The sequence below is a fragment of the Hyla sarda genome, chromosome 8 (genome assembly GCF_029499605.1).
Source record: "Hyla sarda isolate aHylSar1 chromosome 8, aHylSar1.hap1, whole genome shotgun sequence".
Taxonomy (NCBI): Eukaryota; Metazoa; Chordata; class Amphibia; order Anura; family Hylidae; genus Hyla; species Hyla sarda.
Window position 1 is genome coordinate 122771731 of NC_079196.1, and position 72089 is coordinate 122843819.

General features: G+C 44.6%; 1 protein-coding gene across 1 annotated transcript; it reads left to right on the forward strand.

Annotated features, from left to right (window-relative positions):
- The first annotated feature begins 23189 nt into the window (after positions 1-23189).
- LOC130285300 (olfactory receptor 2G3-like) lies at positions 23190-49460 on the forward strand. Its single transcript, XM_056536656.1, has 2 exons — positions 23190-23365; positions 48500-49460. Exons 1-2 carry the CDS (start codon positions 23190-23192, stop codon positions 49458-49460), a joined length of 1137 nt encoding a protein of 378 aa, XP_056392631.1.
- The last annotated feature ends 22629 nt before the right edge of the window (positions 49461-72089 follow it).

Consider the following 72089-nt stretch of genomic DNA (forward strand, 5'->3'; position numbering starts at 1 on the left):
GGACAATCTCACCGGCGATGCTACTCCAGGTGTCCCAGCGCAGTCTCCTGGAGGTGTATCCGGCCAGTCATCATCATCATCGGGCAGTGGGGGAAGATTGCAGGCCCCCTCTTCGTCCAATGACAACTGCAGCAGACGGTCGGCAATATCCTGGAATAGTTGGGCTGTGACAGCCACAACTTTCCATTGCTCCGGCACCATTTTGCTGTTCTCGCCAAGTGGAACGCTGCTCTCCTCCATGTCTGTACTCTCCGGCTCCTTGTGCAGACTGAAGAGGTTGCTGTGCAGGGTGTCCTTTATACCGGGCTTCCGCAAAATGGCGGCCGGCAGGAAGGACGTCATCGGTGCAGCCCCGACTTCCGGTCCTCCCAGAAGCAACCCCTCTGTTTCCAAGTTCCCTTTCGGCTGCGATACAGCAACTTGATAGCCACACCCAGGGGCGGGACATGGCGCAGCGTGGGACTTTTTCGCGCGCTTCTCCGGTAACAGGTTAACTCTTCCTGTGCTGACCGGACCAGAGGATCGTAGCATGTATTCATTTCGCAGTTTACACATTCTTACAGCAGCTAAATCTTCGTCTCCCCCTTACTTTTCACGTGGCCCCCTTGTACTGTGCACCACACGCACTGCTCTTGTACACAGAAATGCCGTTTGCAGCAAATGAATAAAGTCCGTTATATTGGGGGGGAGTACAATTTCACTAGTGGCAACAGCAGCAGGCACACACCCGAATCCTGTTCGTGAGACGCCAAAAAGGCTTTGTGGTGCCTTGGTGGGGTATGGGGTAGTTGGGGTGTTGCTGTCCTGAATTATAAAGGGGGCTGTTAACCCTTGTCACTCGTGACGCCAGGGAGAGGGTTAAATACTGTGATGGTGCTGGGCCTATCGCCACCCTTCCCAAGAGCGATAGGTGAATGCGTAATAAATGGATTGTCCACAACCACTGTCAACTGAAACTTGCAGGAACTTTTACTGAAGATTTTCTGAAGCAGGCAATAGCAATAACAGTCCAGATAGCAAAGTATATTTGTAGTTGAGCAGTGATTGACAGTTGGTTGAGATCAGATAAGCTCAATTTAGCTTTAGGAAGATTCCGTTGCATAGATCCGCCTGATTTAGGGGTGCGCTTAGGTCCAGTGATTTTGCGGAGAGTAGCGGGGAATTATATATATATAATCGCTGTGGTATAGGCCTAGGCCGCAAGGCTTTGGCCTAGTAAACCTACTTGAAAGTTGCGGAGGTCCTACCTCATTCAGAGTCAGCACCCCAAGAGAGCGATCAATGACCGCAGCTCCCTTATATTGGCAGGGGCGGGCCATTTTGGATTGGTCCAAAACAACTGTCACTCACCGTTACACGGCATTATGGGAGAACACGTGACCCAAGAACCACCGAAGGTCCTTCAACATACCATAGAGTTCTGAACCAAGTTACATGACCCGCAGGTCCTGCGACGCTAAACAAGTGATTATCACAATATACATATTTACAATGATAATATTCATAAATATCAAGTTACTAAGGGGTGACTTGGGTCTAATTAGGGAAGCAAAGCCCAATAATCCTAGGGACTCTGACTTTGGGGACTAATAACCAAGGCACAGTATGAAATACAGTGCCGGGACACCACAATTGTCTTTAGCTATAATCAGAAACCTGTTTCCTTTATGAGATTCACAGGTCTCAGTCTCCCAGTTTATATCAGCATAGTTAAAGTCCCCCATTAATACATCCTCATTTTGATTTGCTGCCTTTTTTGCCTCAGTACTTGATCTTCTGCCTCTTCCACTCTATATGGTGGTTTATAGCCAATGCCCTATCAGAATTTTTTTTTATTTTTATCTCCATATAACTCTACCCATAATGACTCCCCATGATTTTGTTCCTGTTAAAGTTATAAGGGCCTAGTTACTCTCAAAGGCCAGCCAAACCTACATACATGGTTTTGTAGCCTAATACAGTTGTAAGCGTAATGGAGCATATTGTACTCTCATAAGTGCAACATATATGCACTCAGCTGTTGTATAAGTATGTCAGGCAGAGAAGTGCCACGACATGCACAGAGGAGTGGCAGAGGCCTAAATTCATCAGGCGCAGGCAGAGGTTGCAGCAGACTAGGGGTGCGTGGCAGCAGGAGTCACAGCGAGAGGCCTGAGCTCCTGATATCAGCTAGTGCTTGTGTCTTGAAAACCAACCCATCTGCCATCATTGATTGGTTAACTCGGTCATCCACTTCATCCCAAGTGACGTCTGGCACCCCAAGTCAACAGTCGGTGGGTTCCTCAGACACAACCATCAGTTGGCATTGCCCGGGAGCAATCCCTCTCCTCCAATTGTCTCTGTACTGATCTATTTCCTCCCCCACAGAAGTATTGTATTCTATCGGTTCAGCTCCACTATTTAGTGAGGATGATCTACTAGAGGAAAGTCAGCAGCTAGACCCCAGCCAAGAATTGGAGGAGACATCTGCCGCTTCCTCCACTAGGCGGGCAATTAGTGATGAGGAGAGTGGCTTGGGAGGTGGTGTTGCGAGCGTTCAGGCTCTTGAAACAGACAGTTGAGGACATCAGTGACGTGCAGACACAACTCAATGATGATGAAGCTGATCGCACTTGGGAGCCGGGTGCAGAAAGAGATTCATCATCATCAGGAGAAGAGGGTTGTAGGTGACCCCTGCGGCAGCAACTGAGCCAGCAAGGTGGTGTAGTAGATGGGGGTCTTGTGATATGAAATATACCTTAAAACATTAATCATATATGTCTATAATAATTTAATGTCTATGTCTCTTTAATTCACACTACTATATTCAATCTTGCATCTCTGCTTCTAGAGAATATCAGCTTAAAAGTAACAGATGGCAAAAACCTTCCTTCCAACGTGGCAGTATCAGGATATTAAGATTGAACTTTGTTCGATTACTAATATTTCTGTTGAAAAGAGATAATGATGGCCATATCAGGATGTGTGTCCTGGACACACACTGATATGGTGATATTGCCTGCTTGTTAATACCCGATCGATAGAATGTCAGGGTGACCACCTGGAAGAAAAGTCAAACTCAGCGCTTAGGCAGCATAAAATATGGCTATAAACTTATCGCCTGACAGATTGCCCACACATACACACACGTCATGGAAAATATGATCAGTAATATGGGTGTTGATTTTATGATGATCTTGAATCCTTATAAACCCATGTAAGACGTTTGAATAAACAGAAGAGATCTGGTTATCTGAACCGTGTGTCAGTTGTCTCATTTCTCTCCTCCGATGCATGCATCTTCCCATACCTTCCAGTCTGACCGACAATAGATAAACCAGCAGCCTGAGAAAAGGCTTTCTATTACAAGTGGCGCCCAAACAGGGACTCGAGTTTGGCCTGTTGCCAATTGCGACCAGAATCCATTGGGTTAACCAATCGTTGGATGGAAACAGACGAGAGTTGATCGCCTCCTGTACGGTAGGACAGAATTTTTCTTGTAACCTAACCAGTACACTGTCTCCCCCGCTTGGTTGCCTTATGGTTTAGTCAATTGTCTCACAGGCCACAAAAAGACAGGTATAGTTTTTGCTCGAGTTCTATTTACTGGACCTGTCAAACAGTGTGTTTATCTATTGCTCGGATCTATGTGTTGATACGAGTGTGTGTGCTTGCTCATTACTTGTTCCCGGGAATGTATGGTGTATAGGTCTCTGGGGAATTGAATAGACCGAGGGCACTAATAACTGTTGCTGCAGAGACTTTGGTTCTGTCAGTTATCAGGGTATTGGTGGATTGAATTGGGTGTTGGACACCTGGAAGTTCAAGGAGTCTCTTGGGAGGCGGAATCTTGAACATACGTGTTGTGCTGCAAAGTATAATACGTGAGTCCCTCGGGTTATAAGATATTCCTGTGAGCCTCCTTTTACACAGTGTGTGTGTGTGGACAGATTCACAGTTTCACCGAGGAGTTGTATTACAGGGAATGCTAATAACCCTTCTTCCAGGGAATCTGTGAGAGAAGGTATTGGTGATTATTGACGTCTGGCCAACAGCCAGGAGATAAGTGCGTGAGCACAGGAGGAAATTCCCTGGTAATAAGACACCTCTGATCTGTCCAGAGCAGTGTGTTAATGTATTGTACTTTGTCTGTATATGTCATGTCATGTCCTAATTGTGTTTGTGGGTTAATGCTAGGAGTTTCAGCGGGAGGGTGGAGGTTGATTCAAGTTACCGTCCCAGGTTATCCTATTGAGTTGTTGGGACGTCACCCTGTTTGGCCAGAGTTGGAACCTTTTTTAGTTTTCAGATTGAATGTCCATTTTCCAATAGGAAACTGGAGAGTGGGATTGCTTTGGAGGGAAATAGAAAGTACAGCAAGAGCTAGAGGAATTGAACCAGTTAGGTGCCCCTGCCACCAGGAACAGCCAGAGGACTGTGAGGAAGACGAGCAGGAAAGAGCAACGAGGGTTTTTGAACTCCCACTGGGAGGGCCAAAGTAAAGATGGGACAGAAACCGGTGAAGCCGAAGAAGGGGGTTTTAGCATGTGATTTGGTGGCAGAGAGAGAAGGTGAAGGGAATGTCAAAAAGATGAGGAAGTTGATGAAAATATGTAATATGCAACCTGTGATTGGTGGAAGGTTGCAACCAGAAGAGTGGCGGAAAGTGCTTAGAGAGAAAAAGGGATTGTTAGTTGATAATGATCTGTTGAAAATAGCAGAAGCATGGTACAATACAGCCAGATTTGTGCAGCAGGAGAATTGGCTAGAGCAGGAGATGGAACAAGGGAAGAAGAAAATGTATGTGTATCATAACTGTTCTGATAAAAAGTCCCCATACCCCATTAATGTGTTTGGACACCCACCGCCATATGAGGGAGAGCCAGGATGGGTGTGTTTTAATTGTGGTGCCCAGAATGCCCCCTGGCGAGATACATGTTATGCTTGTGGTGCCCATAGGCCCCGCCCACTTTCCTCCCCTGGTAAGGACTCAAAACTGCCTGCCCCCTTGTGTCCTATAATATCCAATCCAGCACCACCCAGGGTGACACCAACTTCCGGTTGCGGCCATGCTGCTAGTCCCAGACCCAGAGAAACAGCCCATGCCTTTTTACCGTAGGATCAGAGAAATCCAGCAGGCTTACTCTGCTTCATTTAAAGACGTACAGAGCTTATGTCAGATAAAAGCTGGTGACACCTACTGGCCAATAATGGAACCGCATCTCCAGAAGCGGTATTATCCTGAACACACCAGTTACCAGTCAGGTACCTTTTTCTGTGAGCGCCTCCTAAAGTGGGCTCAAGATAGACTGGCAGACCAAGCTACAAGTGTTCATAATGTTAGCCAGGATAAAACTGAGTCTGTTGAAAAATATTATGCCAGGCTCAAATAGCTTTTTCATGATTTGGGGTTTGATTCAACCAACAAATCCCATACCCAAATGTTATCCTCTGCTTTTGTAAATGGTTTTAAGGACCCAGTGAAAAAAGGCCTTGTCCTCTCACGCCCAGAGTATAGAGTACTGCCACTTGACACCCTGCTACTTGTAGCAAAAGGCCTAGAATCCAGTCAAGCCATGACCAGAAAACCTGCCCCTCTAATGGTTACTAGGGACCAGCCCACCAACCATTCCCCACCTGAACGCAGGCAACTCCTTTGTTTTAACTGTAAAAAGCCTGGTCATTTTAAACGTGACTGTAGATCACTAAAAAGATCTGGATCCCCACAAGACCCACACAGACAATCCAATGGCCCATCTGACAATCAGGGGCAAAGATCCAATCAGGATCATGTTGATCGGCTACCATAGGTCCTGGGCAAGCCTGTGTCTCACTCCCATTCTATGGCAGTTACCTCAATTAATAATGATGGCCCTCTGGCTAAAGTGACACTACCCATTGAAGGGCACCCTACAACCTTTTTAATAGACACAGGTGCAGCCAGAAGTATAATAAGCGCCCAAGATCTGACAACTAAAACCTTTCTATCTAAAATAGATGTATCATGTGTGGGAGTTGATGAAGTTCCCCGTACTAGCCCCCTCACCAAGCCCTCCGTATAGCCAACATACCCCACTTGTTTGCAAGATTTGTGGTCTCAGACACCTGTCCTCTTAATCTACTAGGTGCAGATGTCCTTTCTAGACTCCAGGCCTCAATCAAATTCAGTAAGGATGGTACTGTATCCATCTCATCCCCTCTGGAGGCTGATGATGTATCTGCTCTGTGTTCTCTCCCGATTATGTTGGCTCTTCAACAAACTCCCACCCACACAATCCCACCAGAGGTGCTTGCCCGTATCCCAGAAAGTCTTTGGTCCACGGGTCCAGAAGACATTGGTAAACTTAGAATTCCTCCTGTTATGGTTACTCCTAAGCCAGGAGCTCCACTGCCTAGGAAACCCCAGTATCCACTCAAGAAGCCATCTCCAAACAGGTTCAGACACTGGTTAATAAAGGGGCTCTTATCCCATGCACCTCCCCCTGTAACACGCCCCTATTTCCAATCAAAAAGAAGACTGCAAAGGGGGAACCTGAAAAGTACCGGATGGTCCAGGACCTCAGAGCTGTGAATGAAGCCACAGTGCTGGAAACTCCTATTGTACCTAATCCTCACACTTTGCTGTCAAAAGTACCTCCTACTGCTAAATACTTCACTGTTGTTGATTTAAGCAATGCATTCTTCAGTATTCCTCTAGATCCCAGCTGCTGGTATCTGTTTGCTTTCACCCATGAAGGACAGCAATACACTTGGACTGTCATGCCCCAAGGGGCCCAGAACTCACCTAGCCAATTTGCTAAAGCCATGACTCTAATCCTATCCACCTGGCAAGAACAGAACCCATCCGTGGTGCTTATCAGCTATGTGGATGATCTTCTGTTATGTGCTGATGACCTCACATCTGCAGGAAAGCACTCTGAGAGTCTCCTCTGCTATCTAGCAGATCAAGGCTGCAAGGCCTCAAGGCAAAAGCTACAGTGGTGTGCCACTTCAGTTGTCTTTCTTGGTCACTGTATTTCACAAGGCACAAGACACCTTACGCAGGACAGGATCAAAGCCATACAGGCTATACCTGTGTCAACAAAGCCTAAGGATTTACATGCTTTTCTTGGACTAATTTCTTATTGCAGGTCCTGGATCCCAGAAGCCTCTCTATTGATGCAACCTCTCTACGATGCTTTGAAAACGGATCCCTTTGACCTCTTACAGGAGGCTATCTCAAGCTTCCAGAATCTCAAGGCGGCCATCTCTACAGCACCTGCACTTGGCCTGCCAGACTATGACAAACCTTTCAAACTCTTTGTCTCTGAGAGACAAGGACATGCCACTGGTGTCCTGGCCCAGTCTCAGGGCAATAAGACACGACATATCGGATACTACTCTTGTAGACTTGATGCTGTAGCCAGAGGAGGTCCCTCATGCCTCAGAGCTGTCTTTGCTGCACAAGCATTGCTGGACAAAACATCTGACCTTATCCTTCTGGCTCCTCATGACATCTCTGCAATCCTTAATCAGACTCAACCAAAGCACCTCTCTACAGCAAGACACCTCAGACTGCAGTGCTCACTCTTGATCCCTGATAATGTCACCCTATTGAGATGTAATGTTCTCAATCCTTCCACCCTGCTTCCACTTCCTGAGGGGGGAGATGAGGGGGGAGATGAGGGTGATGGGGAGAATCAAGGTGAAGAGGTTATGGGTGATCACACCCATGACTGCTTTGAGCTGATGAAAATGGAAACAACTCACTTACCATCTGTAAGTGAAAACCCACTGCCAAATCCAGATCTTATCCTCTTTGTGGATGGCTCAAGGTTTGCAGATGAACATGGAAAGTACCACACAGGATATGCTGTCACTACAGAGGACACAGTTCTAAAAGCGTAGGCTCTCCCTCCAACAGTGTCAGCACAGGAAGCTGAACTGCAAGCCCTTATCATGGCATGCAAATTGGCCGAAGGCCAGACAGCGAACGTATACACGGACTCCTCCTACTCTTTTGGAGCCGCCCACAATTTTGGCCTCCTGTGGAAAAATAGGGGCTTCCTGACAGCAGCAGGGACCCCAGTAAAACATGGCAAGGCCCTTAAAGACCTGATGGATGCCTTGCTCCTCCCAACTGAAGTAGCGGTTCTGAAAGTGAAGGCCCATGGAAAATTGAACTCTAAAGAAGCAAAAGGCAACAACCTGGCAGACTCTGCAGCCAAACAAGCGGCTAGGAATTCACAGGAAGTGGAGAACAGAGTGGAGGATACACCTACATTGGCCTTACAGACCCAACCAGTGGAAAGATCCCAATTGAAGGTATTGCAGGAGGCAGCAAGTCCTGAAGAAAAGAACATATGGAAGCAAAAAGGAGCTGTGCTGAACAGGAATGGCCTATTTGAAAATGACAGGAAACCATGCCTACCAAAGAGTATGTACCCAGCAGTGGTACAATGGGCGCATGGAGCAGCCCACTTATCAAAGACTCTTATGAATGCTCTAATTCAAAAGTACTACACAGCACCAGGAATTACACCACTAACAGACAACTACTGCAGATCCTGTGCCATTTGTGCTAAGTGCAATCCAGGACGCATGGAGAAGACACCCCAGAAGCATTTGGCAAGAGCCCAATACCCATTTCAAAGGATACAAATTGACCACATGCAGATACCAAAGAGTGGAAGATTTGAATATGCCCTTGTGGTAGTGGACATGTTCTCACGATGGCCAGAAGCCTACCCAACTGCCAACATGACAGCCAAGACAACAGCTAAAAAGCTTCTGAATGAAGTAGTGTGCCGATATGGAGTATCAGAAGTCATAGAAAGTGACCAAGGACCTGCCTTCACAGCTACAGTCACCAAGGAAATCTGGTCTGCCCTAGGAGTCACTTTATCCTTTCACACTCCCTACCATCCCCAGAGTAGTGGCAAAGTGGAGAAAATGAATGGTACTCTTAAGACCCGAATGCTGAAAATGTCTCAAGAGACTGGTTTACCCTGGCCTGATAGTCTACCCATTGCCCTCTATAGCGTCAGGTACACCCCTAGGGGGGAACACTCTCTATCTCCCTATGAAATTTTGTTTGGCACTGCCCCCAGACTAGGGTGTTATCATCCTCAGCAGCTACAAGTACAATCTGATGCACTTACTAATTATGTGACCGCATTGTCTAAGGAGTTGACTAAAATACATGCCCGAGTGTTTTCTTCTCTTCCAGATCCTGAAGCAGTTACTGGGACTCACAGGCTATTACCTGGAGATTGGGTATTAGTGAAAAGATTCGTGAGAAAGAATTCTCTTGAGCCCAGATTTGATGGTCCGTTTCAGGTTCTGCTGATCACATCCACCTCAGTCAAGGTGGGAGGCAAAAATACTTGGATCCACGCCTCCCACTGCAAGAAAGTGCCGCCACCAGACGAAGAAACCAGTCCGACTCAATCATGAGTATCATACACCGCATCATACATATCCTTTGTATAATATTAACAGCAGTAGGCAAGCGCCGCCCAGACATTGCCATAACTAACAAAAATGGGATAGTACAATTTTGGTTTAACTCTGAAAACACTACTACAGCATCATATGTCTTTGATGCTTGTACAATACTACCATGCCCAAAGGGTGCCACTAGAATATATAAATGGTATCATGAGGCATATGGGGAGGGATATATATGTGTCACTGGAGGAAAATGGGGAGAAGATTGTAACTCCTGGGTAGCAGCCGCATGGAATTCCGGTCCCTCATGGGGTTACAAACCAAAAAATTCAGTGGCCACAAACAGTAAAGACAAAGAAGGTAGACCGTTATCAGAACGTATGAAATTGGTTAAAATAGGCCCTAGTATGCGGCTTTCATTAACCATTCAGAACCCAGTCCCTAGTGATTCAGGAACTTATATTCTTGGTTGGTGGTTTGGTGGAACTACTCAAGGACACCAGACAAAGTTTGAAATCAAGGATATAAGTACCTCGGGAGATTGGAAAGAACCCAGTAAAGAACCCTTAGTCCGTGCTTTAGAACATCATATTCAGGCTTATAATAAATTTATAGCAATTGCAAACCCCACCTTTGTAGATACCATGGCCATAGAAACAGGTTATTCGGATATTAATCTCTGGCTCGAGTGGATGAGGTGTACCGCAGGAAAAGGTAATAAAACAAATTGTTATGTTTGTGGTAGTGCTAGACCTCATCTAGGTACAGTCCCGTTAAATATTCCAGAGCAGGTAGAGGACTGCTTCCTCAGCCTATATACCAATAGCTCCTCCGATCACACAGATTGTGAGCGGTGGAAGAAAGAATATCCTATAACCACTAAAACCCCTAGACCAGGAGAAGGTATCACCATTTACCCTGGAAATTACACTTGTTATGTCATTGCAGGTGACCAAGGCAGATTCCTGGGAAATTTCTCGGATGATTATTGTCCCATCTACCGAGTTATAAATAAAGCCAAACTGCAAGGCCAAGTTCAGTCTCTAGGTGATATCTACTGGTTGTGTGGAGACATGAAACTAAGAATCCGATTGGAAGGAAATTGGACTGGAGAATGCACCCTAACCAAAGTCATCATGCCTGTGCATATCTTCAACCATGAGCCTACAGAGGAACCAGAGGTCCACCACAGGAGCAAAAGAGAAGCTCCCAAGGGAAGTCTAGACCCGCATGTATACATAGATGTCATTGGGGTCCCAAGGGGGGTCCCAAATGAGTTTAAGGCTAGAGATCAAGTAAAGGCAGGATTTGAATCTTTCCTGATGCCCCTAGTTACAATTAATAAAAATGTAGATTGGATTAATTACATTTATTATAATCAACAAAGGTTTATTAATTTCTCAATAGAGGCTCTTAAAGGACAAGCTGAACAACTCAGTGCTACATCTACTATGACATTCCAGAATAGAATGGCCTTAGATATGATTCTAGCAGAGAAAGGGGGGGGGGTATGTAAAATGTTCGGGGATACCTGTTGTACATACATTCCAGATAATACAGGCCCCAATGGTAAAGTAACCCTAGCCATAAAGAAACTAGAAAGCCTATCATCCGAACTCAAAAGAAATTCAGGAATAGCAGACCCTTGGGACCAATATTTTACTGGGATGGGAGGATTGCAAAAAATGTTGATGCAAATAGGAATATCAATACTAACAATTCTCATCCTCCTAGCCTTAATCGTCTGTTGTGTGCTACCATGTCTGAAAAAACTGTGTGAAAAGGCCGTGGACAGTACAACTCCCTTGATGGCAAACATCGACTATGAAGAATATCTAGATGAACCCCATGAACCCCTGAAAAGATATTCTACTACTCTAGTATTAAATATGTAAGGGACAGCATCTGAAAACCTATGTACAAAGTCTGTGGCAAGGGGGGTCATGGAATAGCCATGACTCGTCTAACGTGCAGCAAGAAGAAAGTCGGAGATGTACATAGGACAGATGAGATAGGAATCTAATTTTTAGGGAAAGAATCTTGAAAATGTTTTAATTTATATTATCAAAGGGGGAAAATGTAGTAGATGGGGGTCTTGTGATATGAAATATACCTTAAAACATTAATCATATATGTCTATAATTATGTAATGTCTATGTCTCTTTAATTCACACTACTATATTCAATCTTGCATCTCTGCTTCAAGAGAATATCAGCTTAAAAGTAACAGATGGCAAAAACCTTCCTTCCAACGTGGCAGTATCAGGATATTAAGATTGAACTTTGTTCGATTACTAATATTTCTGTTGAAAGGAGATAATGATGGCCATATCAGGATGTGTGTCCTGGACACACACTGATATGGTGATATTGCCTGCTTGTTAATACCCGATCGATAGATTGTCAGGGTGACCACCTGGAAGAAAAGTCAAACTCAGCGCTTAGGCAGCATAAAATAGGGCTATAAACTTATCGCATGACAGATTGCACACACATACACACACGTCATGGAAAATATGATCAGTAATATGGGTGTTGATTTTATGATGATCTTGAATCCTTATAAACCCATGTAAGACGTTTGAATAAACAGAAGAGATTTGGTTATCTGAACCGTGTGTCAGTTGTCTCATTTCTCTCCTCCGATGCATGCATCTTCCCATACCTTCCAGTCTGACCGACAATAGATAAACCAGCAGCCTGAGAAAAGGCTTTCTATTACAGTGGTAGCATGGTTGGCAGTCAGCATGGTAGCAGCAGTGGGAAGTGTGGAGCAAAACGTGCCTGGGGCAGACCACCTGCTTTGCGGTAGCCTACCTGCCCGGGAGGTAGTGGAACAGGGGTTCCTTGAGACAGCTACAATAGCAGTCAGTCAGTGCTGACTGTTGGGGGGAAAATCAGCTACTCGGCGGTGTTGCAGTTTTTCATTAAGCATCCGGAGAATGTCAACATGGCCACACGCAAGATGTGTCGGCAGAAGGTGAAGCATGGCCAGGGTCCCAACGTTGGCACCACAGCCCTGCGTCAACATATGCAGTGTCACCATAAATCGGCCTGGGAGAATCGTGGCTCCGATGCGGTGGTCCAGCCTGCTGCATAACCCCGTTATACACCACTCACTGTTTCAACCAGCCAAGGCTCCACCACTTCAGCCAAAGGGAGCTGTCTGTCATACACATCTTCTGTCGGTCCAGATGGTCCTGCTCCTCCTATTTCTCCTCAGTCATTCCGGCAGCAAACTAGCAGCGAAGCAATGTCAAAGAGACAGCAGTATGCGTCCATTCATCCTACGGCGCAGAACCTGAATGTGCTCCTGTCCAAGTTGCTGGTGCTGCAGTCTCTCCCTTTTCAAGTGGAGGACTCTGCACCTTTCAGAAAACTGATGGCTTGTGCCGAGCCAAGGTGGAGAGTCCCAAGCCATCATTTCTGTGTGAAAAAGGCAGTACCAGACCTGCACAAATATGTGGAACAGAAGGTGGGCAAGTCCTTGAGTGTGTACCAAAGTGCACGGCAGCGCCGACATGTTGAGCTGTAACTACGGTCAGGGAAAATACATGTCCTGTACGGTCCACTGGGTAAATGTGGTTCCTGCACAGCCACACCTACAACTTGGGCAGGTCATGCCACTTCCTCGACGCTTTCAGGCCATTGATCCTGCGACAGTGTCCGACTCCGCCTCTTCATCCTCCTCCATGTCCTCAGTCTCCACTGCACAGACAAGTCTCAGTACCCCTACAGAATACCATGTGGAGGGCACAGCAGTGTTACGCTGCTCTTCACATGGTTTGCCTTGGTGAATGGAGTCACACAGTGGAGGAACTGGTAAAAGTGATTTGTCAAGAAATTGAATCATGGCTTTCTCCACGAAAACTGGAAATGGGAACCATGATGACCAACAACGGGAAAAACATCTTATCTGCGCTGCATCAAGGAAGCCTGTGCCATGCGCCCTGCATGGCACACATGTTCAATCTGGTTGTCAAATGGTTACTGAAGTGTTCCCCCCATCTGCAAGACATCCTAACAATGGGAATTAAACTTTGCATGCACTTCAGCCACCGCAAAGCCTCCTTGAGCTGCAGTGGCATCCCCCAACATAGTCTGATATGCTACGTTTCCACCCGTTGGAATTAAACCCTCCATGTGTTGCATCGACTATATGAACAGAGAAAGACAGCATAGCACAGTATAGAGAGTGGAGCTACAGGGTGGTGAGGAAGATGAGACAGAGGACCAAGTCACACCGTGGCAGTATGCAGTTGAGATGGAGTCAGGGAATCCCTCCAAGTCACTTGCACAAATGGCACAATGCATGCTCACTTGCTTGTGTAGTGACCACCGAATTGTCACCATTTGGCAGCAGGATGACTTCTGGCTCTCCACCTTGTTGGACCTTTGCTACTGGCACAAAATGGGGGCCTTTTTTACACCCACTGAGAGGGAGGACAAACTGTCCTACTACAGATATACTAGGTAGTCAGTTGGCTGATGCCTATCTGCGCCATCGTCCATCCTCTCGCAGGTCTGACTCGGGGGAACCTCTACACTCCCTTTCCACTGCCATGGCTGCTAGGGAGGGGTGGCAAGAGCAGTATCAGCAGCAGCCTGAGTCTACAGTTGCTGATGAGTAGCTTTCTTCACCCGCTTAGTGGAGCAACTCAGCAGCAGGTAGACCTTGAGCAGGACCGTAACCAGCAGGTAGTGGCATAACTTGGCATGACCCTGCTAACACACATTGAAGATCTGCTGTACTTTTGGGCAGCCAAACTGGATTTGTGGCCATAACTAGCAGAGTTTGCCCTGGAAAAGCTGTCCTGCCCGGCCATTTGTGTGCCATCAGAGTGCTTAGTGGTGTTTAGTGCGGCAAGGCCATAGTGACCCCAAGGAGAACTCGCCTGCCCACCAAAAAATGTGCAGAGACTGACCATTGTGAAGATGAATCAGGCTTCGATCAGCCAGGATTTCTATCCACCAATGCCTGATGCATCAGAGTAGATAAACCATGGTGCCACACCAACACTTCACAGATAAGGATACTACAAAAAATATTTAAGGTGCTGCTCCCTAGTTATAGAAATTCCTAAGTATCAAACCACAAGTAAGTATTGAGGATATGCATTAGCTAAAACTCAAGTTTTAATAATATTCTTAGGATAAAATACAGGGTGGGCCATTTATATGGATACACCTTAATAAAGTGGGAATGGTTGGTGATATTAACTTCCTGTTTGTGGCACATTAGTATATGTGAGGGGGGAAACTTTTCAAGATGGGTGGTGACCATGGTGGCCATTTTGAAGTTGGACATTTTGTTGGCCAGTTGTAGTTTTGCAACAGCTGGAGGTTTGCACCCCCCCATGTGAATGTACAGGGTACATTCACATGGGCGGGTTTTACAGCGAGTTCTGCTGCAAGTTTGAGATGTGGATAATTTTCTGTCGCAGCTCAAACTCCCAGTGAGAAACTCACTATAAACCCAACCGTGTGAATGTACCCTAAAAACACTACACTACACTACATCTTTAAAAAATAAAAAGTAAAACACTACATATACACATACCCCTACACAGTCCCCCCCAATTAAAAACAAAACAAAACGTATTGTACGGCAGTGTTTCCAAAACAGAGCCTCCAGCTGTTGAAAAACAACAACTCTTAGTATTGCCGGACAGCCACTGACTGTCAAGGCATGCTGGGAGTTTCGCAACAGCTGGAGTCACCCTGTTTGGGAAACACTGCCGTAGGGTATTTTTGTGGCTGATTCAAATCCCCAATTTAGGCCTCAAACGCGCATGGCACTCTCTCACTTCGTAGCCCTGTCATATTTCAAGGAAACAGTTTAGGGCCAAATATGGGGTATCTCCGTACTCGGGAGAAATTGCATTACAAATTTTGGGGGGCTTTTTCTCCTTTTACCCCTTATGAAAAGGAAAAGTTGGGTTGTCTACACCAGTCTGTTAGTGTTAAAAAAAAAATTTACACTAACATGCTGGTGTTGCCCCATACTTTTCATTTTTACAAGCGGTAAAAGGAAAAAAAAAAGACCCCCAAAATTTGTAACGCAATTTCTCCTGAGCACAGAACTACCCCATATGTGGGTGTAAAATGCTCTGCGGGCGCACAACAAGGCTCAGGGGTGAGAGCGTGCCATGTACATTTGAGGTCTAAATTGGTGATTTGCACAGGGGTGGCTGATTTTACAGCAGTTCTAACAGAAACGCAAAACAATAAATACCCAGATGTGACCCCATTTTGGAAACTGCACCCCTCACGGAATGTAACAAGAGGTAAAGTGAGCCTTAACACCCCACAGATGTTTGACAAATTTCCGTCAAAGTTGGATGTGAAAATGAAAAAAACATTTTTTTCCACTAAAATGCTGGTGTTACCCTACATTTTTCATTTTCACAAGGGAGAATAGGAAAAAAGCCCCCCAAAATGTGTAGCCCCATTTCCTCTGAGTAAGAACATACCCCATATGTGGGCGTGAAATGCTCTGCGGGCGAACTACAATGCTCAGAAAAGAAGGCGCGCCATTGGGATTCTGGAGAGAAAATGTGTCCGAAATTGAAGGCCATGTGTGTTTACAAAGCCCCCATACTGCCAGAACAGTGGACCCCCCAAGATGTAACCCCATTTTGGAAACTACACCCCTCATGTATTGTAATAAGGGGGACAGTGAGCATTTACACCCTATAGGTGTCTGACAGATTTTTGGAAAATTGGTCTGTGAAAATGAAAAATTAAATTTTTCATTTGCACAGCCCACTGTTCACCAGTGGGGTGTAAATGTTCACTGCACCCCTTATTAAATTCTGTGAGGGGTGTAGTTTCCAAAATGGGGTCAGATGTGGGGGGGTCCACTGCTCTGGCACCATGGGGGCTTTGTAAACGCACATGGCCTCTCACTTTTATTCCAACCAAATTCTCTCACCAAAAGCTCAATGGCGCTCCTTCTCTTCTGAGCATTGTAGTTCGCCCGAAGAGCCCTTTACATCCACATATGGGGTATTTCCATACTCAGAAGAAATGGGGTTACAAATTATGGGAGGCTTTTTCTCCAATTACCCCTTGTGAAAATGAAAAATTTGGGGTAAAACCAGCATTTTAGTGAAAAACTCAAATTTTTCATTTTCAGGTCCAACTTTAGAGGAAATTTGTCAAGCACCTGTGGGGTGTGAAGGCTCATTGTACTCCTTGTTACGTTCCTTGAGGGGTGTGGTTTCCAAAATAGTATGCCATGTGGTTTTTTCTTTTTGCTGTTCTGGGACCATAGGGGCTTCCTAAATGAGACATGCCCCCCAAAAACCATTTCAGCACAATTTGCTTTCCAAAAGCCGAATGTGACTTCTTCTCTTCTGAGCATTGTAGTGCACCCGCAGTGCACTTGATGTCCACACATGGGGTATTTCCATACTCAGAAGAGATGGGGTTACACATTTTGGGGGGCATTTTCTCCTATAACCCATTTGGGGGAAAACCAGCATTTTAGTGAAAAAAATAAATAAATTCATTTACGCATCCAACTTTAACGAAAAGTCGTCAAACACCTGTGGGGTGTTAAGGCTCAGTAGACCCCTTGTTACGTTCCTTGAGGGGTGTAGTTTCCAAAATGGTATGCCATCTTAAGTTTTTTTTTGCTGTTCTGGCACCATAGGGGCTTCCTAAATGGGACATGCCTCCCAAAAAGCCATTTCAGAAAAACTGTCCAAAATCCCATTGTCGCTCCTTCCCTTCTGAGCCCTCTAGTGCACCCACAGAGCACATGACATACACATATGAGGTATTTCCTTACTCGAGAGAAATTGAGTTACAAATTTAGGGGGGATTTCTCTCCTTTTACCCCTTGTTAAATTTCAAAAACTGGGTCAACAAGAATATGTGTGTGTAAAAAATGAAGATTTTGAATTTTCTCCTTTACCTTGCTGCTAATCCAGTGAAACACCTAAAGGGTTAACACACTTTCTGAATGTCATTTTTAATACTTGGGGGGGGGGTGCAGTTTTTATAATGACCCCCAAATCCACTTCAAAACTGAACTGGTCCCTGAAAATTCCGATTTTGAAAATTTTGTGAAAAATTGGAAAATTGCTGCTGAACTTTGAAGCCCTCTGATGTCTTTCAAAAGTAAAAACATGTCAACTTTATGATGCAAATATAAGGTAGACATATTGTATATGTAAATCAATATATAATTTATTTGGAATATCCATTTTCCTTACAAGCAGAGAGTTTCAGATTTAGAAAAATGCAACATTTTTAAAATTTTAATGACATTTTGGGATCTTTCACCAAGAAAGGATGCAAGTAACGACGAAAATTTACCACTGTGTTAAAGTAGAATATGTCACAAAAAAACAATCTCAGAATCAGAATAATCGGTAAAAGCATCCCAGAGTTATTAATGCATAAAGTGACAGTGGACAGAATTGCAAAAAAGGGCTCAGTCCTTAACCCCTTAAGGACCAATGCAAATAAACCTGTACGCCCCTGAAAGACCAGGCCTGTTTTTTCAAATCGGGGATGTCTGTCTTTATTAGAGAATAACTCTGATAACGTTTTGCCAATCACGATAATTCTGACATTGTTTTTTTGTCACAAGTTGTCCTTCATGTACATTGTAAAAGTAAGCCGATATCATTTGTAGTTTTTTTTTACAATGCAAAAAATCATGAAATTTTTACAAAAAATTACGATTTTTTGCTATTTTAACACTAATTGGTTGCATATATTTATACATACTGACCAAATAGTTTATGAAACTTATACTTTCAGATGTCTACTTTATTTTGACGTCATTTTTTAGTTTTTAATTAACATTTTAAATTAGTTAGAAGCCTAACAATTTAACTTGAAATTTAGAAAATTTAGAAAATTTGAAAAGTACATCTTTTTTTATGTGCTATGCAAGGTTTGCAGAAATTGAAAGGTAGTAGAACATAGGAACACCCCCCCCCCAAATGACCCCATTTTAAAAACTAGACCCCTCAAGGTATTCGCTAGGGGGTACAGTGAGTATTTTAACACCATAGTTTTTTGGCAGGAATTATTACAAAGTCAGTGTTAAAAATTCAAAAATTGCAATTTTTCACAAATGCATCATTTGGGGGGCATATTTTTTGTACATCACTTCTGATATTGAAAGAAATGCACCCTATATTTTATTTAGCTGCTTGTCCCATGTTCGGAAATACCCCCGCTTTGGCCATGGTCCTTGGACTATATGGTCCTTGGCCGTGTGGAGAGGAGCGCCATTTGGCTTTCAGGGCAGAACAGTACCCCCACCCCCACAAGTGACCCCATTTATATACCGCACCCCTACAAGTTATTGGCTGGACCAGGGACCTCTCTGATTGGTCCTTGGTCGGCGTGCAGTATAACTCGTCTGTCTGTGACAGTTAAGGCTCCTGATGGATATATCTGCCATGTTGTGGGAATAAGCACCCGCTCATGGCGAATATATCCATTACTGCTGCGGCTGGGTAGCTCAGTGTGTCCGCTCAAGACTGCTGGCGGAAAATCCGCCGCTATGAGTGGACGCACAAAGCTACCCAGCCGCAGCAGCGAGCTCATTACCGTGACTGCTGCATAATGTGTAGGATCACGTGGCGGACATCCGCAGCATATTACATGCTGCGGATGTCCGCCAATGCGATCCTACACATTATGCTTTTTTTTTTAATTAGATTAATTTAATAAATGTATTTTTAATATATATTTTTTTACACTTTTATTACATTTTTATTTATTTTTACTCCCTCCCTCTGTCATAACACTTACAGCCCGCAGTCACTTCCGACCGCGGCTGTAAGGGTTAAAACTGCCGAGTCCCTGCCGCAATCTCGTGGGTGCACTGGGCAGCACCCACGAGAAGAATGGACGAGTATAGACGTCCAGGTGCGGGAACGCCCGCCAACCTGGACGTCTATACTCGTCCATGGTCGTTATCAGGTTAAAGGGGAACTCCGGTGGAAAAAAGTTTTTTCAAATTAACTGGTGCAAGAAAGTTAAACAGGTTTGTAGATCACTTTTATTTAAAAATCTTAACCCTTCTAGTACTCATCAGCTTCTATATACTACAGAGAAATTTGTGAAGTTCTTTCCAGCCTGACAACAGTGCTCTCTACTGACACCTTTGTCCGTGTCAGGAACTGTCCAGTAGGAGAGGTTTTCTATCGGGATATGATTCGAATCTGGACAGTTCTGACACGGACAGAGGTGTCAGCAGAGAGCACTGTTGTCAGATTGGAAAAAAATTCACACATTTCTCTTTTTTATACAGCAGCTAATAAGTACTGGAAGGATTAAGATTTTTTAATAGAAGTCATTTAAAAATCTGTTTAACTTTCAGGCACCAATTGATTTGAAAACATTTGTTTTCTACTTCTTTCCACCGGAGTTCCCCTTTAAGGTGAAAAAGGGCTCAGTCCTTAAGGAGTTAAACTCCCTGTTATGCAAGGAAATGCCAGCAATGTCCTAATCATGGCAGCCAGAGGTTCTATGCAAAGAGCAAAAACCAGAGGAGACAGTGGACAGCCTTGCCAGGTGCCAATGGACAAGGGGGAGAGGTGGGAGAGGAGTAAAGACCCTGCAGCACAGTCAAAAAATTGCCCGTAATACCAAATTTCTGGAGGGTGACAAAAAGGAATGGCCATCCCAGTCTATCAAAGGTAGGCAAAGGAGGAGCGCCTGCTCAGACCCCTGATTGACCAAGTCCATTAGATCTATTACCCTCCTGGTGTTGTCGCCGCCCTGACAGCAGGGAATAAACCTAACCTGATCCTTATGGATAAGGGAGGGGATAAAGGCACAGAGTCTGACCGACAACACCTTAGAAAGCAACTTTAAGTCTGAATTAAGAAGGGCAATAGGTCGGTAACTAGAGCAAGCATGTGCATCCTTGCCAGGTTTAGGTATTAAGATAATGAGGGAGCGCATGGACAAAATGGACTGCAGGATCGCCCCCCCCATGAAAGAGTTGAGAAGGGGAACAAGCTTAGGCACAAGGACAGAGGAAAAAGTCTTATAGTACAAATACGTGAAACTGTCCGGGCCAGGGGAACGACCAGCAGGCAGGGATTTGAGGACCTCCGAGAGTTCTTCCTCTGTGATAGGTGCATTGAGAAGCTCCCGATCGGCCCCCGACAGAGTCTGTAGGCCGCATCTGGAGAGATAACAATCAAGAACTGCTGCTCGTTCCACTGGACCGGGCAGAAGCTGAGAAGGAAGCGAGTAAAGCTTAGTATAATAGTCAACAAAGAGACGGGAGATATCAGCAGGGTGGTAATGAAGAATACCAGAAGAGTCCTTCAAAGCAGTGGGGGACTGAGCAATCACGCAGGCACCTGGCCAACATAGTATGGGCCTTATTGCCCTTTTCATAAAAACGTTGTTTAGCAAACAACAGATGCCGCTCAACTCTGCACAGGGCCAGATCCCATAGTCGCCATAGTATTGGAAGAGAAGGGGTGGAGATCAAGAGTGCTTCAAGGCGAGATATTTCCGCGCGGAGTTCCCGGGAGCGAGTCAGAGTGTCACACTTAAGCCGGGCACCCAGAGCAATCCAGTGCCCACGTACCACAGACTTGTGAGCCTCCCAGAGAACAGCCTGAGAGGAGACCGAACCCTCATTAGTGGCAAAGTACTCAGTCAGACACTTCTGTATCGACTCTGGGGAAGGCAACGATTTAAGGAGAGAGTCATTCAGCTGCCAATGGCAGGACCGAAGAGATGAGGGGGAGGAAGAAAAAGAGAGGAGGAGAATGGGGCAGTGATCAGACCAGAAGATGGGTTCAAGAGAGGGGGCAGAGAGCATGCAGACTATAGGGAAGTTACCAAAGAAGTAGTCTATGCGGGTGTGCAGCTTATGAGGGTGAGAGTAAAAGCTGAAGGAGCGCTCTGTCGGATGATTAATCCGCCATAAATCATACAACGAAGAGGCGCATTTGACCCGTCGGAAAATGGAAGCTAAGCGCAACTGGGAGGGGGTGGGAGGAGCAGCAGAGAGAGAATGGCGATCTAGGGAAGGAAAAAAGATCAGATTAAAGTCTCCCGCCCCCCCCCCAACAACCAGGCAGAGGAAGGGTATTTGTGAAGTTTAGCCAGCACTCTGCGCAAGAAGGGGATTTGAGATGTGTTGGGGGCATAAATGTTACAGAATAAAAGTGGGACCCCACCCAGTACCCCCTCTACAACTACATAATGCCCCTGGGGATCTAGGAAGGAGGAAGAAACTTTTAAAGGGCAGAACCTAGAAACTAAGATTTTTTTTCCTGTCTGAAATAGCAGAATACGCTTGTGGGAAGAGATGAGTAAGAAATTGAAAGGATCCAGAACAGTCAAAGTGCGTCTCCTGAAGGAAGACTATATCAGCTCGCAGGGCAACCAGCTCCCTTTGTAACAAACGCCTCTTACAGGGGGTTCAATCCTTTAACATTCAAGGAGGCACACAACCATGGTGGATGGTAAAGAAAACAAAAGAGCCTATGAGGAAGCATACTCACAGAATAGTCCAGGGGGCCCCAATGAAGCGATAAACCGGTGGCTGCGGAGCCCAGATCTCGAAAAGGAGAGGCAAGGAGAAGCAACCTAGAAGTAGAAAAGAAAGAGAAGTGAGAGAGAACAAGGGGGGACAGGAGGGCGGACATACAGACAACAAGCAGACAAGACAACAGAAAACAACCAGAAAATAGCACCAAAACAAGAGAAAGCACAAGGGCAAACAAACAGACAACAAACCAACAAGACACCAAAGAACAAATAAAAAACAACAGTCAGTAGTGAAATAAACCATTGACCAGTAAGCCAATGTGGAGGCCAGGACCACCGAAGTGGACCATGTACCAAAGCATGGGCGGTCCATTGCTATGGCCTCAAGAGGGGATATGGAAGGATATCACTAGAGAACAACCACCAAAAAGGCAGGTACCCAACTCTGAGGCCATAGCATAAGAACACATAAGAATAAAAACCACAGGTGACCAAAAAATGCGATATCACTATAATGATGGGAGCATGCAAAAACTAGAACAAAATTCAACCGCATAGAGGTGATATCCTCCGACAATCAGGAAGCAATCAGAGTCCAACAAAAACCCTGAGAAATGGGCATCATAGAAAAAACACAGAGTCCTGGTCAGCAACTCAGAGGGGGACCTGAAGTGGGATCCCCGAGACAAATGGTGGTGGGGGGGACTTCCGCTGAGAGCCAGACCGGCGAGCCCGGACAGGTTGCCACACAGGAGGTAGAGGAGGAGGGGGAGACATCAGATCCCAATATTCCAATTGAGGCACTGGCAATTCCAAGGTAGAGCAGAAGGTTTGAAGGTCAGAAAAGGAGCGTAAAACAGTGGAGCGTCCATCTCTGCGGGCATGGAGCCCAAACGGAAAGTTCCACCTATATGGCATATGGTGAGAGCGCAGGACTTCCAGGAAGGGTTGAAGCAGTCGCCCTTTCCTGAGGGTCAACAAGGACAAGTCCTGATAGAGTTGAAGAGGAGCCCCAGCAAAATAAAAATGTCTCAGAGACCTAGCTTTAGCCATGGTAGCTTCTTTATCTTGGAAATTCTGCACACAGCAAATAACATCCCGTGGAAGATTTAGGACGAAGCGCCCTGTGAGCTCTGTCCAGCTTGATCTTATGAGAGGGGGGTTCGCCAAGTATCAGATTAAAAATGGCTTCCAGAGTGACAAAAAAGGTCCTCCTCATGTGTAGCTTCCGGCAGTCCTCGCACCCTGATATTATTACGCCTCCCTCTATTGTCCAAATCTTCAAAATGAGCATGGAGATCTCCAAGAAAGTCTTTCGGAGAGGCAATGGTAGAGTGGAGCTGTGCAATATACGCTCTGGTATGGTCATGAGCATCCTCCAATCCATCCACTCAGTCCGAGACATGTTGGAGATCCCGGCGCATAGAGGAGATCTCCGCTCGGCAAGCATCTTTAACTTCGGCAATGAGTGAGCGGAAGTCCTCCTTAGTTGGAATTTGAGAAAGGAGCTGGGGGAGAGCAGAAGAATGTACGGACAAGCCCGAGCAGGGTAAATCAGACTTAGAGGCGATATCCCAGGATGTGGAGGAAGGTGCCAGTCCAGGCGGTACCACAAGCCCAGACAGGGAGCGAGGAGTCCCCTGGGGAGACATGTGGTCTGCTTGTGTCTCTGCGGTTTTGGAAAATAAGAGGGAGTGTAACAGGCAGCTACTTGCAATCCCCAAATCTACTATGGCCTCCATGTTGGAATATGCAGTCCAGTGCACATCTTGTGCAATGTATGCAATCCTTGAACAGCAGTTTGAGGGTGCATATTGTTGTGCGAGATGTGTGCGAGTTGCTCATTTGGAAGCCCAGATCCTAGATCTAGAAGAGCGACTGGCAACACTGAACAAGTACTCTCTGGGGTAGAGGTGGGGGAGGATAGTGGGACGGAGGTGCAGGACAGTCAGGCAACTATCTGGGTTACAGTTAGAAAATGGGGTAGAGGGAAAAGTGTCAGGGAGGCTAGTGCTGAACTGGCACACCCCAACAAGTTTGCTCTGTTGTCAGATGAGGGGGATGCCATTTCAGAGCTAGCAGTACTGCAGCAAGATACTGCCTCTGCTCCAGTAAGGAGGGAGGGAGGAGTGCAGGGCAGTCCAGACAGGTACTGGTAGTGGGGGACTCTATTATTAGGGGGACAGACATGGCGATCTGTCACAAAGACCGGGATCGCCAAACAGTGTGTTGTCTTCCTGGCGCTTGAGTTCAGCACATCGTGGATCGGATTGACAGGTTGTTGGGTAGGGTTGGAGAAGACCCAGCAGTCATGGTACATATTGGCACCAATGACAAAGTAAGTAAGTAAGAAGTAGGTGGAGTGTCCTCAAAAATTATTTCAGGGACTTAGGCTGCAAGCTCTAGGCAAGGACTTCCAAGGTAATATTTTCTGAAATATTACCTATACCACGAGCCACACCAGAGAGGCAGCGGGAGATCAGGGAGGTAAACAAGTGGCTCAGAAGCTGGTGTAGGAAGGAGGGGTTTGGTTTCATAGAGAACTGGGCTGACTTCGCTGTCGGACCGGCTCTACCATAGGGACGGGCTGCACCTCAATGGTGAGGGTGCAGCTGTGCTTGGGGAGAAGATGGCTAGAAGGGTGGAGGAGTGTTTAAACTAGGTACTGGGGGGAAGGAACCTACAACGTAGAGGGGAAAGATAGTGTAGATAGAGAGGGGGGACATAGTAATATACCTTGGGGTGGAGCAGAGGGAGGGGTTAAAATAGTTAATAGGGATAGGCTTCATAGGAAGAAAAATCATACACCCTTGCATTGCATGTTGACTAATGCCAGAAGTCTGTTCAATAAAACAGAGGAATTGGAGTGGTTGATGTCTGAAGAAAATGATGACATAGTGGGTATACCAGAGACTTGGTAGGATGATAGCTTTGACTGGGCGGTCAACATACAGGGATATAGTCTATTCAGGAAGGATCAGACAAAACGGAAAGGAGGAGGAGTTTGTCTTTCTGTGAAATCAAGTCTGAAGGCCGCACTGCAGGAGGATACACGGGAGGGAAACGATAATGTGGAGACATTATGGGTAGAAATATATGGAGATTATAATAAAAAAAATTCTGATAGGGGTTTGTTATAAGCCATCAAACATAATAGAAGAGGCAGAAGATCAACTACTGAAGCAAATAAACAAGACAGCAAATCATAATGAGCTGATAATAATGGGGGGCATTAACTATCCTGATATAAACTGGGAGACTGAGACCTGTGAATCCCATAAAGGAAACATGTTTCTGACTATAACTAAAGACAATTATCTGTCCCAAATGGTACAGGCCCGACCAGAGGGGGCGCCCTACTAGACTTAATATTAACCAACAGATCTGATAGAGTAACTGATGTGCAAGTAGAAGGGTACCTAGGAAATAGTGATCATAATATAATACATTATAACTTGTTCTTCAATAAGGGAATGTATCGAGGGGCCACAAAAACAATGAACTTTAGGAAAGCAAAGTTCGATCAACTCAGAGAAGCCCTTAACAATAAAAAATGGGATAATGTCCTCAAAAATATGAATACTGACACTAAATGGGAGACTTTTAGGAATATCTTAAATTCTCACTGTAAGATGTATATACCCTATGGGAATAAAAGTGTCAGAAATTAAAGAAAACCAATATGGAAGAATAAAAATGTTAAGGGGGCAATAAATGACAAAAATAAAGCATTTAAACTACTAAAAGAGGGTGGCAGTGAAGAAGCATTAAAAAGCTATAGAGAAAAAGTTAAAATATGTAAAATACAGATTAAAACTGCAAAAATAGTGACCGAAAGACTCATTGCCAAAGAGAGTAAAACTAACCCCAAAATGTTTTTTTTAACTATATAAATAGCAAAAAGGTAAAAAATGAAAGTGTTGGCCCTTTAAAAAATTATGAGGAAGAAATTATAAACGGGGATCAGGAAAAAGCAAATATATTAAACAAATTCTTCTCCACTGTAATCACCGAGAAAAATGAAATGCCAGGTGAAATACAGTGTGATAAGGTAAACTCCCCAGTACAGGTCACCTGTCTATCCCAGGAAGAAGTACAGTGCCGCCTACAAAAAATCTAAATAGACAAATCACCAGGTCCATATGGCATTCATCTAAAGGAATTAATTATTGTAATAGACAGACCTCTATTTTTAATATTCAGGGAGTCTATAGTTACAGGTACTGTTCCCCAGGACTGGCGCATGGCAAATGTGGTGCCAATATATAAAAAGGGGACAAAAGTTGACCCTGGAAATTACAGACCTGTTAGTTTAACCTCCGTTGTATGTAAATTGTTTGAGGGGTTTCTAAGAGATGCTATTTTGGAGTACATTGATAAAAAGAAATGTATGACTCCATATCAGCATGACTTTATGAGGGATCGGTCCTGTCAAACTAACCTGATCAGCTTTTATGAGGAGGTGAGCTCCAGACTGGACCAGGGGCAGTCACTGGATGTCGTATGTCTGGATTTTTCCAAAGCATTTGATATGGTGACACATAAAAGATTGATGCATAAAATGAGAAGGAACGGGCTGGGGGAGAATGTGTGTAAGTGGGTAAGTAACTGGCTCAGCGATAGGAAACAGAGGGTGGTTATTAATGGTACTTATTCTGATTTCGTGACTGTTACTAGTGGGGTACCACAGGGGTCAGTCTTGGGTCCTGATCTATTTAATATATTTATTAATGACCTTGTAGAGGGGTTGAATAGTAAAGTAGCAATCTTTGCAGATGATACTAAACTCTGTAAAGCGGTAAACACAATAGAGAACAGTGCACTGTTACAAATGGATCTGGATAGTTTGTGGGTTTGGGCTGAGAAGTGGCAGATGAGGTTCAACACTGATAAATGTAAGGTAATGCACATGGGGAGGAAAAATCTGGGATGGGGTTCTATATTAAATGGGAGCACGCTTGGGACGACTGACATGGAAAAGGACTTAGGGGTCTTAGTTAATAGTAAACTTAGCTGTAGTGACCAGTGTCGGGCAGCTGCTGCCAAGGCAAATAAAATCATGGGGTGCATCAATAGGGGCATAGATGCCCACAACAAGGAAATAATTCTAACATTGTACAAATCACTAGTCAGACCACACATAGAATATTGTGTACAGTACTGGGCACCAGTGTACAAGAAAGATATAGTGGAGCTGTAGAGGGTTCAAAGACGGGCAACCAGAGTAATACGGGGAATGGGAGGACTACAGTACCCAGAAAGATTATCAGAATTAGGGTTATTTAGTTTAGAAAAAAGAAGGCTTAGGGGCGACCTAATAACTCTGTATAAATATATGAGGGGGCAATACAGAGATCTCTCCCATGATCTATTTATACCCATGTGGTAGCGGATTGCGTGGCAAGCCTTGTGGGGGTGTAGGGTAGTTAGGGTGTTGCTGTTTGGGATGATAAAGGGTGCTGTTAACCCTTGTCACTCGTGACGCCAGGGTGCGGGTTAAATGCTGTATTCTTGATAGGCCTATTGCCACCCTTCCCAAGAGCAATAGGTGATGCAGAAATAAAGGATTGTCCACAACCACTGTTAACTGAAAACTTGCAGGAACTTTTACTGAAGAATTTCTGTACATGCAGCAATAGTAACAGTCCAGATAACAGAGTCTCTCTCTATACATATAGCTCAAGCAGCGATTGACAGTTGGTTGGGATCAGATAAGCTCAATTTAGCTTCTTAGGGATTGTATAGCAGAGATCCGCTGGATTTAAGGGTGAGTTTGGGTCCAGTGGTCTTGCGGTGAGTAGCGGGAAATAGCTTAGTCTATCCCCTATGTTAGAGGCCGAGGCCGCAAGGCTTTGGCCTAGTAAATCGTCTTGTAAGCTGCGGAGGTCCTACCTCTTCCAGAGTCAGCAACCCAAGAGAGGGATCAAGATGGTGCAGGTCCCTTATATGGGCAGGGGCTCGCCATTTTGGATTGGTCCATAACAACTGTCTAGAGAAACTGGAAAATATATACAGCTCACCCTCGTAGTGTTCGGTCTCTGCTGCTCATCCAGTCTGGGTGCCCAGGAAACGTGGCCGCTCCACGAGGCAAACAATACAGGAAGAGATCACTTGAAAAAATCCATAGTGAAAAACTCCAGCACTTCCAGAGTGGATAAAAAAGTTAAGAATTTATTCAATCTCCCGTGGAGGTAAAAAACATGCATAGAAGGCAGGAAAATATGATAAAAACCGACACGTTTCATTATCCTTTGTCAAGGTATGAACTCTTTAGCCATAAGACACGAATAAATAGTAAATCTTACAAAGATCTGCCCCCTTCATTAGGTAGACACCTGTGGAGCTACAAATGAAACAATTTAACCCCAAAGTTTCCAGTAAGAAAAAAACATAGTCATTGCTTGTTATATAGTATACATTTCTTAAAATCGACACATAACATTGTATGTAAAATCTATTTGTGCCGCAAATGTATAACATGTATCCAACACCAAAAAATATAGATATGTGAATATACATAGATTTTTACTGGATAGTATTCATGTAATTTGTAAGGAGAAAATCACGTACAATCCACTTCTTATGAATAAAAGCATAGTGAGAAGCAGTGAAAGATCGTATTATGCTTGTATAGAAAAAAAAAAAAAAAAAAAGGGGGGAATCGCACAGTGTGAACATATCTCAATGTGAAATAACTTGATAATGAAAATGATACAAGTCTGCACCAAATGAGTCTGCATGGCGAGAAGCAGTGAACAATCGTATTATACTTGTATGAAAAAAACGCACAGCGTGATCATGTCCCACCTGATATACTTATCAGATACGCCGAATCCATTCACTTATTATGTAAGTACGCTCATGATTATGTGAGCATGTGAACAGGTCTCTAAAAATTCAGAGACTGAAGTACCTGTCCATGCTGATATAGGCGCGGCCATAGCTGAAAGTGTGAACATGTCTCAATGTGAAATAAACTTCATAATGAAAATGATATAAGTCTGCACCAAATAAATCTGCATAGGGAGAAGCAATGAACAATAGTATTATACTTGCATGACAGAACCGCACAGTGTGATCATGTCCCATCAGATACACCCAATCCATTTACTTGTTATGTGAGTACCCTCATAATTATGTAAGCATGTGAACAGGTCTCTAAAAGTTCACAGACTGAAATACCTGTCCGTGTTAGTGTAGACACAACCATAGCTATTTAATGTAGTGTATATAGTGACTATGTATCATGCTAATTTAAAGAGGGAGGGAGATGGATATAGATTTGGTAAGTATATGATACATTTCTATATGTCCATGTTATAAACAATTGCGATGTAAATTTACATTTGTCTGAAGAAATGCAACATATGAGGTCAAAAATGCTAATAAAAGCATGATATCAGACCTAAAATTCATGCCTTTTGGCATTCTTGTGTCCAGATTAAGTATCCAAAATACTTCACGTGAATGTAACTTTTTAATCCAATCCCCTCCTCTTACTGGTTTTTTGACATGTTCTACAGCTATGACTTTTAATGTACTAACTGACCCTTGATGTTGTTCCCTAAAGTGTTTTGATGCTCCCGAGCAATTGCGGTCAAGGGTAGTGAGGAAGGCCCCCGCTATATGTTCGGAGATTCGTTTTTTAAGAGGTCTTCTTGTTGAACCAATGTACTGTTTCCGACATTCTGTACAGCTAATACAGTACACGACGTGTTGTCATACATGAAATGTAAGTTTGAATTTTAAAGCTACGTGTGGTTGTTGTAGAGATGACATTTTCTGCTTGTACCATGTATTTACATATGGCACACCTACCGCGACCACACGGGACACTACCAGCTTGGGGATAATTTGCTGCCTATTGTATTATTCCTTTTTGCCACAAATCTGCAACCATCTTGAAGAATATCATTTAAAATGAGATCATCATTTAAGACCGGTATGGGGGGCGGCGGTATGGGGGCTCATTTTTTGCGCCATGATCTTTACTTTTTTTTGATACCACATTTGCATATAAAAAACTTTTAATACATTTTTTATAATTTTTTTTTTAATAAAATGTATTAAAAAAGTAGGAATTTTGGACTTTTTAATTTTTTTTCGTTCACGCCGTTCACCGTACGGGATCATTAACATTTTATTTTAATAGTTCGGACATTTACGCATGCGGCGATACCAAATATGTCTATAAAAAATGTTTTTTACGCTTTTTGGGGGTAAAATAGGAAAAAACGGACGTTTTACTTTTTTATTGGGGGAGGGGATTTTTCACTTTTTTTTTACTTTTACTTTTACATTTTTTTACATTTTTTTTTACACTTGAATAGTCCCCATAGGGGACTATTCATAGCAATACCATGATTGCTAATACTGATCTGTTCTATGTATAGGACATAGAACAGATCAGTGTTTTCGGTCATCTTCTGCTCTGGTCTGCTCGATCACAGACCAGAGCAGGAGACGCCGGGAGCCGCACGGAGGAAGGAGAGGGGACCTCCGTGCGGCGTTATGAATGATCGGATCCCCGCAGCAGCGCTGCGGGCGATCCGATCGTTCATTTTAATCGCGAACTGCCGCAGATGCCGGGATCTGTATTGATCCCGGCACCTGAGGGGTTAATGGCGGACGCCCGCGAGATCGCGGGCGTCGGCCATTGCCGGCGGGTCCCTGGCTGCGATCAGCAGCCGGGATCAGCCGCGCATGACACGGGCATCGCTCCGATGCCCGCGGTTATGCTCAGGACGTAAATGTACGTCCTGGTGCGTTAAGTACCACCTCACCAGGACGTACATTTACGTCATGCGTCCTTAAGGGGTTAATGATGATATTTTTGATTTTGGAACATTCTTTGCTGAATTTTGTGGAAAGTACAGGTTTAGGGTTTTCTTTGGAGTTGGATACATTGTCAGACACTGCCCTTTTGTCTTTCAAAAACTCAGACCTAGGTTTGTTTATGACCCTGTTTTTTGCTCTACCTATGATGCCCCTGCTATATCCTCTATTAAATAATCTTGATTCTATGATATTACATTCACGAAAAAAGGCATCATCAGTAGAGCAAAGCCTACAGGCTCTAATAAATTCCCACAGGGGAAGATTGTCAATAGTGTGTTTTTCATGTTGACTTTTAGCATGCAAAAGAGCATTACCTGATATATTTTTCCTAAATAGACAAGATTCTATGATTTCCTTTTCCTGATCTCCTGACAAAGTGACATCCAAGAAGGAAATCTGCAATTTGTCTTTTCAGATTGTGAATTTCAGATTATCCTCATTGGACTCAACATATTCTAAAAAACATTTCTGTAAATCATAATTCCAGGTCCCCCGCCACATCACCCGGATGTCATCTATATATCTGCCATACCAGGCAATGTGACGGAGGAACGGACAATCTGAGGTGAAGATGCGCCTTTCTTCCCACCAACCCATGTAGAGGTTGGCCAATGAGGGCGAAAATTTAGCCCCCATCGGACAACCCCGGGTCTGGAGGAAGAAAGACGCATCGAAACGCATCTACTTACCAAATCTATATCCATCTCCCTCCCTTTTCAAATTTGCATGGATACATAGTCACTATATACACTACATTAAATAGCTATGGTCGTATCTACACTAACACGGACAGGTATTTCAGTCTCTGAACTCGGACTTATATCATTTTCATTACTTTCAGCTATGGCCGCGGCTATATCAGTATGGACAGGTACTTCAGTCTCTGAATTTTTAGAGACCTGTTCACATGCTCACATAATTATGAGTGTACTTACATAATAAGTAAATGGATTGGGCATATCTGATAAGTATATCAGGTGGGACATGATCACACTGTGCGGTTTTTTCATACACAATATTAAGTGTCGATTTTAAGAAATGCATACTATATAACAAGCTAGATATAATGACTATGTTTTTTTCTTACTGGAAACTTTAGGGTTAAATTGTTTCACTTGCAGATCCAGATCTTTGTAAGATTTACTATTTTTTTATTTACTTACTATTTATTTACTATTTATTCGTGTCTTATGGCTAAAGAGTTCATACCTTGTCAAAGGCTAATGAAACGCATCGGTTTTTATCGTATTTTCCTGCCTTCTATGCATGTTTTTTACCTCCACGGAGATTGAATAAATTCTTTACTTTTTTATCCACTCTGGAAGTGCTGGAGTTTTTCACTATGGATTTTTTCAAGTGATCTCTTCCCATAACAACTGTCACTCACCGTTACAGTGCATTATGGGTGAACACGTCATGGGAACCTCCAAAGGTCCTGTAACAAAACCATAGAGTTTCAACCTAATCACGTGACACGCAGGTCCTGCTACGCTTGAATAGGTAGGCAATTACATATATACATATATCTATACTTATATTTCTAAGAACTTCTATACAGTTGTGGACTAACTGAGGGGTGACAAGAGGATAACTATAGGAGAAAGACCCCGACGTTCCTAGGGACTCTGACTATGGGGACCTCTACAGAGGTAACTTATAAAATATGGTACCGGGACACCTCAAACCCCCTTACTTAAAACAAGTCGACCCCGACCCCTGTCCCCTAAGGCAGAGGAACTAGGACTAGGACAGGATTATATATATACTTTCTATACATCCTGACAAAACCTGAGTACACATTAAACACATTTGTACTTGCTTGTTACTCTGACTAGCATCTTGACTAGACAATATTGAAGCTATCTAGACATCTTGAAGCTACCAAGACATTTTGAAGCTATCTAGACAGTGATGAAGCTATCTAACCTTTAGTTTCTAGCTCCTTAGACATTTTTTTATTGCTCTCTATAACATTTATGAGGCTAACTATACATTAGTACAGCTCTCTATACATTTAGTTTCAAGCTGACTAAGTGTCTTTCTTGGTCCAGTCCTGGTTGTCAGTATGCCTGCTCTGAATTAAAGCCGTCTCTCTAAGTAGCACATTGACTATCAGTAGGTCTATACATAGGCAGTCGTCACATAGAAACCAGCTGTGGAACAGATTTAGTCTGGTACTAATCAGGTAAATATTAGACACAGTCCTGACCGTGGTCCAGATTTCTACATCATGCCCATGTTTTAAATGGCTACAATTCCTAAGTGTTTCTTGAATGTGAGATATATTTTGTTTTTGTGTATATACTGAAGTAGACTGAGGTAGTACATTTAAGTGAGTAATTTAGTGTACTGAAAAGATATAGGTAGTACATTGAAGTGAGTAATTGAAGGTACTACGTGTGCAGGCACTAAATGTAAATCTTGGTACCTTAAGGGTAGTTTACCCTGTGTAGTCCTTTGAGACTGTCGCAACACCACCTCTGAGTCATCAGAAGTCTCTTCACTCGACGATTCTGCAAGAACTTCAGTCCCCAAGGGACCAGCTGGAGGGCTGGAAGCAGGAGCAACATCTTCGGTTGGACTGGGAGATTCTCTGAAGTCAGGTGGAGAAGGTGCAACAAGACTTGGGGCAGTCACAGGAGCAGGACTGATGCTTGGTGTAACGACCAATGATGGCTGACAGGGAGAAGCAGTTATTGGCAGCTGGCTGGATGGAATGGCTACTGGCAGCTGACTGGGTGGAGCAACCAGTGGCGGCTGGCTGGATGGAGCTGAACATGGTATATACCCCAATACATGATATGCTGATGAGAGGGGAGCAAAGGAACGTCCATAGTGGGATGAATTCCCTCTGCCGGCACATATTCTCTCACTGGCCTCGCTGGGGGTGGAGTAGGTGGAGTAGGTGGAGGTTGTCCAGGCACATCTTTCAGGCACACTTTTATTCTGTTTCTGTGGACCACCTGCGGCTCGACCCCTTCTTTCTGTATCTCATATACGTCTGTTTCCTGGTAAGGGATCGCATTAATGGTATAAGGTTCTGTTTCCCACAATGAGTCCAATTTATGGGTCCTAGGGAATTTTATGAGCCACACCTTATCTCTAAGCTGTAAGGGTTGAGCTGTAGCATGCCGATTATAATCTCTCTGCTGTCGTCCATAGCCCATTTTCTTATCAGGAAAAATAAATGTATGAAAAATATAGGCCATACACATACCCAGATTTAGTACATAATACCTCTCGGCAATAAATCGGGAGAAAATATATTGTTGTCCCTACCAAGGACTGAAGTGCCTTCTAAAATATAACTTTTAATTATATAATTTAAAATATCGGTCCACCAACCATCAATATTTAAAAACTCATCAAGAAATAATATTGACACAATTTGCGACTTATGAAAACAATGACGCGGAAAGTATTACAACAGTGGTTAGATACACGTCACCATGCTGTGATTGTATAATCCTATATGTGATGTTAGCACTATCATATATAGTGAACAGAAATTCCCTTATTCCAACGCGTTTCCATGTAGGGGTTAGGGTATAGAGTTACCCCCCACACTTCTTCAGGGGATTAGGTCTATGGTTAAGACAAGCTCTGGTGTCAAATATCACACTCATATATGTCACTGTATATATCCCTTTAAATGGGCAAATTTTCAGCCAATGACACCCAGAGAATAACCACCATGAAGCAACCAGCATCAGTAAACATCCGGCTCTCCAATTAGCTACCATGTCCAGAGACCAGGCAGGACATTTCACACCATCCCGGTTAATGCCTGTAATGAAAAAAAACATAGATGTCTCCCTTAGCAACCAGTAGATAACTTGCCCCTCTTTGCTGTTTATCGTGCATTGACAAGTGGGTACTTACTGTCTACTGAATCGAGTATAACAAGAGAGCCGGGCGCTGCAACAACAATATGCCCATACTTAGAATCTTATTCAAACAAATTATATAGAGCATATAAAGAGTAGCCGCATAGTAACTAACAAAAAGTAAGCAATGATATGTTATCTGATTTACTTACATAGAGCTGTTCAAAACAAGGAATGCATGAATCGCTGCAGTGACAGCGAGTACCGGAGCGGTGTCCGGGATATCTGCATGTCAGGTGAACACGCCGGCGTCTCCATCAAACCGAAGCGCACCCTATTTACATCATTGGAAGCCCGTCCCCATGATGCCGCTCATGGGGGTGTGGTCCCCGCTCAAGTTCCGACATCCCGATAACGGGATAGATCAGGTTTGGCAGTGTTCACACGTCGGATGGGGTATCGGCTAAGTTATAAAAATGTAAATACAATCACTGACTTAGGCTAAAGAATGGACAGGTATCAAAGAATGATAACTTATAGATAAGGCAACTTTGCCCAGTATCGGGTCCGTTGTGCCTCCATCTGCACAATGTTACAGGCGTCTTTCTTGGTCCAGTCCTGGTTGTCAGTATGCCTGCTCTGAATTATAGCCGTCTCTCTAAGTAGCACATTGACTATCAGTAGGTCTATACATAGGCAGTCATCACATAGTAACCCGCCGTGGAACAAATTTAGTCTGTTACTAATCAGGTAAAAATTAGACACAGTCCTGACCGTGATCCAGATTTCTACATCATGCCCATGTTTTAAATGGTGCTTAGGACTGTATTTCACAGAGATTGGTATTGGAGGACATAGTGATGTTTCAAAAATGTTGCAGTAGTGATTATCAATTTCAAATCATTGGCAAAGATGGATATAAACATAGAAATAACGATGATATTATTAGTAACAATAAATGTTAAAAAATATTGAGGGGTGGAGAAATGGTCACATCCCTTTTATGGCAATCAGTGTCCCATTCAGATAGATAGTATGACACCCCATTAGCGACGAGTACTCGATTGAGTCCATATTATTCATGGGTCCCACAAGATGACATTTAATACACTTGGGTCAAAGAGGGTGGAAACAGAAATTACTTAAACATACTAGGGGACACATGATATTGGGACATATGTACTAGTATATGTAGGGTGAGGGAGAATAGAAAAAAGATAGAGGGAAAGAGACCCACAGAGATATAAATTAGGACTGGATAACCCTATTCGGGATAAAGGGGAGGAGGAAATTTGATGGGCCTAGGGAGATCTATTCTGGCCCTGTTGGATCCTAGTATATGTCACCTCAACCTAAGCGGCATGGGCGCCCTAAAAAAAGGGGCGGTACCGAAAGTCAGGAACCTCCTGTTAATACCCTAGATCTCCCTAACTACATAGGTGGCACCTAGATCCAAAAGATCCACTGGGATCTCCCCTAACTACCTCAAACCAGCCACCCTTGGGTAGGTCCTGTCTGTGGGCCTCTTCCCAATAACCTTTATATGAAATAAGAAAACGATAGTTGTTCATTAAGGCCTCTTGGGGCCATGGTTTGTAGTTTATAGATCCATCTACATTCTTGTTGCAGAATGGATCTATCCCAGTCTCCACCCCTTTGTGATGGCTTAACCAAATCGATGCCAATTAATTTATTTGAGATATATCACTATTATGCATAGTATTTATATGTACTGCAACTGGAGTATTTCTGGCATTTCAAACATCTCCTACGTGCTCCAGTACTCTTTGACGAAATTTACGTATCGTCTTGCCAATGTATCTCTTACCACATTGGCACACAGCTAAGTAGATGACCCCTCTAGAACTACAGTTGACAAAATGCTTGATAAAGATATTACTACCTGATATTGTGTCCTCAAAAGATTTCATTTTGAATATATGGGGACACGCACTACAGTGGTCACATTGAAAGCAGCCCTTCATGCTCCCTGTACCCAACCATGTTTGTGGAGTTACATTTTGAAGATGACTGTGGACAAGTTTATCGCCCACACTTGGTCCCTTACGGTATGTAATCAATGGTCTCGGGCCTAACACTTCTCTCAGATCTGGGTCCATTCTCCATATGCCCCAGTGCCGACAAATGATGTTCTTCACCTCCTGGGACATATTGTCCAATGTCCCTATTATTCGTGTATATTTATTCTCCTCCCTTTTAGGTGTGTGATGTTCTATCCTGAGACAGGGCAAAATGGTAGGCCTTTCGTAGAATATAGTCCGGGTAGCCACATTGGAGGAAGCGGTTTCTTAGATCTTTAGCCTGTTGTATATATTCCTCCCTGTCTGAACAGTTCCTCCTGAGACGGAGATACTGCCCCCGCGGTATGCCCCTTTTTAGGGGCACCGGGTGGCAGCTCTCCCATCTCAGAAGGCTGTTCGTGGCTGTGGACTTTCTATATACCGTGGTGTCTAGGCTACCTCGTGTATTTTTTCTCACCATGACATCCAAAAAGGCAAGTTGTTTTTCCTGGATTTCAAACGTAAAAGTCAGACCGATTTGATTACGGTTAAGACAGTTTACAAATTTCTCAAAACTCTCCTTACAGTCTAGCCATAAAACAAAAACGTCGTCAATATATCTAGACCAAAATATGGCCTGGTCAGACAGTTCCTCTTGCTCACCGACAAACGCTATAGTTTCCTCCCACCAACCTAGGGTCAAATTTGCGTACGATGGGGCACAAGGGCTCCCCATCGCAGTACCCCTAAGCTGGAGGAAGTAGCGTCCCTTAAACAGAAAATAATTGTGGGTGAGCATATATGAGAGGAGATCCAGGATAAATTGGTTATGTGCCTGATGTTGGAGGCCACGGGAGGAGAAGGAACGTCCATAGTGGGATGAATTCCCTCTCCCGACACATATTCTCTTGCTGGCCTCGCTGGGGGTGGAGTAGGTGGAGTAGGTGGAGGTGGTCCAGGCACATCTTCTTTCAGGCACACTTTTATTCTGTTTCTGTGGACCACCTGCGGCTCAAACCCTTCTTTCTGTATCTCATATACGTCTGTTTCCTGGTAAGGGATCGCAGTAATGGTATAAGGTTCTGTTTCCCACAATGAGTCCAATTTATGGGTCCTAGGGAATTTTATGAGCCACACCTTATCTCTAAGCTGTAAGGGCTGAGCTGAAGCATGCCGATTATAATCTCTCTGCTGTCGTCCATGGACTTCGCCCATTTTCTTCTCAACAATGCTTTTGGCCTCCTCTATCCTCCATTGATGCTCCGACACCCAACCTTGAGAAACTTGAGGGGAATTGTTGAAAGGAGCCTGCAGCCCAAAGGTCCGATCCTTTGGCAATTGGCCATGTCAGCCCATCATCAGGAAAAAGGGTGTGTACCCTGTAGAACAGTGGACTGTGTTATTGTAAATTTCGAGGAGCTCAGGCAACAACCGGGGCCACTCTTCGTGCTTTGAAACAGAGGCAGCTCTGAGCATTTGGAGGAACACTTGATTGATCCTCTCACAGAGCCCATTCCCCTGGGGATGGTAGGCTGTCGTCTGGAGCTTCTTGCAGTCATGCAGAACTGGCAAAGTTCTTGGAACAACTGGGCTTCAAAGGTGGTTCCCCGATCTGTGAGGACCGATTTGGGACACCCCAAAGGTTGGATCCAGTGACGATAGAAGAGCTGGGCAGCCGTCTTGGTGGTAAGGTCCTTGACAGGGACCACGACCACCCACTTGGAGTAATGGTCCACCATGGTCAGGGCATAGCAGTAGCCAGACCGAGTGGGGGCCAACTTCACATGATCCAAGGCAACAATCTGACTCGGTCTCTTTGTACAGATGGGATGTAAAGGGGCCCTTGCGTCCCTCCAGTGATTCTTGATAACATTGCACACGGAGCATTCAGCGCATCATTTCTCGATGTCTCCCCGCATCCCTATCCAGTAAAATCTTCTTCTGACGGTGGCTTCAGTCTTATGGACCCCGAAATGCCCGGACTGGTCATGATAGGCATTCAGGACCATGGCTGCATCTCTTCTAGGGACCATGATCTGATGTATACGATCCTCGGAAACTGGGTCCAGGGAATTTGGGTATACCAACCCCTTGTGCAGGAACAGGCGATTCCCACAGCCGTTTCAATTCAAAGTCCCCTTGTGTCTTGTGAAGCCGAGTGGGCACTTTCTTGTGGAGGCAATAGTCTAAGAGGTCCCCGATGACCCGGCTTTCGCCCTGAAGTGTCTTCCATGTAGATAAATCTTCAGGGACTTTGAGAGATCCAGGTTCGTCACCCCCTGGGCAGTTAGAGCCCTCTGGATCACGAACCTTTGGTAGAAGGGAGGCATCTCCACATCTTCCCACACATCCTCAGCAGGAGGTGCTTCCCCCGGAGCCATGCGAGAAAGTACATCTGCATTAACGTTAGTTTTTCAGCTGCGGTACTTGATGTGGAAATCATAGTTTGCCAATCGGGAGGCCCAGCGTTGTTCAAGAGCCCCCAACTTAGCAGTGTTCAAATGGGCCAAGGGATTGTTATCAGTATAGACCGTGAAGGGAGTAGCAGCCAGATAGTCTTTAAACTTCTCAATAATGGCCCAGACCAAGGCCAGGAGCTCCAGTTTGAAAGAGCTGTAGTTGGCGTCATTCCTTTCAGTGCCTCGGAGGTGTCGGCTGGCATAGGCAATTATCTCTTTGCCATCTTGTACCTGAGATAAGACTGCTCCCAGACCTTCAAAGCTAGTGTCTGTATATAAGCGGAACAGCAGGCTTTAGTCACGATACGCCAAAATAGGGGCTTCCGTGAGGAGGTATTTCAGGGCTCGGAAGGTGTTTTCTTGATTTCGGACCACTGTATGGGTAACCTCCCATTATTATTCTCCCGGGCAGTGCCTCTTAATAACTTGGTCAAGGGTCCAGCAATTTGGGCAAAGTGGGGGATGAAGCGTCGGTAATAACCAGTAAATCCCTGGAAACTTCGGACGTTTCGTCTTGGGTGGAGGCCACTCTCTCACAGCACTCACTTTATCCAGATCAGGCTGTACTTCTTGGGCACTGACGACATGTCCCAGGTAGTGTACTTGCGGCTTCAGCAGATGACACTTGGAGGGTTTAACCTTGAGTCCATGTTGGATAAGGACTTGGAAAACTTCTTTCAGGTGGTCCAGATGTTCCTGATACCTCCGGGAATAGACAATGATGTAATCAAAATACAACAGGACACTCTGGAAGTTGAGATGTCCTAAAGATCACTCCATTAAGCGATGAAAAGTAGCCAGTGCATTGCACAGTCCAAAGGGCATACTTTTGAACTCAAAGAGTCCCATGGGGGTCACAAAGTCTTCTCTCTATCCTCCTCTGCCATCGGTACCTGCCAGTAACCACTTGTCAAGTCCAGTGTGGAAAAGTAGGAGGCGGACCACAGTGCAGTCAAGGATTCTTCAATACGGGGGAGAGGATAGGCGTCCTTGTGAGTTATTCCGTTCAATTTCCGGTAGTCTACATAAAAACGGATAGTCCCATCCTTTTTCTTCACAAGGACCAAAGGTGCTGCCCAAGGACTCTGGCTTTCTTGGATAACATCAGCCTCTTTCATTTACACGAGCATCTTCTTTATGGTCTGATACATTCCAGGAGCCACGGGGCGATGCCTCTCCTTAATGGGTGGACTGTCCACAGTGAGAATCCGATGTTTGATCATCGTGGTCCTGCCAAAGACTGTGGGGAACTTGCTGAAAGCTTCTTGATATTGTTTAGCTACCTGGATGACTCCTTCCACCTGTTCCCTGGGGCTGTCTTTGTCCCCTATTTGCAGTTGGACCCACCAAGGTTCCGCTGGATTTTGATCAGGTCCTCAGTGGGCCACTTGTGACTTCGAGGCCATATCTCTTGCGTCTAAATGGTGCAGTTTAGCCACAGGGGTATATTTGGGTAGCCGGACGGCAACTTCAGAGAGATTAATTAGTCTTACCGGAACTGTCCCCTTTCGTACCGTTACCAGGCTTCTAGCTGCTCGCACCAAGGGACAATCTTCCAGCATGATGGGCTCCAAGAGCGCTTGGTAATCTTGATTTTTCACCCCAGGTCGGGCACGGCACCAAAAAACTGTCTCCGTTTGTGGCTGCAGAGTAACAGCACGTAAGTCTTGAATCCTGACTCGACTCGATTTCTCCTTGATGGTTCACAAACTTCTGTTCTTCTTGGAGTATTTTGAGGTGGTGTTGCGCAGCTCGCCCACCTGGAGGTGACAAGTGAGGGAGAGATGCATACAGTGAACAGACAATATCATCAAAACAGTGCCTCATGATGTTCATTCCTAAGATGAAGTCAGCTGCCCCTTCATTCCTAACACTGGTGACAATCACACCCTGCCTTTCTAACACATGCTCTCCCACCTTCACCGTGGGCTCCCAGTAGCCATGCCTGGTTACTGGTTTCCCGTTCCCTGCAATTACTCTAAACTCCGCTTCCTTAGGCTCACACAACCTTTCTGGACCCCAATACTTATAGAAAACTCCCTGCGGAATAGTGAACACCTGAGACCCCGTATCTATTAGAGCTTGCAACCGGATACCGTCAACTATCACTTGTGTATAAGGGCAAGGAGCAACATACATAGACAGTCCTTTCTTGTCGCTGGTTGGTTCTGGACCTTCAGCAGCTACTCATGGGGTGTGGTCCTCGACCCCAGGGGACGCCCGTTTAAAGCCCAGCATTGGCTCTTCCAGTGTCCATTCTTGTTACAATAACTACAGACAGGTCTCTGACTTCCAGGCGGTCTCACAGGAGGGGTATTAGGTGGATCAACAGGGCCGGGGTCAGGTTTCTTAGGTGGAAGTGTTGCAGATCTAGGGGGATTGGGCCGGACGGCCATTTCTTTAAAGGCCTTGGCTACCTGTTCAATGTCCTGCTTAATGTCTTGCAGATCAGCTGTCCAAGGGCTAGAAGAAGGTGTTGATAAGGCAGGCTGAGAAGGGACAGGTGACTGGGGCAAGGGCCCCGGAGATTCTGTAGCGGGAACACTAGCCTCCTCTGTCTGGGGTCCTGATTCAATCACTTTAACCGCTAGTCTCTTAAAAGCTGGGAAGGCCATGTCGGGATTTTGCACAGCTAGCATCCTAAGTTGGGCTTTGTCCCATTTGTTCAGTGCCCCTTCTATAAAACGGTCCATCAGTACTCGGTTAACCTGATCAGGCGTGAGGCCGTCCAGCTTCTGCACCGCCTCTAATGCACTCTGTAAAGCTACTGCACATGCTCTGAGAGTCTCACCTGGTTTCTGATGTCGTTCATATAGTCTGAGGCGTTCCTCAGAGGGGGAATGAGATTCAAACACCTGAGAGAGTCCTTCAAAAATCTGCCCCACTGTGGCTTTGTCAGCTGCTGGCCAGGTGCGAAGTTCCTCCAAGGCAGGTCCCTGGAGCTGTCCCAGAAACAACTGTATCTGTTGATGAGGCGGTAATGCATAGAATCCGAAGAGTCTGTAGAACTTTCTTTATAGTCTCTCAATGTGAAAGGGTCACCGTTGTAGGTGGGAAGCACAGGATTCCCCAAGAAGACAGGTGCAGCCACATGGGCTCCCAATACATAGGTAGAAACTGGAGGTGGACTTGCTGGATCCTGCTCTGCCTGTGACGAAGGTCTTGCTGGAATCACAGGGAGAGCATGTCTTTGTGAGGTAGAAAGCGTTGGTGAAGGCGGCAGCACCCTTCTGACTAGTGGTGGAGACCCCATTGGTGGAGTCACTGGAGCATCGCCCTCCTGTTGCTCAGGTGGGGACAATGGCTGGCCCTTTAAATAAATCTTGGATTCCTAGGTCCCAAGGAGATACGCAGTTGTTCTCTAATCTGGAGCTTGAGAACGTAGATTTCAAATTTGAGAGCGGTGACTTGAAACTCAATAGCCTTCAGTTGAAATTTGAGTGTGTTGATCGGCAGCTGAAGTGACTCTATATAGGACTTTAATTTGGCAATCTGGTGTCTCAGAGTCCCATACTGTTCTGGCTCCTTACAACTTTCAACCCTCTGTTGCACTCGTTGCGTTTTCCTGCGCTGAACTATCTCTCTTTTTTGGTCTCTGGCCCTAGACTCCAACAAAATGGCTGCCACGGCACCGAGGGCTTCAGTGGGCGGGGTCTCTGGATCATGCGCGCAGGAAGGCCCCGCACTGACTTCAACTCTTTCTCTTGCAACTTGTAACTCCGCTGTACTCTTCGCCTCCCCCTTTACTTTACATGCGCACTTCCTCCTCACAGCGCGCAACCCCGTACACCAGAGTATAAATCACAGTACATGAATAAAGTCTGTTACTTTTTTTGGGGGAATACACTTTCAGTAGTGGCAACAGCAGTAGGCACACACCTGAATCCTGTTCGTGCAACGCCAAAAAGGCTTGCGGTGGCGGATTGCGTGGCAAGCCTTGTGGGGGTGTAGGGTAGTTAGGGTGTTGCTGTTCGGGATGATAAAGGGCGCTGTTAACCCTTGTCACTCGTGACGCCAGGGTGCGGGTAAAATGCTGTATTCTTGATAGGCCTATTGCCACCCTTCCCAAGAGCAATAGGTGATGCAGAAATAAAGGATTGTCCACAACCACTGTTAACTGAAAACTTGCAGGAACTTTTACTGAAGAATTTCTGTACATGCAGCAATAGTAACAGTCCAGATAACAGAGTCTCTATACATATAGCTCGAGCAGCGATTGACAGTTGGTTGAGATCAGATAAGCTCAATTTAGCTTCTTAGGGATTGTATAGCAGAGATCTGCTGTATTTAAGGGTGAGTTTAGGTCCAGTGGTCTTGTGGTGAGTAGCAGGGAATTTCTTAGTCTATCCGCTATGTTAGAGGCCGAGGCCGCAAGGCTTTGGCCTAGTAAATCGTCTTGTAAGCTGCGGAGGTCCTACCTCTTCCAGAGTCAGCAACCCAAGAGAGGGATCAAGATGGCGCAGGTCCCTTATATGGGTAGGGGCTGGCCATTTTGGATTGGTCCATAACAACTTTCACTCACCGTTACAGTGCATTGTGGGTGAACACGTCATGGGAGCCTCCAAAGGTCCTGTAGCAAAACCTAATCACATGACCCGCAGGTCCTGCTACGCTTGAATAGGTAGGCAATTACATATATACATATATCTATACTTATATTTATAAGAATTTCTATAGAGTTTTGGACTAACTGAGGGGTGACAAGGGGATAACTATAGGAGAAGGACCCCGACGTTCCTAGGGACTCTGACTATGGGGACCTCTACAAAGGTAACGTATAAAATACGGTACCGGGACACCAAACCCAGGACTGTATCTATAACAAGGGGGCATCCTCTACGTTTAGAGGAAAGAAGGTTTCTTCACCACCACAGACAGGGGTTCTTTACTGTAAGAGCAGTGAGACTGTGGAATTCTCTCCCGGAGGAGGTGGTCATGGTAAACTCTGTAAAAGAGTTCAAAAGGAGTCTGGATGCTTTTTTGGAGAATAATAACATTGATGGTTATGTATACTAGATATTCAGGGACAGCATGTTGATCCAGAGATTTATTCTGACTGCTATATTTGGAGTCGGGGAGGAATTTTTACCTCTAGTATGAGGGTTTTTTGCCTTCCCTTGGATCAACTCAGTAGGGACTCATTAGGGATGTAGGTTGAACTAGATGGACCCCTGTCTTTTTTCAACCTTACAAACTATGTTACTATGAGGAGGTTGTGCTGAAGGAACAGAGGCAGATCCCATTTGCAGGAGCTGTCCAGCAGAGCCGAGCTCAGAACCCCTATGTAGGGATATAGGGGAGGGCGGCAGCAGGTGCATGGCAGCAGGCAAAGAAATCCCCCATAGTCAGTGAGGGACAGGTACCGGAACGGGAGCACAGGCCCAGTGCGGGGAGGGAAGAAGAGCTTTAGGCCGGGGACGGCTGTAAATAGCACTGTATGCCTCCAAGGACAGGCAAAGTCAGCTGGGCAGGTCCGGAGGGGTTCCTGGCCCGTAGGGAATTCTTCCCCATCAGATAGCAGGGTCGCCTGTCTGGTAGGAAAGCTAGTTCACGGCCAGCAGAGCAGGAGCTACCTGAATGTGCGGCCATCTCAGTCGGCACCAAGCCACGCCCCCCCAGGCTGTGTCATTCTGACGCCATTTGGTCTCCTTACGCTTCCACCACCTCCAGGCTGTGTCATTCTGCCACTATATGGTCTCCTCATGCTGCTGCCACCTCCAGGCTGTGTCATTCTGCCACCATTTAGTCTCCTCGTGCTGCAGCATCCTCCAAGCTGTGTCATTCTGCCATGATATGGTCTCCTCATGCTGGTGCCACCTCCAGACTGTCTCATTCTGCCACTATATGGTCTCCTCATGCTCGTGCCACCTTTAAGGCTGTGTCATTTTCAACTTTATGGTCTCCTCATTCTGCTGCCACCACCAGGCGATATCATTCTGCCGCCACTTGGTCTCCTTATGCTTCCACCATCTCCTGGCTGTGTCATTCTGCCACTATTTGGTCTCCAATTGCTGATGCCACCTCCAGGCTGTGTCATTCTGCTGCCATTTAATCTCCTCATTCTGCTGCCACCTCCAGGCTTTGTCATTCTGCCACTATATGGTCTCCTCATGCTTCCGCCACCTCCATGCTCTGTCATTCTGCCATTATATGTTCTCCTTATGCTGATGCCACCTCCAGGCTGTGTCATTCTGCCGCCATTTGGTCTCTTCATGCTTCCGCCACCTCCAGGCTGTGTCATTCTGCCACTATATGGTTTCCTCATGCTGCTGCCACCACCAGGCTGTGTCATTCTTTCACTATATGATCTTCTGGTGCTTCTATTAACTCCAGGCTGTGTCATTCTGCCACTCCATGGTCTCCTCAGGTTGCCGCAACCTCTAGGCTGTGTCATTCAGCCACAATATGGTCTCCTCATGCTGTAGCCACCTTCAGGCTGTGTCCTTCTGCCACAATGTGGTCTCCTTATGCTGCTGCCACCTCCAAGCTGTGTCATTCTGCATCCATTTGGTCTCCTCATGCTTCTGCCACCTTCCTTATATTTTCTTGTTATACTTTGATTGGGTACAAGTGTTGTGTGAAGACCCGTTATGAATATTGTTTATTTTATAGATATATCTCCTGTGTCCACATCTGTAAGCTATTTTCTAACTATAGGTGTATATATAAGTGGGACATTTGAATCTAACCCTTTACCCCTGAGGAAGTCACCTACTGGTTGACGGAACGTGTGGGGTTTTAGAGTGGGCACCTGCCCATGATGAGTATTTGATTGTGACCTTGTCCTTCCATCTGTGTTCAGACGGTCTTTTGGTATTTCTGGTAGTTTTTGTACAGCAATATATTCTGTTTTGCACCATACTAGTATATTTTTTTCCAGATTGTACATGTGACAGGACTTGTGTTTTGCATTGACAGCCTCTCTGTAGGGGGTTACTTGCTGTTTGCTACTCCAACACAGTATTAGGTATTTATCAAACAAAGGCTAAATATTTTATCTAGGATTACCCATTATGATTGGGTTCTTCTAAGTGTTTTAATTGTATGTCCATACTGTTTTGTGATGCATGTATGTTTAATGTGCCCAATAAAATTTATTCTTGTAAACAATTTATGTATACTAATTATTTCATAGGCTGTGCTGTTGAACAGTGAAGTGTATGCTTTTTTCTTGTGGTTTATTATTACCTATGAGCAGTTGGCTAACAGAGGGTGCAAGGAGGGTCTAGCTGCACAATGGGGTCATCTCTGGCTGGAAAGTGTCACACATTATGGGCGGTACTTGCTGCAGTGAGGTTGATGATTGCCACTCTTCTTTGATGGAAGGGTCCAGCGTGTGACGATGCCACTTTCCACCAGAAGGGAAATTGAAAAATGCTTAAATGCAACCATGCCACCTTTACAACCAGAGTGTGGAAACAACCCTTGCCAGGGGCCTATGGCTCCATGGTTGGGAATCACTGGTGTAATGGATAATATAAAAGCAAACAGGCTATATAAGCAAGCATAAAATACAGGGATATATTTTGGTATTTTTTCACTCTTGTTTTTATATTTTCGAGAAATGTTTTTGTTAACCAATGATCACTGGAAAACATTAACAATGAATAGCATGTATTTTAAATAGAAAACAATTGAATACTTTCTTGCAAACTATTAAGCTATCATAATCATACAATCTATTGTCTTATTTTTTCTTTTTGAAGGTAAACTGATTTGAATTTGGCAATTGAAAGTTGTTGACTCCATATCTAGCACTGTTTTTCTGTTGCTTTTATAATGGCAATATACATTAATAATATTGTTAGTTTCCCGTTTTTAAGTTACACCAGTCCTTGCACCAATTTGTTTTTTGCATATAATGATTTATAAACATTTTGTATACTGATACAGTATATACTTACTATTGACACTACAATAGCTCAGATACAGCAATACCCATGTGTTTTTAAATCAGACACATAGGATATATTCCCTGTGTACACTGCATATAATAAACATCAATATATACATTTTAATATTGTTAAGCTCACTAATGAACTGATATTCCCTTGGTATATTTGTACTTTTTTTTCTTATAAATTAACTTCAATGGTTCGTGTTTAAAATACAAGTCCCTTAAAAGTGACGTGTTTCTGTAAAGGAGCTAACATGACCTATGTAATCTGTACTTTCTCTCCAAAACCTATTGAGGAAATTATCTCACTGTCTAATATCAAGAGCTGAAGGAATATTATTCTGCAAGCACTTACTCACCTATTATTCATTCATGTCCTTCATTGGTTTAAAATAACACTCACATATTACCATAACTAGATTTACTTAATATGTCTATTAATATTATAATGACTGAATTGCCATAGTGAATGATCACCATTGCATTTTAATGGTTGTAAACTATGGATTGAATGTTTGTATCAGAATCATACATTTTATATTTACATAAAAAAAAAATACTAACAGAGAAGATATAGAGTTATAGAAAAGTCACAATAGGATCAACCAGTTCTACTGAACTCTCATGAGCTCAGTACTCTTTAAAAAATCATATCTGGTAATCTCCAAACCTTGTGTTGGCTGCAAGTATCCAGAATATACAGTAAGTTATGAAGTCACAAAACCAGAGATTTCCTATAAAGATATTTTGGACCAGAATTTTGAACCTAAAAACAGAAAGGCAGACATTAATTTTAACAATTGGTGGAGCTGTTATTCAGGAGTGCAGCTTATTGTAAGTGGAGCTGTTATTCAGGAGTGCAGCTTATTGTAAGATTTCTATGGGGCCTTTGATTTCTGTTTATTCTATCAAATAGCTTTACAAATGCTCTGCATAGTTTATTACACACATGCAGCTGGCAGAAAACATAAAGTTACTGTTGTTCTTAAAGAAGTACTCTAGTGGAATGTTTTTTTTTTTTTTATAATCAACTGGTGCCAGAAAGTTAAACAGATTTGTAAATTACTTCTATTGAAAAATCTCAATCCTTCCAGTACTTATGAGCTGCTGTATACTACATAGGAAGTTTTTTCTTTATGGATTTCCTTTCTGTCTGACCACAGTGCACTCTGCTGACACCTCATGTCCATGTCAGAATCTGTCCAAAGCAGGAGAGGTTTGCTAGGGATATTTGCTTCTGCTCTGGAGAGTTCCTGACATGCATACAGGTGTCAGCAGAGAGCACTGTGGTCAGACAGAAAATAAATATACAAGAAATATACAAGCACTGGAAGGGTTAAGAAAAATGTGTTCCATTGGAGTACCCCTTTAAGAATTGTAATAACAGGTCTCCCGACGAAAGACCCTTACTTAATATTTTCCACTACTAACAACTTATTTAGTACATTTAGCAATTTTGTTAGAAGTGTCTCAAATATTGGCATGGTGATGTAGTGACATGATTGAATGATTCTGTATTTCTATAGATACATAATATGTCTGATCAGTACAATAAATCAGCAACGAGATGGATTTGGGAAACGTAACATCTATATCTGAATTAGTTCTCCTTGGATTTTCTAGTGATGCACAAATACAAGTGGCTTTATTTGTGATATTTTTGAGTTTCTATGTAATAACATGTAGTGGAAACTCTTTAATCATTATTGTTACTGTAACAAATACCAGACTACATACCCCAATGTATTTTTTACTTACAAATCTTTCCCTCTTGGATATCATCTACTCAACCACAAATGTGCCTAATGCATTAAAAGATTTATTGTCATTGAGAAAAACTATTCCATTTGTGGGTTGTGTTGCACAAATGTATATTTCACTTGCTCTTGGCATAACAGAATGTTTTTTATTCACTGTAATGGCTTATGATCGATATATTGCTGTATGTTACCCATTGCATTATGGTACACTGATGACCAATATATTATGCTTCCGTGCTGCTGTAAGTACATGGGTATGTGGATTTCTCTTTTCTTTAATCCAAATTACAACTACTATAAATGTGCCAACCTGCGGAAACAAGATCATTAATCATTTTTTCTGTGAAGGACCAGCATATTTATCCCTGAGCTGCCATGATAACTTTATTAATAATGTGGTCACGTTTATCCTCGGTGTGATTATCCTAATTATACCTGTTTGTTTCATTGTTTTATCATATATCAGAATCATGCAAGCCATCATGAAAATGACCACCTCAGAAAGCAGAAGCAAAGCCTTTTCTACATGTGCATCTCATTTGATCGCTGTTACTTTATACTTTGGTTCATGTTCAGCTATGTATATGAAACCACAATCCTATTATTTACCAGAAAGGGATAAAATTATTGCAGTATTTTATATTATCGCAACACCGATGCTAAATCCTTTAATTTACACACTTCGAAATAGGGAAATTAATTTAGCTTTAAGAAAATTAGCATTTCGAAAATATTATGATAAAAACATTTGTATTAAATAGAAATCCTTCTTACAAATAATGTTAACCTAACAATATAATATTATAACATACTGTATACAATTAACCTAACAACATAATACACATAATACAGAATATTTAATGTTCCATAGAAAACTGTAGATCTGAATAAAAATTTCTTTTAAACATAACTAAATATTTGTACCTATGTCTGGATTTCCATGAATTGGGTCTTTGGCCTTAATAGATAGAATAAGTGAATTGTATTGACTCAAGGCAAGGTAGTATAACCTGATGACAAAGATGGCTGAAAATCATTGCATTTGTGAAATAAAAATCAAGGAGAATCTGAAATATTTGTAACAAGGGCTTCCTTTACATGCTTTCATATTACATTTAATTTAAGCAATTAAAGGGGTCTTCTAAAGGGGTCTACTAAGGCTGTAAAATTACAACATTGAAGCTACAGAAGTCACGCCATCCACCCGGATGCTGCTGTTTAATTACACTGTGAGCGCTGCCCTCGCTATAGCAATGACGTTCTGAGCACACCGCACCCTAAGTGATTGGCTGCAGTGGGCTTGTAATGTTACCATCACAGTGAATAATGTCATGGTAAGTGAACAAAGGCTTTCAAGTGGACAGAAGTACCTCCGCTGGACACAGTGAGGCGAGTATCTTTCTTTGTTATTTTACAGCCCTAGCATACAGTAGTGTGGGTTTTTTTTTTTGTTTTTTTTTTTTAAGTAATTTGAAATACTTTTTTGATTGCTTGCATGACTATTTACTACTGGTTTTGGGAAAAAAAAAAAAAAAAAGCATGTGGCTAATCCTTGATGTTAGGGTAAAATTGAAATTGTAGTCACAGAGACTACTTCCAGTCCCATGATGTACTATTACGGCATGGGGGTAAAGCAGTTTGTGTTCAATTTCATAATATAAAATAGCCGGGTTCCTGCTGTAAGTGTGGATATTGGAGCTTGGTTGCCATGGCAGCCAAAGGCCATGTCAGAGCAGCTGAGTCTGCAACATACAGGAGCTTCATGGACCCAGCTGGAGGCAGAATATAATAGGCTTGTCAAGCTGTCAATGTAACGTTGACATGTATTGTACACTGAAGTACTGCAGTATTTTATACCAACTATCAAATGAACACATCTTCAAGTCACCTAAGGGGACAAGTTCTTTTCTTATCGCAAAGGAATGAAAAAATAAAAATAAACTATACAACACTGCAACCCAACCCAACCTGTATGGTGAATTCTGTAAACATAAATGATAAGAAAAAAAAAAGAAAAAAAAAAACAGCACAATTTTTAGACCTTTAGTCACCTTGTCTAAAAATGAAATAAAGAGTGATCAAAAATCCCATACAGCTAAATGAACTGCAGATCATTCTGAAAATAAAAATAAAAAAACAAGCCTTCACACAGCTCTTTAACCAAAAAAGTTAGAAATGGAAAAGGGGGAGAGACAAAAACTGAAAAATAAAGTTAATATGTCATGAATGCCACACAACAAAGCCTGAAAGCCTATAAAAAAAAATAAAAATGAAAATAAAACATCCTAAATTGTTGCCTATGGTTAATCTTGAATACCATAACATTATTGGTAACCATAAACACACTAAAAAGTTACATGTGAAAACTGGTTCCAACAAAATCCACACTCTAAAAGTCAGTTCACTGCAGCCATCATGCTGCTCTTTGCAGTTTACATAGAGCTCTGTGTGTGACTGGTGATGTGTACATGAATGGCACTCTACATAGTATATTGCGCCATATATATACTACATAGGTAAAATACGGACCACGGCCAAATAGATATGAGACCATGAGACCCTGATACTAAAAGCCCTGTACAGTACGTCAGTGATGCTTTGCTGTCAGTAGATTTCTTTACTTTAGCAAGTCTGTCCAATAGCATAGGGTGCCATAAAAAGTACACCAAGAAACATGGACTACTGTGAAAAACAGATGTCCCGGCTTCTTTTAAAGCCTGCTATGCTGATAGTATCAGCTTGGTCACAGATATTTCATGCAAATATTTTGGTTCGCACAATGATATAAAGCCCTGACCACTGGTAGCACACGTATTTGTGCCCACAGACCCCTCCCACAAATAAAGGCCTCATTGCCTTAATACTTGTGCTCTGGGCCCTACAATCCTTTATATTTTTTCATATGAAGACTTTGAAGAAATGACACTTTGTTACAATGTAAAGTAGTGAGTGCAAAGCCTGTATAACAGAGATTTCATTTTGCTGTCCCCTCAGAGCTTCCCAGGATGCCACTGGAGTCCTTTTCCACTCCTCCATGATGACAGAGCTCATCATCATCAACTGGTAGATGTTAGAGACCTTGTGCTCCCCCACCTTCCGATTGAGGATGCCCTACAGATGCTTAATAGGGTAAGGAGCTGGACGCATGCTTGGCCAGTCCATAGTCATAATATCTGAAAGAAGGAAGTAGCAGCGCTCCGTGGTGTGATAAAAGAGGACAATATGACCGTATAAAAGCTGTGTAGGCTGCTCACCTGATGTAGTTGTGTAACCACATACCACATGCCTGATGAAGCTGCTTATGCAGTGAAACACGTTGCATTCTGGGAAAAATAAACATCCTTGCTTTTACCTGTTCTTGCTGTTCATGCTGCCTGTGTCCAGCGCGACATTGAGCCGGCGTCTCCTTCGAAGCTACTCCTTTCTACCATAATCATAAAAGGCAGTGGTCATCTTGGAGGTGTGTTTGGGGTCATTATCATATTGGAATAGCCCAGTCTCTGAAGGGAGAGAATCATGCTCGGCTTCAGTATGTCACAGTACCTGTTGGCATTCATGTTTTCATCCATGAACTGGTGCCCCCACAATGCCAGCATCTCTCATGCAGGCCCAGAGAATAACACTCCCACCATGCTTGACTGTAGGCAAGACACACTTGTCTTTGTACTCCTCACTTGACACCATCTTAATCAGATAGGCCTAAGCCTTGCGGCCTAAGCCTGCACTAGAGGCGAATAGTTCGTACAATTCCCCGCTATCTCCGCAAGATCTCCGGACCTAATCAAGCCCCTAAATCCAGCGGATCTATGCAAATACAATCCTCTAAAGCTAAAGAGAACTTTCCGGTCTTAAGCATCTGTCAATCACTGCTGTGCTGTTTAAATAGACTCTGTTATCTGGACTGTTACCGTTATTTCAAATGCAGAAAATCTTCAGTAAAGATTCCTGCAAGATTTAAGTTCAGCACTGCTGTGGACAATCTATTTATTTCACACTCACCTATCGCTCTTGGGAAGGGTGGGGATAGGCCCAGCATCAATACAGAGTTTTAACCCTCACCCTGGCGTCACGAGTTAACAGCGCCCTTTATAATACTGAACAGCAACACCCCAACTACCCTACACCCCCACAAGGCTTTATTCCCCAAGTTTACCACATCTGTATATAGTGTATACAGAAGCCGAGGTTCACTTACCATCCTGGATCCTGCTCTGGCTGGGTCAATGTAGCCCCACACCTAATGATGAAGTAATTAGGGGCGGGGCTACATACTTGTGCCAGGGTGGTAAGTTTGTCCTCTTGTTTTTGCTGTTGTCCCAGGAGACTTCCAGTATTTATCAATTTGAGATTCAGAGGGTGATTCGCCTCTATTTGTGGCTCCCCCTGACCCCCTTTGTGTTTTAGTTGTGGGCATAATGCTATGGCTATAGTTCTTATTTATCTTATACAGTATAGAATGCCTATACTCCCGCCAACTGTATAGAAGTGACATAGTCCTTATAGTGCCAATAACGGAAAGAAAAAAAAGGAGACAATTATGAGAGTGAGATATGTCATGTAAGGTATGAATCAAAATAGTGGAATGTCTTACTAGGGAATTTAATTTATACCAGAACCAGTTTGCCAGCACAACCAGAGCACAGTAGGGGCTGACGGGGCCATGACACTTTTCGTACTGTGTTGCACCCCAGCCGGTGAGCACATTTTTTCGGATAGGAGGACAGAAACAAGAGAGAATGGAGGAAGGAGCGGAGACACGGAGATGTGGCATGTCCCCTGGAAAATTGAGCTCAGTCATAATGGTTTTTTGCCTTCCTTTGGATCAACACAGGATGCACATAATAGAGATAAGCAGGGCTGCCGTCACGGGGGGGAGAGTACAACCCATACTCTGGTAAGGGGCCGGGAGCCCCAGGGGGCTAGGCAGGCCCTGACTTTTTCTTTGTATGTGTCAGTGAGTGACTGTCTGTCACTCACTTACCACTGGGGGCCCGCCACTATACACTGACTGATTGACTGACTGTATGTACTGTAGTCAGTCAATCATTCACACACACACTGACACAAAAGCAGCAACGCGCTCCGCATACCTTTGGGGCTGCAGCCACTGTGTCTTTAAATCAGCATCAGTAGTGACCGGCGGGAGGAACAATTTGTGTGATGGACATGCCACGCGCAGGCACGTCCAACACGCTGTGATACAGCACACCGGCCTGGCCCCTGACACTACACAGCAGTTACATACCTTCCAACTGTCCCGTACTGAGCTGGACAGTCCCGTTTTCGGGGTCATGTCCTGCTGTCCCAGAACTGCCCCCTTCTGTCCCACTTGTAAGCAGGCCCAGCGCACCACATAGACATATAAGGCAGCTGCCTACAGCACACCCTTTCGCTGCCACAGCTTTGTTTTGTCAACCCCAGTAGTAAGGAGATTACATGAGGAGGAGGTTTTTTACAGTGTGTCACCCCAGTAGTAAGGAGATTATATGCGGAGGAGGTTTGTTACAGTGTGTTACCTCAGTAGTAAGTAGATTACATGAGAAGGAGGTTTGTTACAGTGTGTCACCCCAGTAGTAAGGAGATTACATGGGGAGGAGGTTTGTTACAGTGTGTCACCCCAGTAGTAAGGATGATTACATGAGGAGGAGGTTTGTTACAGTGTGTTACCCCAGTAGTAAGGAGATTACATGAGGAGGAGGTTAGTTACAGTGTGTCACCCCAGTAGTAAGGAGATTACATGGGAAGGAGGTTTGGTACAGTGTGGTACCCCAGTAGTAAGGAGATTACATAAGAAGGAGATTAGTTACAGTGTATCACCCCAGTAGTAAGGAGATTACATGGGAAGGACGTTTGTTACAGTGTGTCACCCCAGTAGTAAGGTGAGTACATGGGGTGGAGGTTTGTTACAGTGTGTCACCCCAGTAGTAAGGAGATTACATGGGGAAGAGGTTTGTTACAGTGTGTCACCCCAGTAGTAAGGACATTACATGAGGAGGTTTGTTACAGTGTGTCACCCCAGTAGTAAGGAGATTATATGAGGAGGTGATTTGTTACAGTGTGTCACCTCAGTAGTAAGGAGATTATATGGGGAGGAGGTTTGTTACAGTGTGTCACCCCAGTAGTAAGGAGATTACATGAGAAGGAGGTTTGTTACAGTGTGCCACTCCAGTAGTAAGGGGATTGCATGGGGAGGAGGTTTGTTACAGTGTGTCACCCCAGTAGTAAGGACATTACATGAGGAGGTTTGTTACAGTGTGTCACCCCAGTAGTAAGGAGATTATATGAGGAGGTGATTTGTTACAGTGTGTCACCTCAGTAGTAAGGAGATTATATGGGGAGGAGGTTTGTTACAGTGTGTCACCCCAGTAGTAAGGAGATTACATGAGAAGGAGGTTTGTTACAGTGTGCCACTCCAGTAGTAAGGGGATTGCATGGGGAGGAGGTTTGTTACAGTGTGTCACCCCAGTAGTAAGGACATTACATGAGGAGGTTTGTTACAGTGTGTCACCCCAGTAGTAAGGAGATTATATGAGGAGGTGATTTTTTACAGTGTGTCACCTCAGTAGTAAGTAGATTACATGAAGAGGAGATTTTTTACAGTGTGTCACCCCAGTAGTAAGGAGATAACATTAGGAGGTTTGTTACAGTGTGCCACCCCAGTAGTAAGGGGATTACATGGGGAGGGGGTTTGTTACAGTGTGTCACCCCTGTAGTAAGGAGATTACACGAGAAGGAGGTTTGTTACAGTGTGTCATCTTAGTATTAAAGAGATTACACGAGAAGGAGGTTTGTTACAGTGTGTCACCCCAGTAGTAAGGAGATTACAGTAGGAGGGGGTTTGTTACAGTGTGTCACCCCAGTAGTAAGGAGATTACATGAGGAGGAGGTTTGTTACAGTGTGTCACTCCAGTAGTAAGGGGATTGCATGGCGAGGAGGTTTGTTACAGTGTGTCACCCCAGTAGTAAGGACATTACATGAGGAGGTTTGTTACAGTGTGTTACCCTAGTAGTAAGGAGATTATATGAGGAGGTGATTTGTTACAGTGTGTCACCTCAGTAGTAAGGAGATTATATGGGGAGGAGGTTTGTTACAGTGTGTCACCCCAGTAATAAGGAGATTACATGAGAAGGAGGTTTGTTACAGTGTGTCACTCCAGTAGTAAGGGGATCGCATGGGGAGGAGGTTTGTTACAGTGTGTCACCCCAGTAGTAAGGAGATTATATGAGGAGGTGATTTGTTACAGTGTGTCACCTCAGTAGTAAGTAGATTACATGAAGAGGAGATTTTTTACAGTGTGTCACCCCAGTAGTAAGGAGATAACATTAGGAGGTTTGTTACAGTGTGCCACCCCAGTAGTAAGGGGATTACATGGGGAGGGGGTTTGTTACAGTGTGTCACCCCTGTAGTAAGGAGATTACATGAGGAGGAGGTTTGTTAAAGTGTGCCACCCCAGCAGTAAGGAGATTACATGAGGAGGTTTGTTACAGTGTGTCACCCCAGTAGTAAGGAGATTACATAAAGAGGAGGTTTGTTACAGCCTGTCACCCCAGTAGTAAGGATATTGCATGGGAAGTAGGTTTGTTACAGCGTGTCACCCAAGTAGTAAGGAGATTACATGTGGAGGGGATTTGTTACAGTGTGACACCCCAGTAGTAAGGAGATTACGTGAGGAGGAGGTTTGTTACAGTGTGTAATCCCAATAGAAAGATTACATGAAGAGGAGGCTTTTTATAGTGTGTTACCCCAGTAGTAAGGAGATTACATAAAGAGGAGGTTTGTTACAGTGTGTCACCCCAGTAATAAGGAGATTACATAAGGAGGAGGCTTGTTACAGTGTGTCACCCCAGTAGTAAGGAGAAAACATAAGGATGGGGTTTGTTACAGTGTGCCACCCCAGTAGTAAGGAGATTACATGAGGAGGGGTTTGTTACAGTGTGTCACCCCAGTACTAAGGTGATTACATGAGGAGGTGATTTGTTACAGTGTGTCACCTCAGTAGTAAGGAGATTACAAAAAGTGGAGGTTTGTTACAGTGTGTCACCCCAGTAGTAAGGAGATTACATGAAGAAGAGGTTAGTTACAGTGTGTCACCCCAGTAGTAAGGATATTGCATGGGGAGTAGGTTTGTTACAGCGTGTCACCCAAGTAGTAAGGAGATTACATGAGGAGGGGATTTGTTACAGTGTGACACCCCAGTAGTAAGGAGATTACGTGAGGAGGAGGTTTGTTACAGTGTGTCATCCCATTAGAAAGATTACATGAAGAGGATGTTTGTTACAGTGTGTTACCCCAGTAGTAAGGAGATTACATAAAAAGGAGGTTTGTTACAGTGTGTCACCCCAGTAATAAGGAGATTACATAAGGAGGAGGCTTCTTACAGTGTGTCACCCCAGTAGTAAGGAGAAAACATAAGGATGGGGTTTGTTACAGTGTGCCACCCCAGTAGTAAGGAGATTACATGAGGAGGGGGTTTGTTACAGTGTGTCACCCCATTACTAAGGTGATTACATGAGGAGGTGATTTGTTACAGTGTGTCACCCCAGTAGTAAGGAGATAACATATGGATGATCACCCCAATAGTAAGGAGAATACATGTGGAGGAGGTTTGTTACAGTGTGCCACCCCAGTAGTAAGGAGATAACATGAGGAGGAGTTTTGTTACAGTTTGCCACCCCAGTAGTAAGGGGATTACATGGGGAGGAGGTTTGTTACAGTGTGTTACCCCAGTAGTAAGGAGATTACTTAAGGATGTATGTTACAGTGTGTCACCTCAGTAGTAAAGAGATTACATGAGAAGGAGGTTTGTTACAGTGTGTCACCCCAGTAGTAAGGAGATTACATGAGGACAGGGTTTGTTACTGTGTTTCACCCCAGTAATAAGGTGATTACATGAGGAGGTGATTTGTTACAGTGTGTCACCTCAGTAGTAAATAGATTACATGAGAAGGAGATTTTTTACAGTGCGTCACCCCAGTAGTAAGGAGATAACATTAGGATGGGGTTTGTTACAGTGTGTCACCCCAGTAGTAAGGAGAATACATGTGGAGGAGGTTTGTTACAGTGTGTCACCCCAGCAGTAAGTAGATAACATGAGTAGGTTTGTTACAGTGTGCCACCCCAGTAGTAAGGGGGTTACATAGGGAGGAGGTTTGTTACAGTGTGTTACCCCAGTAGTAAGTAGATTACATGAGAAGGAAGTTTGTTACAGTGTGTCACCCCAGTTGTAAGGAGATTACATGAGGAGGTTTGTTACAGTGTGTCACCCCAGTAGTAAGGAGATTACATGGGGAGGAGGTTTGTTACAGTGTGTCACTCCACTGCTTCTGCAGTTGGAAGACGTACTGCTTAGGGCTATGGCCTATCGAAGTAGGTCCTGGACCAGAGGAGCAATGAGGCACAGGCAATAATCTTACTTGAAATGGTCACCGGATCTGGCTGGGAAATGTCAAATCGACCGCAGATAACACTGATTATTGCCATGTTAAAGGGATATTCTGGGCAAAAACATCTTATCCCCTATGCAAAGGATAGAGGTTAAGATGTCTGATCGCTTGGGGTCCGCTGCTGAGACCCCCCCCCCCCCCCCCCCGCGATCTCCCTGCAGCACCCGCATTGTACAGAGTTACCTGTATACCCAGCAGTACTAAAGTCAGGCCCTTCGCTACATGACAGGCAAACCAAGCAATTGCTTGGGGCCCCGAGCAAAGCTGGTGCTTGTTGTTCTGGGCCGTCCTCCTGCACCTATCCTGGTTCGGCAGCTCGCCCTTTTGGGACAGCAGTGCGAGAGCCTGGGGCGGGAGGAAGAGACTTAAGCCGCTCGGCCTCCAGCTCCTATTTTTGTGCCCGGCCTACCTGTAGTTGCCGGGAACTTAGGATGTCCCCACACCCAGTTAAAGGGGTATTCCGGGAATTTTTTTAATTTGACTATGCTACAGGGGCTGTAAAGTTAGTGTAGTTAATAATATGGTGTCTGTACCTGTGTGTGACGGTTTTCTCACAATTCTTATGTGATTTTCACCCCAATATTTATTGTTAACAGAATACAAAATGACTGCTGTCTTGGATTTTTCCCAGCTTGCAATGCGGTCGAGACCTGACTCACTAGTCAACTGATGACAGGGAGCCTGTCTGCTTCAATGGGTGGAGGGATCAATCTGCAACTAATGCAACAGCTGTAGGCATCCTGATTGAAGACCACAGGTCTGCAGGTCATTTATGTTTCAATGGGTGGGGTAGCTGATGTGTGGGAAGGAGGCAAATGGAATCATGGGATTTGTAGGCAGACAAGAAAACTGAAAACAGGAAATACAAGTTCACAGAAAGCTAGCCACAGTGTTATGGTAATCTCACAACTTAGCCATTTAGCCCAAGACAAGCGCAGATCGTTCCTATGCATGTCCATTACTGTCTGTGAGGTATGTACAAAAATCACCTTATGCTGGATAACCCCATTAAGTGCCATACAGCTACGCGTGTCAGCCTCGTATTGACGTTCGCACACGTCACGCCATGCTCCCAGAATTAAAGGGCCGGCGTTACTACGTCCTGACGCTGGCCCTAGGTATTCTGAGAGCGTGATGTGCACGAACATCATTACCGCATGTTACGCGTAGCTGTGCAAGCCCCTATCTGGGGGCTGGGGAATGTTCTGCCCTGAATTCCCGGCAACTGCAGCAGCAGATGTACCAGCCGGGGGGGGGGGGTCTAATCTAGGGGTACTACCTGCCTACTGGGGGGAGGGGGTTAATCTGGGGGTACTACCTGCCTACTGGGGGAGGGGGTTAATCTGGGGGTATTACTTGCTACTGGGGGGGTTAATCAGGGGGTACTATATAACATGCCTACTGGGGGAGGGGAATAATCTGGGGGTACTACCTGCCTACTGGGGGGAGGGGGTTATTCTGGGGGTACTACTTGCCTACTGAGGGGAGGGGATTAATCTGGGGGTACTACATAACATGCCTACAGGGGGAGGGGGTTAATGTGGGGGTACTACATGCCTACTGGGGGCTGATCTGGGGGTACTACCTGCCTACTGGGGGGAGTGGGTTAATCTGGGGGTACTAACTGTCTACTGGGGGGAGGGGGTCTAATCTGGGGATACTACCTGCCTAGTGGGGGGGAGGGGGTATATACCTCTATATGGTCCTGTATAGGTGATTTTATACAAAAAGTTTTAGATTTTTTTAAGTGGAACAAAAATATTAAAGTATCTAGCCATTGGTATCATTTCAATCGTATTGACCCACAGAATAAATAACACATGTCATTTTTACCGTAAAGGGTACAGTGTGAAAACAAAATGTGCAAAATTGTGGTTTCCATTTAAATTACCTCCCTAAAAAATGTTTTTTGGGGTGGACGTACATTTTATGGTAAGATGAGAGATTTCGTTAGAAAGTAAAATTGGTCACGCAAAAAACAAGCCCTTAAATGGGTCTGTAGATGGAAATATAAAAGAGTTATGGATTTTAGAAGGCGAGGAGGAAAAAACGAAAACGCAAAAATAAAATTGGCCTGGTCCTTAAGGTTAAAATGGGCTTGGTCCTTAAGGGGTTAAATAAACATGAATGCAGCAAAGCCATCTAAAGCACCTTACTTACATTATAATTACCGGTTGTAACAGCGCAATAAAAGCACCTACATTTATCACACTTTAGCCCTCTAAAGCGCTTTTCTACATTGTTGGTTTAAAATAAAAAATAACATGTTATATTTACCCAGTTAGAAGATAAGAGCATTTATATTTATCGTGCATTAGCCCTCTTAAGCACTTTTCTACATTCTTGGTTTAAAAACACATATATTTAACTGTTTTGAAGGTAACAGCACAAAAAAAGCTCCTATATTTATCTTGCATTAGCCCTCTATAGCGCTTGTATTTCTACATAATTGGTTAAAAAGCATGTTATATTTACCTGGTTGTAAGATAACTAATTGACTAGTAGGTGAGTGAAAAATCACCCTAAAAAGAAAAAAAATAACCTAAAGAAATATTTATGCAGGATACAGGAATTGTTGGATGGGGTAGAGGGCAGAAGACCCCTGGCTGTTTTGTGCCAGTAAGAATGTTGGTGGCAGTACCACTAACACTACTTTGCCACTGCCTGATGACCGCTGACTACAGCTACCACTAGTCCCCACTATGCACAATTATGTGGCTCAAAGGGTGGGCCGCTCTATACATTTGTTGGTGTGTAGCACAGTGCACTTCAGCAAGGCCTTGATCATTTAAAAAAAAAAAAATGTTTTTGAACAAATTTGAAAACCTCTTGCTGTCTGCTGGATACTACCACTTATACCAGTCCATTTCCTCCTGCTGTACATCTGTATACCATATAAGTGATTATATACAGGGCCATATAGAGATAGACACCAGCTGTACATAGGATGTGTATACCATATAAATAATTACAGTTATATTTTAGGACTCACAATCAACATTTTTTCTGATCAGTGTCCTCCTTTTTCGTTTTCTTCTCTGTCCGCATGAAACCGCCATGTCGACTTCTTCAAGACAAAACATAAGTAAGACAAACATGTTACACTCTGCATTTTTACAGTGCCCTCCCCTCCTCTACACAATCTCCCCATCTATAGGCCCCGAACTGTTACAATGCCCTTCTGCACAGTAAAAGGGCAGGTAGGTATGTAAGTAGGTGTGTAATTAGGTAGCCTGGTATATAAGTATCCAGGTAACTAGCTATGTAGTTTGTTATTACATCACTTATTTTACTATTAAATTTATGGCGAAAGCAAATAACAATATGCGTGGGTCGAATTTTCTTGTAAAAACAGCACAGATTGCAAATTTTGGAGGGGTTTGTTACTACATAAAAATGACACATTGGCCCAGATTTATCAAACTGTGTTAGAGAAAAAATAGAGTGATTTTCCCACAGCGACCAATCACAGCTCATCTTTCACTTTACCATGGCTCGTTAACTGAGCTGTGATTGGTTGCTGTGAAAAAGTCACTCTATTTTTTCTCTCACACAGGTTGATAAATCTAGTATATGATAATAATAGTATATTATTACAACAATACCCACATTATATAGGTTTTGCATTATTTTACTACTTTTTTAAAAATTATAGCTTTTTGTAGGAAAATGTGTATGTTTCAAATCATCCGCTTACCCCTATAACTCTTATTTTTCCGTATATGGGGATGTATGAGGGCTCATGATCTGTAGTTTTTATCAGTACCATTCTTGTTCAGATTGGACTTTTTGATCTTTATTTATTTTTTTTATTAAAGAAATAGTTTTATTATAATAAAACACGTAAAACATACAAACGGGAACCACTTTGTCTCCATAGCAATTGAGCGGTAAGTGGCTAGACGTAACGTTATGGTCGCACAATATATTAAATGCATTACCAAACTTGGCAGGATGGCAGAATATATCAGTGCTAATGGAGAAAACAACCGGATATTAAGGACCAACTCGAGGGAGGCAGGGAAGGGTGGGGTAGATGGCACCAGGAAGAGAGGAAGGGGAGGGGAACAGGGGAATGGGAAAGGGGGGAATGGGGAGAGGAGGGATGGAAAAGCGAGGAACACGAAGAGGAAGGGGGGAGGGGGGGAGGGGAGAGAAAAGGGGAGGGAGGAGGGGGTATGGATAGAAGAGGGGGACATGGGTGCAGGGAAGGCGAGGGGGAGGGGCATAGGGAGGGTCCCAGGAGACCAACACAGGCGGGAGGGGAGGGAAGGTGAGTGGGATGGTTAGGGATAGAGAACAGGACGAAAACAGCATAGACTAAAAACCTGAACGTCACCAGTCTAGTAACCCAGAGCCGCGGCCCACGTCAAGCCGCGCAGGAGTGAGGGTCGCAGGGCCAGAGAAGAGGTCCAAGGAATGTGCACACTACTAACGACTAATCAGAACAATAAAGAGGGGTTTCAGTGAATGCGAACCATGGTTGACAAACCGCAATATACCTAGCAGTAGCACCAGATGAATCAGCCATAAGCTCTTCCATACGACTAATGAAGTGTACCTCCCTATACCACTCGGAGATCGATGGGGGGCGGTCTCTTTCGAATGGCGGGGTATCACCGTCCTAGCCGCCATCAACAGGAAATGTGCCAAATTTTTGAATGGGGATTTCCTCGCCTTAGGGAAAATCATTAACAGAAGTACTTTCGGATCATTGGGATAGCATATCCAAGTGATGGTCAGTGTACAGGACAGAACTGTGCTCCAGAATTGGCTAAGAGAAGGGCATGACCACCAAACATGCGACATGGTTCCCCGGGAGTTCTCACATCTCCAGCAGAGGTCAGAGACTGTTGGGAACATCCTATGTAGGACTACGGGGAGCCTATACCATCTGGTCAGGATTTTATAGTTGGTCTCTTGCGCTCGACATGAGATCGACAATTTTTGACACATCTGGAAGGTCGAAGCCCAATCAGCTGGGGCTAAGGTCGTGCCCAGTTCCTCCTCCCAGGCCCTCACAAACTTCAGAGGACGGAGCTCAACCTCAGCAAGGATAAGGCCATATATTTGGGACACAGCCCTGGGGACCGGAGAGGAGGAAGTACATAGAACCTCAAAGGGCAGTAAGGGTCTATCCAGTCTCAAGTGCCTACCTTCAGTCGTCACAAAGTGGCGGAGTTGTGCATATTGCAGGTGTCTGGCCGGCGTGCGGAGGTGTTCCGACACTAGGTCTTCGTATGGGCGAAGGAGGGAACCAGTCATAAGGACTCCAAGGGGAAGGGTCGGAGGATCGGTCCTGCCCAGGAAACAAGAGCAGTGAACTCCGGGCGGGAATCTCGGGGTGCGTAGGACAGGTGTCAGTATCCCTGAACTGGGTAAGTAATGCCTAAGGGCCATGTACAGTTCCCTGGAGACCCATGGTAAAGTAGTGTGCATTGTTGCGGGGATGGTGCTAGGTGCCTGCCAATTCAATTTGGAGGAGCGGCCGTGGATGACGTCCAAAAACCTAGCCAGTGTAGCTGCAAGATAGCAGGCCCCCCTGCCTGTTTGCGCCTAAACAGGACTTCTCTGGAAAGTCTCGACGGCCATCCCGCCCAAACAAATTTTCTGAACATTCTAGCGATCTTTTGGAAATAGGAGGTAGGGATGACCACAGGAACTGTCGAGAAAAGGTATAACAGTCTGGGGAGAATATTCATTTTAAGAATGTTACCCTACCCACCCACGAGAAGGCACCAGAGGTCAACTTCGTGAGATCCCTATCCAGTGACCTGAGCAAGGGAAGGAAGTTAAGGGAGTAGGCAGTGGACAAGTCCGATGGGACCTGCACACCCAGATACTTGATGGACTGCGGCGCCCATTGGAAGGGGTGAATTCCGGGTCGGGTAACCTCAGAGCTAGGTAAAGTTATGTTTAAGGCTATGCTTTTCGCCATGTTAATTTTATAATTGCTAAAGTGGGAGTAAAGTTGAAGTGTACAAGTCACTGTGGGTAGGAAGGTGTGAGGGGCCGACAAGTATAGGAGCAAATCATCAGCGAATGCTTAGCACAGGTGTGTGTTACCGTTCGAAGAGAACCCCTCGTTTCTAAGGGCATTCAAGAGGTGCTCCATACATAGTGTATAGAGGAGGGTGGAAAGCGGGCAGCCCTGACGGGTACCGTTACGGATATGTATAGGGGAGGAAAGGGCCCCGTTGATTCTCACTCTAGCCTGCGGACTGCGGTAGAGTGCCTGTATGCACCCCAACATTGAAGGACCTAGCCCTCTGTGCACCAGAGAGGCCTCCATGAACCTCCAGTCCACCCTATCAAAAGCCTTCTCGGCGTCAAGGGAAAGGAGCATTAGGGGACATGTTCGGCAGTAGCTTTATGAACAACCGAGAAGACACGTATCGTATTGTCCCTTGCGAGCGAAGGAAACCAGACTGATCAGGGTGGACCAGAGGCCCAAGGCCCAGACAGTCCACTAAGAGTTTGGCGAATAACTTAGTATTCGTGTTAAGGAGAGAAATGGGGCGATAGCTCGCGCACAAATTGGAGTCCTTACCCTCCTTGGGGATAACCACTATATGAGCGCTAAGGGCTGCCGTAGGGAAGCCCACCTCCCAGGAGATACAATTAAATGTTCGGCTCAGGATAGGTACTAACTCCGATTTCAGGGATTTATAAAATTTTACGATGTAGCCATCGGGGCCAGGGCTCTTCCCTGGGGGCAGACCCGTGATGGCCAGGGCTATTTCCTCCTCCGTAAAGGGGCCCTCCAGGGCGGCTATATCACAGTCAGGCAGGCAGGGGAGGGCAGTATGTCTGATGTAGTCAGATAGGGAAATGCATGGCAGTGGAGAGGGGGGAAGCGTGGTCGGGGCAGATATGTTGTAGAGATCGGTATAATAGCGTTCGAAGGCCGCCAGGATGTCCGGGGTCAAAAAGGACTTCCCTCCCCTCGGTGTGCAAATAGAAGGGATGTACTGGGAAGCACGTTGTTCCCGAAGGGCCCTCGCCAGGAGCTTCCCCGGTTTATTGCCCCACTCGTAGAAGGACTTTGAGCACCTCTGTCTAAAGTGTCGATATTTATCATCCAAGAGGGAGCTTATGTCATGACGCACCTTAATGAGTTCCCTCAGAGTGGTCTCCTGCTGAGATCTCTCATGTTGAACCTCCAAGGTGTGTAGCATCTCGAGGAGCTTCCTCAATTTCGTCGCTTTCACCCTCTTTAGGCGTGCACCATGACTGATCAAAACCCCGCGCAACACACATTTGAGGGCTTCAACCTTCGTGGGCAGGGGTGTCTGATCATGTATATGGTCGGACTGGAAGTCAGCGATAGTGGACTTCAAATCCGACAAGCAGAGCGTGTCCAGTAAAAGGGTAACATTAAGGTGCCACGAAAATTGTGGGGTAGTCAGGGAGGGGAGGTGAAACGTGCAGTGGACCGGGCGTGATCTGAGAGAAAAATGTTACCTATCTGCGTGGAGGAGAGACGGGGTAGATAGTAATGGGCCAGAAATATATAAGTCTATTCTGGAATAGGTGGCATGTGGGCTAGAATAGAAAGTGAAGTCCCGATCCCCCGGGTGCTGGAAGCACCACGCATCACACAATTGAAGAGAATGCAGCAAGCGTCGGAGTCGACTTAGCTGATGGTAAGAAATGGACGAGTGCCGTGTGGAGGCATCCAGCAACGGTTGGAGGGGAAGATTGAAATCTCCCGCTAATAGCAGCATGCCCTGTGAGAATCCTGCCAATTCTTCCAATGTGTGAACGAGAAAAGGGACCTGATTGGCATTTTGAGCGTACACAGTTGCCACTGTCACCACCTGATCCAGGATTGTGCCCCGTAAGAAGAGGTATCTCGCCCCAGGGTCCCTCCGAACCTCCTGTACACAAAAGGGTAGGTCCCAGTGAATACCAATGGAGACCCCCCTAGTGCGAGAGTCTGCACAGGGACTATGGAACCAGGTAGTGATGTAGCGGCCTAGGCCGTCCGGAAAATGGCCCTCTTTGAAATGCGTTTCCTGCAACACACAAAATTCTAACCTTCAATTTGTGCATATTATACAAGACCTTTGACCTCTTCTCTGGAATAACAACCTAAAAGAAGTCCTATATACTGTGGTCTAAATAAAATTGGGGAAAAACCCAAAACAACCACTAAAAAACCTATAAATACGCCACTAAACCGTATAGGGTAAACCCACCAAGAATAAAAATGTATATAATAAAATAAATAAAAAATATATTAATCTGATAAATCAATAACCATCAAGTTTAAATAAATATAGTTTTATTTTACAAAAAATGCATATATCATACACAAGCAAAAAAGATTGATAATAATATATAGCTATATAACATACATAAAAATAGTAATCATTAGAGCAATTTGATAATGTGTATAATTATTTAAAAAATTATTTTATATATATATATATATATATATATATATATATATGTAAATAAATGAACTTAAAAAATGCAAAAGATGGCAGGGACGGGAAAAGGATGTAAAAAAGGAAGGCGTAAATGTGGGGGTCAACTGATCACCAATGGATCATAAAAACACCTATTGCTATAAAATATGTGCAATGTGACACTCTGTTTGAAGCATAAAAAGTGTGTTTAACCTTAGAAATATAAGTATGCATAAAGTGCAATGTGCAACACAGAAATATAAGTGTATACAATAAATGTAAAAAAGCAGTGCAAGAAAACAAAAAATAAGGTGCTAAAAGTGAAGGTGTCAGAATGTAAATACTTGACCCCACATGTAAAAAGAAGGTAGGTTCCACGTCCCTGCAATCACCTCCGGTCACGGTGAAACGCATTGGAGGTGATTGCAGGGACGTGGAACCTACCTTCTTTTTACATGTGGGGTCAAGTATTTACATTCTGACACCTTCACTTTTAGCACCTTATTTTTTGTTTTCTTGCACTGCTTTTTTACATTTATTGTATACACTTATATTTCTGTGTTGCACATTGCACTTTATGCATACTTATATTTCTAAGGTTAAACACACTTTTTATGCTTCAAACAGAATGTCACATTGCACATATTTTATAGCAATAGGTGTTTTTATGATTCATTGGTGATCAGTTGACCCCCACATTTACGCCTTCCTTTTTTACATCCTTTTCCCGTCCGTCCCTGCCATCTTTTGCATTTTTTAAGTTCATTTATTTACATATATATATATATATATATATATATATATATATATAAAATAATTTTTTAAATAATTATACACATTATCAAATTGCGCTAATGATTACTATTTTTATGTATGTTATATAGCTATATATTATTATCAGTCTTTTTTGCTTGTGTATGATATATGCATTTTTTGTAAAATAAAACTATATTTATTTAAACTTGATGGTTATTGATTTATCAGATTAATATATTTTTTTATTTATTTTATTATATACATTTTTATTCTTGGTGGGTTTACCCTATACGCTGTAGTGGCGTATTTATAGCTCTTCTCTGGAATATTAAAGCCCTGGACGTTCAGGGTGGTCAGTTTAACATCCGACATGACTGAGGATGTGCAGCGGAGATCGGTGTGTCGGACAAATGGATGGGCGGGAGACTAGGCAACGTCAGGACCTACGGGAAAGAGAAAAACAAAAAATAAACAAGGAGAACCAAAACGTCTAAAATAAACAGGTAACACCAACAACAAGGATCCAACAAAGGAAATAAGCAAAAGAGTTTGCAAGGGGAATCGAACGGCAGCAATAGTTCTACTGCCAATCAGGTGTACAGAACGTACACCCAGCCTAGGTGGGGGTAACATGGGGAGAAGGCGCTAGGTAGCGACCTTGCAGTAGCAAGATCACGTACAGGAAATAGAAGATGTTGGACGGATGCCTCCGTCCGGCCACGGCCATGATGGGAGCAGATAGGGATCCCAGCCAGGATCCATCGGGAGAAGTATCGAAGGGGATAGGAAAGGTATGTCATGGTAGGGAGAGCCCAAAGAAGGGGAGCACACTGGACGGGAGGGAGAGAAAAAAAAAAGGGGGAGGGGAAGATGGGAGGTGGGGGGGGGGGAGAGTGGCTACTCCAGTCCAGGAAAATTTACTGTAGGTAGATGCATCACAGTAGAAGTCAAGCCCCCAGAGTCTGTGTGGGTTCAGCCAGGTACTCCGCAGGAGCTGGTCTCATCATACAGAGAGTCCAATCTAGTCACCAACAACAGCAGTAAGGCAAGTTTTTACAGTGGAAAGGGAGGACAGACCAGGGAGGAGTGGATCAGTGTTCCATAGAGGGGCCTTCCGGACGGGGGTGAGGTCGCCTTTGGCACTGTGGGAGGGGGCCTTCCCTATCCTGACATCCAGGACGTGCAGCCGGTGAGACTCGGGGAGGTGGTGGAGGGGCATAAGGGTCTTTGAGGAAAGTCAGCCAGTCCAGGAGCATGAGGGGGGGAAGGCGGAGAGCATCAAGGAAAGATGGCAAGTCCTCAGGAGTGCATACAGTGGCCGTCATGGTCCCAGCAGTGACGTGTAGGGCGAAGGGGAAGCCCCATCTATATGGCACGCGGCGCTCCTGCAGCAGGTGCAGTAGGGTTTTCAGCACAGTTCTCTGACGGAGGGTCCTCCTTGATAGGTCGGGGTAGAGTTGTAGGGAAGCACCATCTAAGTCAATGTCGCCCTGCTGCCACACTGATTGCATTATCTGCTCCTTCAAAGTGTAGCGATGGATCCGACATCTCTCGGGTGAGCCAGGTCTGAACTCTGCGCTCTTAGGGCGCGATGCACCCTGTCAATTTCGATGTGGGTGTCAGGGGGTCTATTCCGGAGCATATTAAAGATTCCAGTAACTGTGGGGAGAAGATCAGGGGTGCGGTTGGCTTCCGGGAGCCCACGTATGCGGACGTTGTTCCGGCGGCTCCTGTTCTCAACATCGTCTAAATCAGTAGTCAGCGCTTGATATTTAGAGTCTTGAGCATGTATGGTCTCTTGTACTGCTTTCACGGAGGTCAGGACAGTCTCCCTAAAGTCTTCTAGCACTCCCACTCTCCCCTGAAGACGTGCTGTTGGACCGGCTGCAGATCCTGGCGCCAGGAAAGCTTTAGATCAGAGGCCAATGCCGACATGTCAGATTTAGTACGAAGAACGGACAAAAGCGCTTGCAATTCAGGGTGGCCCTTCAAGAGCGCGACAGCCTGGGCTGGTGGTGGAAAGGAGGAAGACAGCAGGTCAGTCCCATGGAGAGGAGTTACCCGTGCGGCAGCAGGTATAGATGAGGAGGTTGAGTGGTGTTGTGGAGCAGTGATGGCCACATCATCTGGGGTCATAAGGTCCACACATTCAGCAGGAGGTGGGTGGCTGCTAGAGAACCGTTTCTGCACCGGGCCCCCTGGTGACAAACAGAGGCCCCTGCCGGTAGCTCCAGTCATATTGTGGGGTAGGTAGTCCCCTGAAGCAGGTGCTCCATCTGATGAGGGGGAGATCTGGAGCTGTGCAGGAGAGCCCACAGGACTCCTAAATATGGAGGGTATACTCTGAGAAGGGGAGGCAGCTCTCTCAGATAACTCATCAAGGGAGGAAGGAATATGGCGTACCTGCGGCCATTCCGGGTTCCCCATTGCACATACCTCCGGTCCAGTGCTGCATCTTGCGGGTTCCTTGCATTACAGCAACCTCATCATGGAGCTCCGGGCGCAAAGCTGCAGCAGCAGCCGAGGGCTGATGCACAGCGTATCCTTCACCCGGCTCTGGGAGCGAGCGGCGTGGTGGAGTGGCAGCTTCGGCGGTCCCCTCCACTATCTGAGCAGGACGAGGAGGCCCGCCCGATGGACCCATCCGGCATGGTAAGTCCAGGAGCGCCTGCAGGCGCACAGTAGGTGGCGGGGCCGCGGCATCAGGTCCCGTCCTCCTTCCTGTCGGCAGAGCAGGCAAGCAGGGTGCGGAAGCAGTGGTGTGTGGTGGGTCCCGCGCCATCTTGGAGTGCCCCAGGCATGAGGCCCTTGGACTCTGGCAGTCCTTGGAGAGGAGTAAAAAAGTTGGAGATCGGGACTGTTGTCTGCAGGGGTGGTGCCTGTGTCTTGCGATGTCGTCCGACCGTCTGGCTCCCATCTGGGCTGAATATTGTCCCCTAAATACGTCCGTGGTCACGGAGCTTCAGCAGCCTGCGACCGTTTCCTCACATAGCTGGCCACGCCCCGTGTTGCATATATTGATCTTTTTATATATATATATATATATATATATATATATATATATATATATATATATGAAGGTATATGAAGTGACCAAAACTCAGCAATTCTGGACAAAGGATTGATTTCATTCCAAAGCAAAATTGGTGGCACGAAATACAAGCCCTCATATAGTTCTGTAGGTGGAAAATTGAAAGCGTTATGATTTTTAGAAGATGAGGAGGAAAAAACCAAAGTCCAAAAATGAAAAAGCCCTGAGTCCTATATTAAAGTTTTCTCACCATTTTAAGTCCCTATAGGGAACTGTCACATGAAACCTTTTGTTTGCAAACGCTGAACAATGCTGTACTATAGCACTGCATTGATCAGTGTTATTGGTGTTCTATTTATACAGGCTGCCTATATTCTTGGAGCGCCAATCTGACGGCACTGAGACAGGTTGGGTCCCTGCAGCCTTCCACTCAGCTGATTGGGACTCTATGATTTTGTCGCTGTGGTCCCGATCAGCATCCCTTACTGACTAGCACATGCGTTTTAACACTTTTAGACACTGCCATCAACTTTTATAGCAGCATCTAAAGGGTTAATGTCGGACATCAGCCTGATTGGTGATGCCTGGCATTACCGAGGGTTCCAGTTAATGATGTATACAACACAGTAGGAGCAGGCATAGTGCTTACATGTACGCCTTGCGTCCTTAGGGCTTATCCACACGGACGAATGCGCAACACATTTTACGCTGTGGATCTGCCGGCAATGGACCCTACAGGGTGCCTCCATTTGTGCCTGCTCATAGCAGCAATCCGCCGCTATGAGCATACACGCTTACACGCATGCGCAGTGTACTCACACACATCGTGGCTGCTCTCAGCCTAGTTCAGGGAGCAGGGGAAGCTGCTGCGATGTGTGCGAATATACTGCGCATGCGTGCAGTGACTCTTACATTAAAGCGTGTCTGCTCATAGCGGCGGATTGCTGCTATGAGCAGACACAGATGGAGGCACCCTGTAGGGTCCATTGCCAGCGGATCCACAGCGTAAAATATGCTGCTGATCCGTACATGTGAATGATCCCTTAGGGTACGTTCACACATACAAGATCTGCTGTATGTTTTCTGCAACTGATTTTGCTACCTATTGAAGCTAATTGGTTGAAAAATCAGCTGCACAAAATATGCAGAAAAAATATGTCACAGATCCTGTACATGTGAATGTACACATAAGGGGTTAATGATAAATAAACCAGCAGTATGTTCACATGTTGTCGCCCCAGTGGGGTCACTTTCCCTACTCCATTGTCCACAGGTCACCAACAGGTCAGATTACCAGAACAATTTTTGGGGAAAATAGTGGCAAAAATTGTTCTGGTCATGTGATTTGTTGGTGATCTGTGGACACTGGAGGAGGGAAAGTGACCCCACTGAGCGGCTACTTTACACCCCCTCCCAGCCCCAGGTTATACTGCTAGTCAGGGGGGAGAGAGGCACGACACAGTTAAATCACTTGCCCAAACATGAAGCGGCCTCTAAGCTGTGTTCCTGGGAGACCTGTCAGCTCTCAGCCTCTGTCCTCTTCCTGTGTTGGGGGCAGAGCCATCAATGAGGTGCCCTTCATCCCTGCGCTGCTGCCTGTCTCCACAGAGCAGGAGCAGAGTAGGTATATTTACATTAAAAAAAACTTCAGCAGAAGGTAGCGCTTGTCTGACTGGGGGTCTGGGACAAGTGTCCTGGATTCTCAGCAGCTACAGCGGGCCCTTTACCCGGCCGGGCCCTTGGAC

Coding starts and splice junctions, on each gene's coding strand:
- LOC130285300 (XM_056536656.1), top strand. CDS start 23,190: ATGGAGATCTCCAAGAAAGTCTTTCGGAGAGGCAATGGTAGAGTGGAG. Junction 23,366..48,499: donor ATCTTTAACTTCGGCAATGA/GTGAGCGGAAGT, acceptor ACAATAAATCAG/CAACGAGATGGATTTGGGAA.